General features: G+C 42.7%; 3 protein-coding genes across 16 annotated transcripts; 2 read left to right on the plus strand and 1 right to left on the minus strand.

Moving 5' to 3' along the window:
- The first annotated feature begins 6,920 nt into the window (after positions 1-6,920).
- On the plus strand, positions 6,921-29,142 carry Bnip2 (BCL2/adenovirus E1B interacting protein 2). Of its 5 annotated transcripts, none has more exons than XM_006510791.4 (11): positions 6,921-7,172; positions 12,904-13,010; positions 13,601-13,668; positions 14,564-14,740; positions 16,577-16,753; positions 18,326-18,428; positions 19,463-19,594; positions 20,862-20,948; positions 21,052-21,150; positions 21,789-21,824; positions 24,526-25,740. In XM_006510791.4, the coding sequence occupies exons 2-11, from the start codon at positions 12,961-12,963 to the stop codon at positions 24,596-24,598; spliced, it is 1,002 nt and encodes a 333-aa protein (XP_006510854.2). In that variant the 5' UTR covers positions 6,921-7,172; positions 12,904-12,960; the 3' UTR covers positions 24,599-25,740. The 5 variants fall into 5 exon arrangements, with proteins under 5 accessions (XP_006510854.2, XP_006510856.2, NP_058067.2 ...); NM_016787.4 differs by having other exon boundaries at positions 6,949-7,172; positions 24,547-29,142; XM_006510793.4 differs by lacking the exon at positions 21,789-21,824.
- Positions 29,143-30,030: 888 nt separating this feature from the next.
- Gtf2a2 (general transcription factor II A, 2) lies at positions 30,031-40,349 on the plus strand. Of its 5 annotated transcripts, NR_104093.1 has the most exons (6): positions 30,031-30,144; positions 32,775-32,893; positions 34,302-34,406; positions 36,163-36,301; positions 36,872-36,998; positions 39,920-40,349. NR_104093.1 is itself a non-coding variant. In NM_001282083.1 (5 exons), exons 2-5 carry the CDS (start codon positions 32,822-32,824, stop codon positions 39,943-39,945), a joined length of 330 nt encoding a protein of 109 aa, NP_001269012.1. In that variant the 5' UTR covers positions 30,031-30,435; positions 32,775-32,821; the 3' UTR covers positions 39,946-40,349. The 5 variants fall into 5 exon arrangements, 4 of the variants coding, with proteins under 4 accessions (NP_001269012.1, NP_001034608.1, NP_001269013.1 ...); NM_001282083.1 differs by lacking the exon at positions 36,163-36,301 and having other exon boundaries at positions 30,031-30,435; NM_001039519.2 differs by lacking the exon at positions 36,163-36,301.
- Positions 40,350-48,977: 8,628 nt separating this feature from the next.
- Gcnt3 (glucosaminyl (N-acetyl) transferase 3, mucin type) lies at positions 48,978-57,373 on the minus strand. Of its 6 annotated transcripts, none has more exons than XM_011242816.3 (3): positions 57,128-57,373; positions 54,342-54,457; positions 48,978-52,821 (listed from the first exon to the last, which is right to left on the minus strand). In XM_011242816.3, exon 3 carries the CDS (start codon positions 52,765-52,767, stop codon positions 51,454-51,456), a length of 1,314 nt encoding a protein of 437 aa, XP_011241118.1. In that variant the 5' UTR covers positions 52,768-52,821; positions 54,342-54,457; positions 57,128-57,373; the 3' UTR covers positions 48,978-51,453. The 6 variants fall into 6 exon arrangements, with proteins under 6 accessions (XP_011241118.1, XP_030100480.1, XP_011241117.1 ...); XM_030244620.1 differs by having other exon boundaries at positions 54,116-54,457; positions 57,128-57,364; XM_011242815.3 differs by lacking the exon at positions 54,342-54,457 and adding an exon at positions 54,116-54,301 and having other exon boundaries at positions 57,128-57,146.
- Positions 57,374-70,957: the final 13,584 nt, after the last annotated feature.

Here is a 70,957-nt window from a genome sequence, read left to right on the forward strand (position 1 = left end):
GGTGGAGTGATTTTTTCCTAATGTTTGCAGTGACTCCTGTTTAGGACAAGAGGTCTTGGGCACTGTTTTGAAGTGAAGGGTCAGCGTAAATGAGCTCCAACTAAATAGACGTCTGGCCCACACAGCGGCTATGATAACAAGTTGTATTTTATCAAACCTTTGCTTGCTTTTTTTGTTTGTTGTGAAACACTATTTGTCTGTGTGGCCTTGGCTGTCCTAGAACTTGCTACGCAGGCTAGGTTGACCTCAAACTCACAGAAATCCGCCTGCCTCTGCTTCCTGAATGCTGGGACTAAAGTCCTGCACCACCATGCCATCTTAGGATTTTATATGATGAAATTGCATCTGTCCCTTCTTCATTTTATCCCCCACTGTGTGTGTGTGTGTGTGTGTGTGTGTGTGTGTGTGTGTGTTCCAGCATGTGTACTGACCTCCACGTCCTCACCAACGTGTGCTCACGTGGAGGTCAGAGGAGATGTTGGGATGTCTTCTTGAATTGCTTTCACCTTAGATTTTGAGTCATGGTCTCTCTTTGAACCTGAGGCTTACATTTGTGGAGCCAGTAGGCCCCCTCAAAGTCTGCCTGTGCCTGCAGATCTGAGGTTACAGGTATAAACCACCATATCTGGCATTTACTTGGGAGCTGGTGATCCAAACTCCGGCTTCCACACTGGCACGGCAAGCACTTTACCTACTGCTGCATCTTCCTAGTCCCTTTCTTTTAGACTCACAGAAACCTCTTACCAAAAATGTGAAGATAAACTCTGATTAGCCCCATTATTGGTTGTGGTAGGTAATCTAACCTAGTGTTAATCTTTCTTCACTGAATGATAACGACCCATCTCTCCCATATTCAACAAACATAACCATGTTGAAATTTGAACTCTCACGCTTATATAACCTCAAACCACAACCTACCTATTCTCGAGTGAGTCAAATTCTTAAAACCCAGTGTACTAAACCAGTGTACTAAAATACTCTAACAAACAAGCCCAGTATTCCATAGGATAAGCTACAATCTAACTCTCAAAATCTATAATCCAACAACTCTCTTTAAAATGTGTATTACTGGTTCTTTCCCATACTCTCTGAGACAGAGAATGGCACACAGGGTGATATGTATAGTCCAGTCTGACTTTCTGAAACAGGAGTACACAAATTCTCTCTGGAACAATTTCTTTGACAAGTTCATAACAGAATGGAAACATTCACCATGCCCAAGAAAATCTGCTGCTGGGTTTCATTTTTGGATTTTATAAAGTGAATATGTATGAATATATATATATGTGTGTGTGTGTATGCATTCCAGACTGACTTATAAATAATTAAATGGATATATAATTATATCCACTTTTTTTTTTTTTTTTTTTTTTGGTTTTTCGACACAGGGTTTCTCTGTATAGCCCTGGCTGTCCTGGAACTCACTCTGTAGACCAGGCTGGCCTCGAACTCAGAAATCCGCCTGCCTCTGCCTCCCAAGTGCTGGAATTAAAGGCGTGCGCCACCACGCCCGGCAGAAAAGGGCGTCAGATCTCATTACGGGTGGTTGTGAGCCACCACGTGGTTGCTGGGATTTGAACTCAGGACCTTTGAAAGAGCAGTCAGTGCTCTTACCGGCTGAGCCACCTTGCCAGCCTTATATCTACTTTTTTTTTTTTTTTTGAGACAGGGTTTCTCTGTATAGCCCTGGCCATCCTGGAACTCACTTTGTAGACCAGGCTGGCCTCGAGCTCAGAAATCCGCCTGTCTCTGCCTCCCAAGTGCTGGGATTAAAGGCATGCGCAACCACGCCCAGCTCAACTTTTTTTTTTTTTTTAATGTAAGTACACTATAGCTGTCTTCAGGACCTCCGGAAGAGCAGTCAGGTGCTCTTACCCACTGAGCCATCTCACCAGCCCGTTATATTCACTTTTATCCTCAGCTTTACCAGCAAAAATATCTTCAATCTATGTAAAAAAGGGTATTTTGTGTTTTTTTTTCCAAATTTGTGAGGGACCTGCTAGTATATTTTGAATTTATATACTTCTTATATTAAATACATCTTATGCTTCATGAAATGGGAATTATACAAGCAATTTCTAGCATTATTTCAAATACATAACTCTTCATTGTGTCTTACTTTTTCTGGGCCCAGGTTTGAAGAGCAGATCTAGGAATGACACTGAATAGTATCTATGAGTGAATCCAGACACTGCTTCTTGTCAGAACCGGTCCTCCAGAGGGGCCTTGTTGGCAGAATAAGACATTCCTTCTATTAGAAATAAAGGAGCCGGGCGGTGGTGGCGCACACCTTTAATCCCAGCACTCGGGAGGCAGGGGCAGGCGGATTTCTGAGTTCGAGGCCAGCCTGGTCTACAGAGTGAGTTCCAGGACAGCCAGGGCTACACAGAGAAACCCTGTCTCGAAAAAAACCAAAAAACCAAAATAAATAAATAAATAAATAAAAATAAAGGGACTGCATTCACTTCTAAGATATTGGTGGGGAAGTGGGGAATGAGGGAATGACTTTTGAAAATGTTCCCAAAAAGTGCCTGTGTGACGATCAAAAAAAACAACAAACAAACAAAAAACCAGCATTCACTTCTAAGAAATGACTACTCTATTGGGAATGTGCCTGGTGTTCAAGCCACAAGGACCCGAGTTCAATCTCTAGCACCAAGGTAAGCAGTAGACAGGGTGGCACACACTTACAATCCCAGTGCTGGGAAGGCAGAGATGAGAGGATCCCTGGATTTCACTGAACAACTAGGCCAGCTTAATTCATGAGTTCCAGGTCCCAGTGTGAGGCCGCTTCGCAGAAACAAGTAGTTGAGATTAAAGCGATGGTTCACTGGTTAAGAGTGCTTGTTGCCCATAAGAGGCCCTGGGTTTGGCTCACAGGATGACTCGCAATCATCTTTAACTTCAGTTCCAGATTGAACACTCTCTTCTGACCTCTAAAGCACCCTGTGGTGCACAGACTTACATGAAGGCAAAACAACCAGACACACAAACAAATCTGGAAAAAAATAAAGTAGAGGCTAAGGAAGGACACCTCAAGCTGAGTGCACACACACACACATGCAGTCACACTCATATGCACATGCACACAAACACATACATGCAGACACAGAGACATATACACAGAGACACAGATGACAGACACACAAACACAATCACACACATGCACATTCAGAGACATGAACACACACACACAGACACACTCACGTGCACTCATTACCCTTGTCCCAAAGAACTTCACCCAAACAAAAGGAATTCCCAGGGCTCCTCTGTAGACAACTTGTCTCCCTGAGAAACTTTCCTCCTCTAATGGATAACCCTGACTTTGTCATATGCAAGGCAGGCTGTACAAAATCAGAGAAAGCTGTGTGACAATATTCTTTTTTTAAAGGGTTTATTCTCTTGTTGCACTTTATGTATATTTTAGAACCCTGGAAAAGGTGCTCCTTGGCTTTCCCTCCTGTGTGCTTTCATTCTGCTTCTTCACGGCCCATGAGGCCAGCTAAGGTCGTCAGGATAATAAAACCAAACCTACGAGATGGGAGCAGATTACTCGGCCATTTCCCTAAGTCTTTGAGCTGCACATCAGATCTGAGGCTGATCCCTCTATGCTTGTCTAACCTGCCCGTGAAGTTCACAGTGGTGTTCTTAGCTCTGTGATCATCGGTGACCTCAAACTGGCTAATGTAATAATGCTTCATCAGTGAAGTTAGGCGCCAGACGTTGGTGGAGAACAGCCTGGTGTTTGCCTCTCTTTGCAGCATTGTTGACACCTGAGAGCATCAGTCAGGATTTTCAGGCACACCAAGATGGCAGCGTGGAAAGATTACTTATTTTTAACGATGTGTATGTATGTATGAGCGTATGAGTCCGTGCAGGTATGCAGGGAGGCTAGAAGGGGATGCTGTAGCTGTGGAGAGGGAGTTACAGTTAGCGCACTTGACCTGGCTGCTGGGAACAAAAGCAGTATGAGTGCTTAATGCACTGAGCCATCTTTCCAGCCCTTTTTACCACTCACAAAAGCCATTTCAAGGAGTGCAATGCGTGCTTTTAGAACAGATTCATGACATGTCCCAAGGGTGGAGAAGGACTAATGGTGGGAACAGAAGATCACAAAGCTGAAAGGAACAATCTGAGAAGCTGAGTGCCGTGGAGTGGGAAGTAGAACTCACTCAGGCTTCCCTAAGGAAGCCAGGCAGAAAGGGGAGACAGACGGAAAAGATTATACCAAGATCACAGGCTGGACAGACGGCTCTGCAGGTAAGAGAACTTGCTTTCTTGTAGATGATCTGGAGTCCGTACCCAGCACCCACATGGCAGCTCACAACCACCTGAACGTCCTCTTCCAGGGTATCTGATACCCTCTTCTGGTCTCTGCAGGAATCAGGCAAACACACAGCACACAAATACACATGCAGACAAACAGTCATACACATAAAATAATCTTTTAAAAAACTACTAAATATTGCCTCCAAAGTTTGTAAACACAAGGTTGAAATAGTATTTAACACACTTAGATACATTGGTTTAAAGGTATTAGATATAAGTTAAAGAAAAATATATCAAATATATAATCTGAAAATGTATCTAGTGTACTACTTGAAAATAAGTTAGTCCGTTTTTCTGATTTTTTGAATATTTTTTTAAAATGTTTTTAACTATGAAATATGGAACTACTTGAATGGTAAATAAAAATTTGGTAGTAAATATAATGTTGAAATTTAAGCACAGGGTGCAATCCCTATACTTGGGAAGTAATGGCAGGAAGGTCGGGAGTTCAAAACCAGGTTCAGCCACATGCAAGTTGGAGGCTAGCCTGAGATGCACAAGATCCTGTCTTTTAAAACTGTGAAGTGAATGAATGAATGTGATGAAATTCAGTTATAAATATGAAAAGGAATTTCTGATATATTTCCAAAACAAAACAGGAAGGGTAACTCAGTGGCAGAGTGCCTGCATGAGGTTCTAAAAATAAATTTAAAGGTTTTTAAACAAAAAAATTTATAAACTTAATCATTTGATTAAACTACATCCACTAATTTTTAAAAAGACATGCAATGAATAAAAATAAATTCAAATCTGAAAGTGATCATTCATAATGATAGTCTTTTTGGTTTATCCACAGTTTCTAATGTTTTAACAGTAAAGATAAATAGTTCATGAAAGGAAAATGTTGCAGAGTATCTTACTCAGAACCAAACATTGAATCAAGTCATGTTCTGTTACTAAAATGAGGAAACTCAAGACCACAAAAACCTCACTCTCTGGCATGATTGCAAACGATTTTCTGCCACCGTGTGGGGAACTCTGCACACTGCAGAACTAAAATACAAATTGGAACTCCGGAAAAATCTGTAACTGGAGAGAAAATGCTTCCTGTGGCCAAGTGGTTTAACTAAAACTTTGTGGATCTGTTTGTCATGTTTCCCCCTCCAGCAATTAAGAAAATTGCTAGGGGAAATAATACTAACACAGATGATAGCAACATTCCAAGCGCCCATCTCAGATACATGTACTGTTCTGTCTCAAAAGCCCCATGAGGCGGGCATTATTTTTTTCTCCATTTTATAGGTAAGTCACAGAGCTCTTAACTCTCTGCCAACAGAGAACAAATCTAAACTGTATCTCTAAAGAACTGTGTTTTGGATCCATTTAAAATAGTTTTGACTTCACCATTCCTTTTAGGAGTAATAGGCTTGCCCAAATAGTTACCTACTAGCTCTCTGGACAGGTTGAGCACGTTCAACTTCTAAGAGGGATGACCTTGCCCTCCAAAATAACAGCCCCTTGAAGCTGCTTAAAAGGACAGCTCATAGACGGAAGCCATTCAAAAAAATTGTTAATGGCCCACACAGAAAAGTACAGAAGTTGAGATCTTTTGAGAATTTTTTATTGGTTATTTTATTTATTGACATTTCAAATGTTATCCCCTTCCCAGTTTCCTCTCCACAAACCTCTTATCCCCTCCTCCCCCTTTTTGAGGATTTTTTTTTTTTACGACAGCCAATTTTAGGACTGTTGACTGTGATAATAAAATATTTTACATTTACTGACTTCACTTTTATTTTCATTTTTTCTACGTCATCAAGATAGGACCCACAAATAACTGGGAAAAGCATGTTTTAAAGCAATAGTTCTAAACTTTCCTAAAGCTGGGACCCTTTAGTACAGTTCCTCATGTTGTGGAGACCCCCAACCACAAAATTACTCCGTTGCAACTTCAGAACAGTAATATTGCTACAGTCGTGAATCGTAATGAAATTTCCTATGATCTCGGGACCTTCGGAAGGTCCGGAGTTCAAATCCCAGCAACCACATGGTGGGAACGGAAAGTTCAGATAATAGAGTGCCTACCTAGCAGCAGTCAGGAAGCCCTAAGTTGTCTCTATCTCTACCACAATGTGGTAACAATCATGTAGATAATCTCAGCTCTCTGGAGACTGGGGCAGGAAAATTAGTTTTCAAGGTTATTTCAGATACACTGGAAGGAATTCAAGGCCAACTCGGAACACAGGAGAGGAGTCTGGGGAGGAGAGGGGTGGGGTACTTATTACTCTCTCAGAAGCATTACTGGAGAGAAAAACTATTCACGTCGGAAAATTCTATCAAAGTAGATTCTTCTAGGACCTGGCTATCGTACATAAGACATCGACTATTTTTCACCCCCTTTTCATTCACTCTGTAATATAGTTAATATAATGTCAAGTAAAGGAAAACAGAGAGAAACGAATAGCTCTTTCAAGACAGCGAGGTTAGGTCCCTACAGTAACGTTAAGTGCGTGAGCCTTAGAAAGCTGCGCCCTCCTCCTCCCTCGCCAGCAGCAAGCCAAAGCCTTAGCTGGCCCGGGACAGAAGGGCTCACGGCTGCGCATGCGCAGAGAGGAAGCCCGCCGAGGATTTTAGGAAAACGCCCCGCCCCCGCTTCCTCCCTCGGCCGCGCCCGGCGCCGGTCCGGAGGTGGTCACTTCCGCCGGGGCGTACGCACTGAATCCGGGTCAGCTGCAGCCGCCCGGACTGCAACTAAGATCGTCCGGGAAAAGCTGGGCCCCGTCTCCACAGCCGACCAAGGGCAGCGGGCTCTGCCCGGCGCCGCTTTCTGCGACCTGGCCGTCAGCCCCACGTCGCCGGCCTGGAGGGGCAAAGAGGACGAGGGGGCCGCGGCTTCCTCCGGGGTGAGCACGGCTTGGGTAGCGGGCCGGGCTACGGCACAGCCGGAGGGCTGCGGGAGGATCGGCCAGGCCAGGCGGGGGTGGCGGCCGTGGACTGGCGCGTTCGCGTTCCGGGTCCGAGCGCTGCCGGGCCCCGCCCTGCCTCGGACGCTGGTGCCAGGCTCTCGCCCCCTTCCTTTTTCCGTCTGTGGCCCGAAAGCCTGGAGCGGAACCTCCCGGTTCCTGGCTTCCCCTAGCCTCGTTTGTTCCGTGTTCCTAACCGGCGTCAGTCCAGAGCAGAACAAAGAAACTTGGGCGTGTAGTGCACCCCATAGCCTCGGGGGGATGGACGCAGACAGCATACACAGACAGCATCCTATAAGTCATCAGGGCTCTCTTGAACCTTCCTGAGTGTGATATCCTATTGTAGGGTGTGTACGTCAATGCCTGATCCTTGGCTGTTCTCAGACACTTAACCTCTTCATTTAAATACCGGCTAGGATGCTTTGGATTGCTGTATGCATGCGATGCCACTGGAGAATTCTTCCTAAGTCTGTTCACGTTCAAGCAGAAACTTATTTGGATCTATATTACGTTACTTCGAAACTTCCTTTGTCCTAGGAACTCTATGAGGACACAACTTTTGCAGTGTTTATCAAAGTATTTCTATAAAAGTGCCTTTCATCTGCAATTGCATCTTAGTATTGCTTTCTTTTGCGTCACTTTTAATTAGGATGTTTTCCCTTATACTTGAATTCCCATCTTCAATGAAATGCACGTTTTCTTATGATTTATTAGAATCCTTTAATTGTAGAGGGTTTTTTTTCTCAAAGGTTTTTTTTTTTTAATGTGTCTTGTCATGTGGTATAGGCGACTGCAGAGGGCATCGGAACCCCTGGAGCTGCTAGCATTATAGGCTGTTGTGGTGGGAACCGAAATAGGCTCCTGTGAAGAGCAGCAAGCATGCTTAACTACTGACCCACTCCTCTAGCCTTCACTTGTAGAAACTCTGTAATTCATGAGTGGGTGTTCCTTCAAAGTTAGAGTTGAAGTTATCTAGTTTAGTTACCCATACATGAAGTTACCAATGTTTGGTTGCCTCGCACATTATTTTTTTGGCTTGGTTCTTAATCAATCTCTATCTCTCAATGCCATTCTTAGGTCTTTTCTAACTTGCTGGACTAGGAAATGTGACATGTGCATAGCGTAGGGACTGAATTACCATAAACCAACATACTTACATCTTTAGGCATCGCAGGACCTTTCACCCTTAAGTATAACCACATTTGGTTTTACAGACAGGTTTGTTATAGATCTGGGGATCAGGACATAGGGTCTGTCTTTTGCCTCTTGTCTAAGCTAAATGGCTAATGACATTGCATTCGACCTCACTGTCTTAGTTTGGGGTTTACTGCTGTGAACAGACACCATGACCAAGGCAAGTCTTATAAAAAAACAACATTTTAATTGGGGCTGGCTTACAGGTCCAGAGGTTCAGTACATTATCATCAAGGTGGGAGCATGACAGTATCCAGGCAGACATGGCACAGGCAGAACTGAGAGTTCTACATCTTCATTCCAAAGGCTGCTAGTAGAAGACTTCCCAGGCAACTAGGGTGAGGGTCTTAAGACCACACCCACAGTGACACACCTATTCCAACAAGGCCACACCTCCAAATGGTGCCACTCCCTGGTCCAAGAATATACAAACCACGACACTCACACCTGTTGGGCACTGACGCTCTAACTACTCATTAGTTTTTAATGGGTAGAGAAGTAAAGGTGAAATACTCTTTGGGGCAGTGGTCCTGATTGTTCTCTCTGTAGCGATGAGAGAAGGGGACATCTGAGAACAAAAGGCTATGTTTCTAGACCAAGAGTGGCTTCGGCTGGCAGTATTCAAGGTCTTATGCTAAGATTACATCCTACGAAGCAAGCAAGCAAGCAAGCAATATCACAGATAGTCCTGACTTGGCATTATAACCAGCTTCTAACAAGCAGACTGTTTGAGATCAGGTGTTAGAGTTTGGTCTACTTAAAGGTGCCAACACATCTCTAATACCTTCTGCATACTGATAGTTTAATAAATGTATTCTAGGTGTTTAGCCTATGCTATGTTTTTAACAGTTCTGAGAGAAGTTAGCACCATTCTAGTTTGCTGGTTGTGTGTGTGCACATGTGTGAACGTTGCTGTGGAAGCATTTTGTTCTTGAAAGCCCTACATGATCATACTAAGGGAGATAGCTCAGTCTGTAAGGGCACTTGTCTAGAAAGCCTGAACCCCTGAGTTTGACTCCCAGAGCCCACATAAGCCAGCTGTAATCCCTGCAGTCCTATGGCAAGATGGGAGGAGGGGACAAGAGAAACTTCTTGAAGTTCCTGGCCAGCTAAACTGGGAGCATGAAGCAATCGAAGAAAGTAGAAGAGAGATCCTGCCTCGGAATAAAGTGGACAGAGAGAACCACGCCGGAAAATTGTAATTTGACTTCCACTCTCCTGCCAAAGCACACACCACTAACCTGCCCACCCTCTGTGTGCGCATGCGCATGTGTGCTTTAAGAAGATAGACTCTTACAGGGGTATAGTCATACCTTTGACAATGACAAGCAAGAATGAAGGCTTTGTCCAGGGGTTCCCGTGTGCTTAGTCTTCAGGGGCGTATAGCCTGCTCATAATACATAAAAGTAAATCAAGCAGAACCTCTTGTGCAAGTGCAGACTTTCTGCCTCTGTTTGCTTTCAGCGAGCACAGAAGTTACTTGCACCTATTCCAGCAGCAGTGTTTAAAGTACATGACAGTACAGTTACCATGGAAGCATGTCACAGCCGACATAGGTCAAAATACTTAATTCTGTTCACCTTCCTAAATTGCTCGTGGCTTCCCTTCTTTAGTGTGGTTGGATTCACACCTCCCCTCAGAAGTTGTGTAGGGAGGAATCCATCGTGTTTGGTTTGATTTTTTTTTTTTAACCTGACTAGGATCAGAGGCTGTTGATTGCATTATGACTGCCACATATAACTGCCATGAAGAGATGCTAACAAGATACCCAGCTATCAGATTATTTCTGTGGAAGTATGTTATTCTGTCAAGTAGTGTATTAAAGTACTGTGTCTGTATTCTAACATTTTAAAGTTCTAAAAGCAAAACTGGGAAGGCGGTGGACTTGGGAGTCAGAGGCATCCAGATTCCCTCCAGAGCAGTGCTGCATATTTCAGCGCCTTTCTCACTGTTTCCTGTTCCTACGGCTGCTTGGTGATAAAGTGCTTCCAAGAACAAAACTCAATTGTTGACTTTGTTTTTATCTACCTAGTCTGCTACCCCCATTTCTTGGTGAAATGGTGGAGTTAGTCTGTTTCTCTCTGTTCCTTCTTTGTTTAACTGGCCTAGATAATCGTCCCTCCCCATAACTAAAAGTCCATGATAATGTATGGAGATGTGTGAACCGCACATGACTGAAAACATTAGAGTGAAATTGAGGAAGTTGCCTGCAAGGGCTCACGGACTTGGGCTTTCCATGTTTGCTTGTGCTGCTGAGAATGGGACTCAGGGCCCCAGATGCTGAGCAGGCAGTGTCTGACATGCAGACTTCCTGCCTCAGCCTCTGAGGTAGCAGGGATTACAGCCCTGTATATAAGGAGCCCCCTTTTTGTTTCAGTCATGTTAAGACAAGGATCTAGCTACATAGCCTAGGCTAGTCTCGATCTCAACAGCAATCCTCCTGTAGTACTAAGGTTACAAGCCTGAGCCTCCACAGTTTGGAAGTAGTTTTCAAGTAATACAGCAGCTAAGAGGCATGTCATGAGAGAAACGTTTCTTCTTACAAATAAAGAATAATTTTACCAACAGTAATTTATATTGCATGTATCTATGTTCTTACAAAGTATTCTCATAATATTTTTTAGGGAAACTCATAACTCTTTATATAGTTCAGAAAGCAAAAGAAGCTTAAGGGGTTGACCCAGGCTTGCCAGTTCTGGTGTCCTCGCTGTGAAGCCTATAATGTGCTGAGCACTGTGCTGAGATTAGTGTATTGATTACAACTGTCAGTTCCTGCTTACTTCTGAGATTTTTTTTTCTGGTTATTTGAAAAAGATACCCAGACTATTGTAATTCTCCTCACCCACCCCCAGCACCCAGTAGAAAGGTAGACAAGACCATGGGAGCTATTCTGGTTGTTTACCCAGCAAATAGTTCAGTAACAGAAAGTTGGCACGCTACCTTTCCCCTGTACTAATAAAAAGATTTATTAAAACATTGGCCCTTTGAGACGTTCCTAAGTATAAGTAAGGACTCAAGCTGGGAGGTAGAGGCTCTAGTCATTGGAGGAATGAAGGTAGTTTGCTATATGAAACAACAATTCAGGGATTTAATTTCCTTTAGTTTGTTTTTAGAATATCATTTGATATGAATGTGAATGGTTCTCATTTATTAGAAAGGTTTTGGGTTTTTGGTTTTTTGGGTTTTTTTGGTTGGTTAGTTTTTGTTTTGTTTTGTCTTTTTGTACATGGTTTTAAAAAATCGGGTATTAGAGTAGAGAAGGGCATTGGTGTGCTGTTTCTGTGTGCTGCCCTTTTTCTGTGTCAACCACTTGGAGCTACTACTACTTTGGTTTTGTTTTTATTTATCTGTTTTTGTAGTTCCAGTTATGCTGTGTGGCTCTTAAGACAAACTCGAAGCTAGGCATTCTGGCCAATACCTGTGGTCCCAGAACTCAGGAGGCAGGAACAGAAAGGTCACAAGTTTGAAGACAGCCTACACTAAGGGGCAAGGGTGTGTCTCAGGGATAGAGAATTGTGTGTCAGTGCTCTGTAGAGACTTGCTCTGTTGGTTACTGATGTAAGGAGTTGACAGGCAGAGGACCTCTGCTGCGGTGATTTGCCAGCTGTTTTTGTGGTACTTTTTACCGACTAATAGTCATGACTTTTTTAGGATTTGTTTATTTTGTATTCTATGTATGAGTGTTTTGTCAACATGCATGCCATACTCTTGAAGGTCAAAAGAGGGTGTATAGCCCCCCCCCGAAACTGCGGTCTCAAGTGGTTGTGAGCCATCTCTCTAGCCTCCCTTCATGACTTATACCGTACCTCAGCTGTCTTACTCTGTCAGACAGAAGGTGAGTCAGTGCAGAAAAACCAAGATTAAACTTTGGGGCATGACTTAAAATAGATAGTTGCATATGTGACAGCATCAGTAGCTGGAGCAGTGAGCTCTACAAGAGAGGCATGGTACAAATGGGAAGTACATCAGAAATCAGTACAGTTCCTCCACTGGACAAGCGCCTGAGTAGACTCTAAGTGACCTAGAAGTGGTGAGAAGGAGCTGTAGACACTGCATAGCACTGGACTCTGGTGAGCATGCATGTACATGGAACATGCTAGTGCGCCTCTAGTCCTACCCCTGTGCAGAGGGCAGACTCTGGTGAGTATGCATGTACATGGAACATGCTAGTGCGCCTCTAGTCCTACCCCTGTGCAGAGGGCAGACTCTGGTGAGTAGGCATGTACATGGAACATGCTAGTGCGCCTCTAGTCCTACCCCTGTGCAGAGGGCAGAGGCTGATTTACTACTCTATGCGAGAGACACCATTTATCTGCAGTAGGTCAAGTTTCATAACCAGACTACTGAACTAAAGCCGCTGGGGCTGTTGGCACGGAGATGTGAGCTTCAGGAGAGATTGCTGCACCTTTGCAGCAGATGAAGGGCAAAGTGGAAATGAAACTGTTGTTCATCTTTCTTCCTCCCCTTTCTCCCCCAGGACCTTGGCTGCCTGGATTGCCAGGAGCTGGAAGTTGACATTGAGTCTAGGCTGAGGATGGAAGGTGTGGAGCTGAAGGAAGAATGGCAGGATGAAGATTTTCCAATGTGAGCAGTACTTTTTATTAAACGGATTTAGAACAAAACATCAGAATTTCTTTAATGAAATGTCAGCTCTTGAATGTTGGACTTTTTAAAAAGAAGGTTCCAAGTGATCACTGGGTACTAGGAAATGAAAGTTATTTTCCACCAAATATGTGGCTGGTTATCTTTTCATATTTGTCTTAATCATTTCAACTTCAGGTTTTTAGGGAGCTGTGCTTTAAGCTAAAGTCTTTGGTTTTGGAGGAATGGGCTGTCAGCTCTCTGCATAAATGAATAGAGTGCCAGTCATGGTAGTGTCTACTTGTAACCCCAGCACTGTGGAGATGGAGACCAGAGCCCCAGGCCAGCCTGCCAGCTAGCCTGGACTATTTGATTAATCCCAGGCTGGTGACAAATGCTGTCTCAAATGGTAGACAGCCCCTAAGGAACATCTGAGATTATCTTTGACCTCAACACACACACACGCACAACAAGCTGGTTTGTAGAACTTATGAAACATAGGTTTAGTCCTTATAACTGTGACACTTTAGTGGATCTTTGTCAAAAGAATTGCTTTTAATTTCTGGGTTAAAGAGCTTGTCTCTGTCTTCTAGACCTTTACCAGAAGATGACAGCATTGAAGCAGATACACTAGATGGAACTGATCCAGACAGACAGCCTGGTAAGACTTTGTGGTACTTTTAAGTACATTTCTTTCTACATATATATATATATATATATATATATATATAGAGAGAGAGAGAGAGAGAGAGAGAGAGAGAGAGAGAAACCAACAACATTGAGCTTTTTTTTTTCTATTTCCTGATAGAGAGGGGTCAAAGGACAAATTTTGGAATCCTTGAGAAATTTAACTTTATAAAAAATAAACCTTTGGTTTTCAAAATTTTTACAAAGAGCAAAAGACTATTTAATAAATGACTATAAAGTCGGCCTCTGTTGTTTAAAAGGAAATTGGTACATTCTTGATCTCTTGACAAAGAAGCAGTAGTAAATAATTATTTTAAGAAGAGACAGTGAGTGCCATTCTCCAAGTCCACTCAGACATCTCATGGTACTTCTAATTAATTTCCTGGCCCGCTACCCTCTCCTGGACTCTGTGGACACTGCACTCAGGTGCATATAACCACACAGAGACACACATGCATATACATACTTAAAAATAAATTGGGAATGGAGAGGTGGCCTAGCAATTAAGAACACTTGCTGCTCCTGCAAAGAACCCAGGTTCAGTTCTTAGCATCCACATTGTAGCTCACAGCCATCTGTAACTCCAGTTCCAGTTTCCCTGGAACTCTTCTGGCCTCCTTAGGCACTGCACAAAAGTGGTGTACAGACATATATGCAAGCAAAACACCCATATACATAAAATTAAAACAAATAGAATAAAAATGTATCTTCTTTTAGAAAGCAGCAGCGGTGATCACAACCAGGTTTTATTAATGAATATTTTGGAATTTTCTTTTAAATGTTTTTCTCAAGAGTGAAGTGACTAAAATGTTCCTCTGTGAAATGGAGCATCTGAGTAGCCCAGTCTTCTTCCTTGTTTCCAATTTCAGGCTCCTTAGAAGTTAATGGGAACAAAGTAAGGAAGAAACTGATGGCCCCAGACATCAGCCTGACCCTGGATCCTGGTGAAGACTCTCTGTGGTCCGATGATTTGGATGAAGCTGGAGAGGTTGACCTGGAAGGCTTAGACACCCCATCAGAGAACAGTGATGAGTTTGAGTGGGAAGGTAATTCACTCTTTTTATATGAGCTTTGTGAATGAATGTTTATATTGCATAGTGTTTACCATGGTGTTCTCTTTAGGAGAAGTATGATATGGCCAAATCTTAACATAAAGCCTGCTAAAATCCATTGAAGGATTTTGTTTGAAATATGTTATTTTTTCTGCAGTTCCTAAATTTGTTTCTAAAGTAGAAGATTCTGAAAGTACTTGAAGTTTTCAAGACTAGATTATGAAGGTAGCTTTCTTTTAGTTTAGTTTTGTTTTTCCTTACTTGCCCAATATTGTATAGTTTTGATTTTTCATAGTTGCTTCCAAAGTATTGCCTAATATTCTAGTATATTCTTGTCAGTCAATCTGGGGGCGGGGTGGGGCAGGGAGTCCTCTAAAGAGACATATTAAAAAAATATGCTAAAAATCACCTATGGAGCTGGGCATGGTGGCACATCCCTTTAACCCCAGTCCTCCAGAGGCCGAAGCAGAAGGATCTTTTGAATTCCAGGCTAGCCTGGTCTACGTAGTAAGTTCAGTGACATCCAGGACGACATAGATCCTGTCACAAATAATAACAATAACTCTCTAAGCACCGGCAGAGAAGGTGCTGAGGAGGCTGTACTTAGAAAGCTGCGCCTTGAAGTAGTGAGTGCTTAGCCCCAGTGTGGCACTGCGATTGTAAGCAGTTGGTGTGCAGAGGCATTGGTGTATGTTTTGTTTTGTGTGCGTTCTAGAACTAGGCAGTAGTTGATTGTGAGATTTAGACAGATATTAATAATCTTTTTGTTTCATCTTTAAAGTGAATTTTGCAACAAAACTGTACTTAAAAGAGATAGACAATAGGTAATGAAGAGTGATACTCTGTAGCTTTTGTTCTTTTTTTTTCCCCTTCCCTGTTTTACTGGTTCAATAAGCAGCCCAGTAAGAAGCAATCTTTTATACAGACACTGAAATAGTTTTCTGCCTGTGTGTTTTGTCTCTTTTCTCCTTAATGCTGCTGTAGTCATTTCCTGGAAGGATATTTTCCGTTAACAGCTTTGTCTTGGAAACAACTAACATGCAGTAGGTTTCCCTTCCCCCCATCTTTTGGTAAGGACTGGCATACTAAAGTTTTAAAAATCATTACTTCATTTTAAATCAACTAACCTGCAATCTGCAAACATAAATTACACATAATCATTGGAGCTTTGGCTAATGTTAATTTACCTAAATTTTTGCATGTGTTCTTCAGAAGTACATGTCTGCTTTATAAAACTGATCAAAGGGAAAACGATCACTGAGTAGTTAACCACTTTCTATCTTGTATTACAGTGTTTTGTAATTAGTGTATGTGCTAAAACTGTTGGCTCTCGGATAGTTACTAGAAGTAAGATGTATTAGTAACTCTGATGGACACTGTTGTCCTGAATGAAATCTGGAAAGGCATGCGAGGTAGTAAGATTCCGATTGCTCTGTCTTTCCTACGCCTGATGTAAATGTTGCACTGTAACTTGGTGCTTTGTTGAATTGGGCAGTAGAAAGTTTAAGTAAACTGATTTTAAAGACATAAATTGGCCTTAAGTAAGAACAAGCCTTTTCTTGTTATAAAGGTGATGATGTCAGCTTATATATTGAAGATTCTCTGTAAATAATTGTTATGGTGGTGTGCACCTGTACTCCCAGATGCTTGGACACTAAAGCAGGATCACCTGAGCCCACAAGTGTGAGGCGAGCCTGGGGAGCCCAGAGCACACCAGGAAGGAAACAGAAAACACTTGGAGTAATCTCGATAGGAAAGTGGTTAACATACAGTTTTGATTGTTATTGTGTAAATAACAGTTTGTGATTCAAAAGCCTTTTATTTTAACAGATGATCTTCCCAAACCCAAAACTACTGAAGTCATTAGGAAAGGCTCGATTACTGAGTACACAGCCACAGAAGAAAAGGGCGATGGACGCCGCTGGCGCATGTTCAGGATTGGAGAGCAGGACCACAGGGTGGACATGAAGGCGATCGAGCCCTACAAAAAAGTTATTAGCCATGGAGGTGAGGCTTAGGGCGGCCCTCTGGGTCTTTACATGCAATGTCCAAAATCTAACGCTGTCAAAAATGTGCCTAGACATAGTAGCTTGTTTTGAAAGAAAAAGAAAGATTCTCAGACATTTTGATATCAAAGGTTTAATACTTTGTTTTAATTTTTTTTAATGTAGATGTGTGTTTTGCCTGTATGTATGTCTAGACACCACCACTTGGGTATCTCATGTCTGTCTCCATGGAGGCCAGAAGAGGGCAGCAAATCCTCTGGAACTGGAGTTAGAAAATGGTTGTGAGCTTCCATGTGGTTACTGGGAATCAAACTTGAGTCCTCTGGAAGAACAGCCAGTGCTCTTAGCTGCTGAGCAGTCTCTCCAGCCCAAGGATTAGGAAGGTTTGAAGTAAAATGATAAAAGGACAACTAAGAATTACTTCTATAGGAGCTGGGAAGATGTGTCCGCAGTAAGATTACTGGGTGCTCCTCCAGTGGCCCAAGTTCAGTTCCCAGCACCCACATGATAGCTCTCAGCCATCTGCAACTCCAGTTCCATGGGATTCGGTACATTGTTATGGCCTCTATGGCCGCCTACAAATAACTTTTAAACAGTATTTTTACATGTTTACTCTAAGTTTTTAAAGTAGAGTAGTTTCACCCTGTATGTTTACTACTCAAAAGAAGTTAGTTTCTTGAACCCTTTGCAAGCATTTACATGTGACTTATCTTAGTTTACTTAACTAATACAGTTAGATGACTTTCAACAAAAGCTTGTATGTCTCTCAGTATATTTAAACATTTACATATATGCACACATAGGTATAATCCACACTCACATAGAACATTTAACTTTAATCTCTACACCTTTCCAGTGAGTCCATCCTCTCTAATAAGCACTGCTCACAATCTAGCCCACAGCCAGCTTTGCCTCTTAAGGAACGCTGTGTGACTGGTCTCAGCGTGCACTCCTCGGCATTCAGCATGCTTCTAAGCAGCTACATCCATGCCATGGCTTAGCTTATTCTCTAACACTGAATATTTCATGGCCCAGGTAAACTGTGTGCATCGCTACAGTGTTGGCTGTGGAGTTGTTTGCAGTTTGGTATGTGACTGAGATGCTGTTGTGTTGACACAAGCCTCCTCTTGGGCTTTGGGAAGCTTGACTTGACTTCAGCTTTTCATTCACAACTCACCTAGCTCAGTGGAGCACTGTTTGTTTCATTTTGGAGATACACAAAAATTGTCCATTCCCCCTAGGAGACTTGCAGGTCAGTCAAAAACTGTAAGCTGTCACTCTGTTATTCTGACCATACAGTTTAGGAGTTCTCCTAGGTGCTGTGCAAAATAGTGTTCACATGTTCCTGGTCAGAGTGCAGTTCACTCTGGATAAAATGTGTTATAATCTGGCCAGATGAGCTTTTTTTATAAAATTGTTCCTACTTAGTTTGCTTTGCCAGCTGCATCTCTTGGTCAGCCCTATAGTCATTGTACACCTGGAAGCTCTGCAGTCACATATACAGAGTTAAAAATGATAATCCTATAGAATAAAGTTATGCCAAAGACTTTTTACCCTTCTTTCTTCTTCCCAGGATATTATGGGGACGGCTTAAATGCCATTGTTGTATTTGCTGTCTGTTTCATGCCTGAGAGTGGTCAGCCTAACTATAGATATTTGATGGACAATCTCTTTAAGTAAGTATGGCTTTGGGGGGCCGTGTTCAAGATAGTTTCTCTGTGTCTCCTTGGCTGTCCTAGAACTCACTCTGTAGCCCAGACTGACCTTGAACTCATAGAGATCTGCCTGCCTCAGCCTCCTGAGTGCTGGATTAAAGGCATGAGCCACCACTGCCTTCCTAAGGAACTGTATCTTAACAAGATGTTTGAACAGAATTCTGAACTGATTAGACTCATAATTTATGCAAGTCTTGTGAAAACTAGAAGAAAGAAGCCAGCTTGATGGTACAGGCCAATAATCAGCTATTCAGGAGGTGAAGGGAAAAGGATCACAAGTTGATGGCATGTCCACACTCTATACAGATCAAAGTTAGGGTCAGCCTGGGCAACCGAATGAGACCTTGCGACAAAATAAAATGTCAAGAAGAACTGGGGATACAGTTCAGTGACTGCTCTGGCCTGGCATGCATGCATATGTGTGTGTATGTATGTGTATGTGTGTGTATATATATATATTCCGTCAGGCAATAACAGTAACAACATATAGAAGTCACCCTACTTCTGAGTCCCCAGGTCTTCATTTTTTAGCATTATGGAACTATATTTTCCAACTCGGTGGAAAAAAGTTGCATTTTAAAATTAGTATAGATTATCTCATCCAACTTTAGTATTTGGAAACATTGCTTAAAAAGGTAACTGACCATCTCAATATTATATGACTAAATTACTTATATCCCTGGGACTTGACCTTGTGAGCTGACAAGCCACTCTTTTTTCTTGGCTTAGTGAAGTTTTTCATTTTGTACTGTGAAGCTCTCGAGTATACACAGAGAGAAGCCGAGCATGCAGTGCCTAGTCCCACCTGTCCCCTGACCACACACAGTGCCATGCAGGCTGCAGGATTTGTTGTGACTTTGTTTTAAATAGTCCCACCATCACCTACTGCTCGTGCTTGCTCTTACTGTGGAAGAGGGGGGGAACTGTGTTTATTTGGGAGTCTGTTCGGTCCTGAATGGTGATGTCTAAGACATATACTTAATTTGTTTTTATAGATATGTTATTGGCACTTTAGAGCTGTTGGTAGCAGAGAACTACATGATCATTTACTTAAATGGTGCGACAACTCGAAGAAAAATGCCCAGTTTGGGATGGCTCAGGAGATGCTACCAGCAAATTGATAGACGGTGATGTAGACCTGGCTGAGAGATTTTTACAGTAGTTTTATTAGATTAAAGTATTCTTTCTGTTGCCATTTAAAGATAACATCAATTTCTTCGGTTTTACTTGTCAACTTCTGAATGTTTTTATTTTTTTAAAGATGGCCCTTAACAATGTCATGGCGAGTAACTTGAGTCTGCTTTTAGTAAGAATGACTTTAATTCTTCAAAACACACAAGATTGCTCTCCATTCTTCCTTATGCCGTTTAGAACACATTATTTAGTATTCATCTTGGAAAAGGTTGGACAATGTCCCTCTGCTGTGTACTGTCCTGTGGGGCCAGTGCAGGTGCACAAGTTCTGTGTAGACGTCAGGAGTCACTAAGCTTACTACTCAGATGCTGGCCTCTTTGTTGCTGAGACAGTCTCTAGCTCAGACCTCGAGCTGATAAGCCAGGTACCTAGAGAGTTCCAGCACTGAGATTATGTACCACACCATTCTCTTCTTTTTTATCTGGGTTCTGGGGAATGAGACCTGGGTCCCCATGCTTACACTGCAGGCACTGGACCAACTAGGCCATCTCTCAGGTTTCCAGCTATAGTTTTTTAAAACAATCACTAAAAATGTGTTATCTTGAGACTCATTTGTCCACACCAATCAAGCAACTCTAATCTTGCTAATGGTTCAGTGTTGCCTTCGTTGATTCAAGTGGTTTACCCTGACTTGTTAATAGGGTTTGTTTTTTTCCCCTAGGAAAACATGTTCACTATCTTCTGTGATTGTTTTTTTTTTTAATACATACAAATATCTAAAAAGAAGCTTTTACTTTATAGTGAACATTTTTAAATTTCAAAGTGTTATTGAGTCTGACTCCTGGCTCACTCCTTTGGTTTTCTCTGCCCATCCCCCTTACAAGCTAGTGCTTTTCATGATATTAGAAGCAAATGCCACTTGTTCCCTAGATTTGAACAGAAAAAGATGGTTTACTTTCTTTCATGTTCAGTATCAGCTTTCCTTGCCGGAGGAGGAAATGCTAGCAGGCATTTGAAAGCAGACAAAGTAAGCCATGAACTTGGACAAATTAAATAAACTCTATTTCACAGCATCGGAGGGATGTTTAGAACTCAGGAATGTATTTTCTTGTCTTTAGAATGTTACACTTGAATGAAAATTGTTGGTGACTTTTTTTTCCATCTATTTTGTACAAATTTGCATTATACTTATTTATATCTAACTTTTTTGTGCTATAATTTGTAGAAATTTTGTATAATTTTTTTTCTTTTTGTCTTCAGATTAAGGAAAAACCTTAAGTCTCTAATCATTGTGCACCCCTCTTGGTTTATCCGAACACTTCTGGCTGTTACACGACCATTTATCAGGTAATTTTCTGAGTGTCCATTTAAAAAAAAAGTATCTTGTATTTAAATGTCAGATTTATGAGTCAGAAGTACGGAGATAATTGTTTTGTGTTTTCTTCCCCAGTTCAAAGTTCAGTCAGAAGATCAGATACGTCTTTAACTTGGCCGAGCTGGCAGAGCTTGTTCCCATGGAGTATGTCGGCATACCAGAGTGCATCAAACAGTACGTCTGCCCTGCTTTCCTTCCCTTCCTGGTTGTGGGCAAGGGGAATGCTTTTCCCTCTCACGGTATTCCAGAACACAGGGTTTGTAAGGAACCCCACAGCTTCCCCTCACAGCACCATGTTTACAGAACTGGAGGTGATGGCCACTCATGAGTCCTTCTGTACGCTAAGTGCTGTTTACAGTCCGAGAGATGACTTCCTGAAAAGGCAGTCCTGTAGAGTAACTTTTCTGCTCGACGTATTACACTCTCACATGGAGTGAGTTTATCATATTACTGAAAGAACTCATTGCTAAAGAAACGAGTTGTTGATTAAATCAGCTTGGTCTTAATATTTTCCAGAAACTAGAATTTTCTGTTTCATCGTTCACTTCCGCCTGCCTTCTAAGAGACTTGGAGAGACTGTTGGTTGAGCAGTGGCATCACAGTGCTGTGGTGCAGTATTTCTCTGACTGTTACTGTTGGTCTCAGGGTTTAGGCTTAAGTATTTCCAAACCAGATTTACCAAGTTGGTTTGTAGTCACTACATCATGTTAAATGTTAGCATTTCATATTTGTGCCTACACAGTTACACGTTCAGTCTTTTTTTTTTTTAATCTCAAAATGTGCATTTACTGAAATAACTCTTCCCTACCAAGGTATGAAGAAGAAAAGTTTAAAAAGAGACAAAAAAGGTACATGCACACCTTGACTGGGTTGCATCTAGACTAGTCCATTTGCATTGCACAGACTAACCCTGCTGCTAGTTGGTTAGCTTGCAAACAGAGACTAGCATTTGTAAATATAAATGTCGCCCAGAGCCGAGGACAGGGCAAACCCCAAGCTCCTCGTGCTCAATATGAGCATGCTTAACGTGTGTGTCGTATCAGAGCTCTCCTGCTCTGTGTGCTGAACCCAGAGAAGTGACTGGGAGCCCTGGCTAAAATCCCAGGCCTTTGAAAACTTTAGCATTTTGCTTTTGAAGTAGATAAACAGACATTTTCAAGCAACAGCTTATTCCCTTGGGGTCGATGATTATATTTGCAATGCATATACTCTTTGGCTAACCAACATTGATTTTCTCTATATGCTTAAATAGCCTGCTAACCAGTCAAACTCTACATGTGATAAAATACCTAAATTCAGTGTACCATTTAACAGTTAAACACTCTGCTTTCTACTTGAAATTTAATTTTGAACACTTCTGCTTTGAGTGTAACAACCTTTCATTTGTTAATGTCTTAGCATAAAGATGAAAGGCAGAGCATAAAATAGTTTATCATTTTATATAGTAGTTTAGAAAAGCCTTGGTCCTGATTTATTCATAGTTTAGTTCGGGAGTTTTTGTTTAGTTTTGGAGCTGGTCTTACTCCGTATCTCAGGCTGGCCTCTCTTTCACAGTCTTCTGCTTCAGTATCCAACTGTGAGCTTGTGCTTCTCCTCCACCACACCCACTGTTAGTAGATTTCATTTTATTTTTAAATTGTAACAACAGCATTAGCAAATGTCACTTACTATGATCTTAGAGACTAAGATGAGAGACGTACATATGTTACTTTAACCATCTGTGGGGCCAGTTAGAATCTTTGCTGGTGTAGTCTTAATTTTGAACAGTGTGATTCTTTTGGTGAGAATTCAGCTAACCATTTAAGAGTTATTTTTGTGTAGCACTTTCCAGTTTAAACAAGATTCACTAATCTTGTGTAAAGCAGTATGTAACTAGTAGCTTGGGTAGTAGGGTCTGCTTCTCTAGGCAGTGCTGTGTATATGCCTGACAAATGGATGAAACTCAAAATAGCATCGATAATTATAGATAGTAGTTGGAAGCCACCTACTTTCTAGACTTTAAAATGACTTACTGGGAGTTGGGGCTGGCAAATACCTTTAATCACAACACTTGAGAGGCAGAAACTGGCAGATTCTGTGAATTGAGGGCAGCCAGATCTACATAGTGAGTTTCAGGAGCTGGGGGGGGGGGGTTGAGAGAGGGGGAAGAGGGGACCCTGTATATATAAATGCTTCTGATGAGGAAATGTGCTGGTAATACCCCTTTTAAAAAGGTTTTAGTATTTTATCAGCTGTCATAGGTAATCCAGGCATCACGTAAAAAGTGAAACTTAATGTTTTACTTTTGTCATTTGAAAGCATTCACTTAATCTATGTTCCCCTGCTAAAAAAAAGAAATGTAGTCATTTATCTTGCATTGTTTCCCATTGTGCTTGTGTTCATTCCTCAGTAGTGTCATTACTGATGTCTTTCAGCCCTTAATTCATATAAAACTTCCTTTAGTATTAAAAAGATGATTTGAGAAATATTTAATTATCTCTAAATACAGAAATATGTTTAAGATAAAACTGGGGGGGAGGGTTAGTTGTGGCAAGCATCTGTTAAGTGGAACTTGGACAGGCATTCCTAGTATTTGCTAGGAACTAAGGATTGAGGTATAGTCCTTTTAAATGTTTTACCTGTTTTCTTTCTGAAATGTGGTGTCCTGTGGCCAGGCAGCTGTCATGCTTCAACAGTGCCTACAATTACTTCTTAATAGTAGTTCATACTTTAAAAAATCAGTTGTATATTATAGGCCTTAACAAGAGTATTAGCTAATCTTTGATGCCAAGATAATATATTTTTACAACAGTTCTGGCCTTTTTACTTTTGATTGACAGATATTTAGGTAATTGTAGGTATGGAAACAGGTGTGAAAAAGAACCATCCTGCTGTGTACTAGTGTGACTTATATATCTCACACCAGCCATTCAAGCTACTACAGAGTCAGTTCTGTTACATTATCTTCTCATCTCCATGTGCCTACATTTTCTTAGTACCTCTGGCCAACCAACCATTAATCCAGTGAGATTTTTTAACTTGTTATAGATACTTCTGAATGTTGAGTCCATATGGCTTACTTTCATAATAAATGAACAGCATTCACACACAGTGTACCAGTGAATTCCAGAAAATAGTATAGTTGCTATTCTGTAAGACACAATTTGGTTCTGGATTTTAAAAATGTTAATTGGTCAGTTGGTGATTTAAATGACACATTTAAATTTCAGTTAACAATCATTTTTGAGAGAGTTGATTTTTCTGTCAGCAGTCCTACTCACTAAACTTCTTGCTTTAGTGGAATTATATCAGTTATCAGCTCTCAGAATGTTTATGGCTGTGAACATAAAGTATCCTGTGGTCTTAAAAAAAATAGTGACAATGTATTCTTGCCAGTGTCCTGTTGCTTAGAAAAATTCTGTTCCTTTTGGGAAATGTTTGCTTGATTTTTTTTTTCTACTTATCTGTTTTGTTTGCAAAGCTTTGTTTTTTTAACGGAATCATCTGTGCTAAAAGTAGTTTTCAGAAAGAAATCATCCAGTTGCCAGTGTCATGACTGTTTTTAAATAGCTGTGTTTTTTCATTGAACAGAGTTGATCAAGAGCTTAATGGAAAACAAGAACCACCAAAAAGTGAGCAGTAAGTTCCGTGTCCAGCCCGGACAAGAGAGAGCACCGGGGAGGCGGGGCTGTAGTGCATCCTATTGCACTCATGGCTCATGTGTTTATGTAATCGGTTGCAAATTTTACTTGACTTCTTTCCAAATGGACTCTTGTACAAGGGACTGTTCACTGCTGTCATGGTTTGCAACTCTTGAATTTAGCTCTTTAATGACTAATTATATTGTAATCATTTTATATTGCTAAATAGTAAAGAGCTACACTTTATAAAAAGCAATTTTTACATTTGTTTATTTGAATGATGCATCTTCAGTAAAGTATTTATATACATAAATGACAAAGGAAAGAAATAATATATATTTTTTATGTTGGGGGCAATAATTTTTAGTGTGTACCTATCTCGTGGATGAATATATACACGTAAATAAGACCACGATTTTAAATGTAAAGTGCATGTAAGACTTTGTTTTTGTAAATGGTTGGATACATTTCCTGGGTAACAGGCTGGGTTGTCCTAAAGCAGGGACAGGTAAATGACGCCAAGAAGTACCTAAGGTCATGCATGTGGTCGAGACAGTAGTAGCAGCCTGAGCTTCTCCTCCCTGAAAGCACATTGTTTCTTAATGTGGTGGAAGGGCAGGTGAGTGAACAACTTGCTTTCCTCTCTAAAGATGTGTTAGAACCAGAACTAGAGATTTTGAAAAGCTAGTAGTTAGGGTTTATATATTTGTATATAAGGGACATTTTACTTTACCCAAAGTCAGGACTGTTTAAAAAAGAAAGAAAGAAAGCTCTTAAGATGTGTTCAGTAATGTGACATGAGTTGTGCCATGTGTGTGAAGCTGTGAGGGGTTGCAGAGGCTCCGATGAGTATTCATGATCAGCTGCGTCTGTAGAGCAGATGGAATGCCATTGCAGTGCTCTCCCAGTGGGGCACTTTACCAGAGGACTTCCTCGTTTCCTCGTCGGCTGTTGGAGCACAGTGGGGTTTGGCCTACGCAGACGTTGCTGTTGGGTGGTGTACAGTGCTGTACTGGGTCGATTCTGTAAGGATTGAAGTGCTGCTGCCGTGCACTCAGGACAACATTTGCTGTCTGTAAGCCTTCATTTCATGTGGTTACGTACCTTGACTGAACATTGAAATAAATATTATTTGTGCCTCCAAGCAGGGTCTTAATTACCTTCAAAATCATTCTAAAACAATGAATTTGTCCAGTCTTGTGTCATGGACTTCTCTGGTGTATACATATTTAGTGCATATCAGCTTCATGACACCCAGCCCTTCATATGAGCGGTTTACAAAAGTGATCTAGCAAAACAACATTGAAGCAGGTGTGAGCTAAGCTTAGGTCATTTTCTCCCACACGTAGCACATGACCTTCACCACTGTCAGTGTTTAGGGTTAAGTTTCTATTGCAAAAGAGAATTTTTCTTTACTTCTTTGTCCTTCTCAGGCATATATTTGACCTGCTAGGTTAAAACCAGTTATGATCAAGCTGGAAGACTTTCTGGGTAAAACATTTCTCCACAACCTCTCAGCCTAGATCCAGCACTAGTGTTATTGTAGTACGCTGAGCCAAAACCATTTTACTTGTGTAGGTGAAGGAAACCAAGAATAACTATATAGCACCAGGTGTGGTGGTATCTGTCTTTAATTCCAAAATTTAGGAGGAACAGGCTGACAGAGCTCTGTGAGTTTAAGGTCAGTGTGGCCTACATAGCTGCATAGATACCCTTCTGAACTTACCCCAGTCATGAGTAGCTTGTAGAATGTCTTTTTGAGCCTCTCACCTGTTTCTGTCTCAGAATGGACTGAGCTTGTCTTTGGTTTTCTTCCACATTAAGTACTTAGATCATCAGTTTCAAAATACAGACAATAGCTTCAGCTTTTTACTGTGTTTTACTTTTTGCAGAAGTGGTTGGTTTGGGGTTTGGGTTTTTTGTTTGTTTTGGGTTGGGTTTGGTTTGTAAATTTTTAAAAAGTAGAAGTAGCCTATATTCAGTTCAAACATGGAGAACTGCCTCAGCAGTTGTAAGAACACTTCCAAGTTTAGTTCCCAGCACTGAGGGCAGGCAGCTCATGGCCGCCTATAATTCAAGCTCCAGGGGACTGCTGCAGTCTCTGGCCTCTGGGCATTTGCACATACATACATGCATGCATGCATGCATACATACCATACACACACACAAAATCTTTTTTAAAAAATGAATAAAATTCACAAGGAACAGCCAAGCATCATGACCTATACCATGCACTAGGGAGTCTGAAACAGGAGAATTCTAAGTTTGAGGCCCATCTGGTCTACATAGCAAGCCCTTGGCTGAAGAAGGGTTAACTGCTTTAACCTGCACTTGAATGGATGTGGTATAGAGATGGGCCCACAGTAAATGTAAGTACAGTTGGTGATAAATAGTAGGGTAGAGGAAAGCCACATTAAGTTGATTTTTAATTGGTGTAATATAACATGTTTCCACATTGTATTTTAATTTTCATTACTAATTGAGGTGAAAATGCAGAAATAATTCTTTGATGTTTTTGCAGGAGTTATGGATAAGCTTGCCAGGTTTAGTTCCATGTTTTTGTTACCATCTCTGTTATACTTTGGCTCTGATTGTCCCCTTTTTATCAAGTTTTTCTTAGAAAATAATGTGACTCTGTTCTGCTTGTGTCCCTGAAAAAGCACCAAGGGAAGCTGTGCGGTCTTCACCTCACACTGAAGCCTTTCACGCCAGGAGGCAAGAGGTGCCAGGAAGTGTGGTGCTAAGCAGTTAGAAGATAAGTAAGAAAATGGGCCCTTTCAAAGAAAGTCTTGGTTATCACAAACATGCCCTAAAAGTGTCCTCTTAAGGGACATACTCTGTATGGCAGCCAGTGGTCCCATTTCCTGTATCCACAAGGAAACAGATCACGTATGGTGTGGCTTGACAAGGAAACTGCTGATGGCCGTGGTAATGATATTCTCCTGTCCTCTGCATCTTCAGACAGGAGCAGGTCTGTACCGTAGCAGCGAGAGTGGCCAGGTGGAGACTGATACCAACCCTTCACGGCTGGTAAACAGTGTTAGCTACTGTGCTAAGTGTCATGCCTTAGTGCCACCAGCTCCTTGACAGTATTCTTCCAGAGAACTTGTGTCATGTTCCTGCAGCCATGTATGTGAATGCTCAGGGAACTTGGATGATCTCATGCAGACGTTCTAGGAATTAGCACTATGACACATGGAGTAGAGCAAGCCAGTTTCTTGATTGAATTGGTAGCTCACATGAAAGGTGACAGTAGCTTTGGCATTCTTTGTCCTGTATTTTAAGTAAAAAATTTTTGCTAGATGGCGGTGGTACACACCCTTTATCCCCCAGCACTTTGGAGGCAGAAATTGATCAGTCATATCTCAGAGGACTGGAATAAGAAAAATCTATATACAGGCAAACAGTTGTGCTAATGAGAGTTTGCTTTGTACTAGGGAATGGGAATTGTGTAGTGGGCATTGCTAAGACCATCAAGAACTGGGCCCAGTATTCTAAGCTAGTACAAATGACCTGTCAGAGGAGCCCTTTACTTTCTGCTCCCTTTCTGAGATCCTAAATGAATTTGGAATCAGGTCAGCAGAAGACCAGTAGGAGCTTTTAAGTTCTAAATGGTAACTGAAACAAAACAGGATGTGGAACTGTTAGAAGTAACTATAATTTGAATACGGCAGTTTGTTGCTATTATATATAATATGTAATGGTGTGGAACCAAATGTAAAATGCTTTGAGAAATTCACATACAGCATTTGAAATCAAGCACCAGATGAAAACCAGTTGTTTTGGGACTTACTATGGTGATATGTACATGTAATTCCCGCACTGGAGGCTAAGGCAGGAGGATTGGGAGTTTGGGGCCAGTCTGGATTACTTAGCAAGTTCCAGGACAACCTAGGTGGGTGTACAGAGTGAGACCTGCCCTGGGTTTGGGAGTGGGGGTATGAAAATTAGTTTTAAAAAAATGATAGAAGCTATTTCAGATAGTTGTCTTAAGATTTCCTACAACAATTGAAACTTGGAATTTGAAATTGTGTATTTGCATATCTAGTTTGACAAGAGAACTTGGTAGCTGTCAGTTACTCCATGGTACCTTTGTATATAGACTTCCAAAGGTTAATGTCCTAACAGCTACTTCATTGTTTACTCATGAGAACCCAGCTAGTAAATATTGATGTTCAGGGCTGCTGGCTTGCACAGTCCTTGGGGTTCTGTTCACATAGAACACAATTTGGAGTTCATCAAACACTGTTGCACTTTGATTCATACTTCCAAATGATTTTCATTGGACGCTCACATTCTGTCATTTAGACGGAATGCGCTTATTGTGCCCTTTCCACTGTTCTTAGATAATATTGTCATTTCAGTGAGAATTGAGACTGATTCTCTCTGCAGGATACACCTCTGGTTTTTGTCACTGAGAAGCCATTGATCTGCAAAGTATATCCTTTTCTCTTCCTTTGACTGGTTCCAAATACAGTGGTGTGTCTTCATCTGTTACACATGCTACTGCAGCATTAATGCATTTGAATAAATTAGTTGGAATATACATTCGTGCCTTGTTTTCATCTTTAATCGTTAACTTTTACACTGAATTTTCCGGTGAAGCCTTTCAAACATCGGGCCTTTACAATCCTGCAGTGTGGATGCTTCCGGTTCTTTTATTTATTTATTTATTTATTTTATTTATTTTTTTTTTTTTTTTTTTTTTTTTTTTTTTTTTTTTTTGGTTTTTCGAGACAGGGTTTCTCTGTGTAGTCCTGGCTGTCCGGGAACTCACCCTGTAGACCAGGCTGGCCTCGAACTCAGAAATCCACCTGCCTCTGCCTCCCGAGTGCTGGGATTAACTTAAAGGTGTGCGCCACTACACCCTGCTCTGGTTCTTTTAATTGATAACAAGTTCAGCCTGTTTACAATCTTAACACTATTTGAACTTTAATCAGATCTGTATTTCATAGTTTGGAAATTATTTAATGAGTTTGGGTTGCAAGGATATGATTTTAAAAGGCTAAAAAGGAAAACCTACAGCATGGCACAAAGGAGAACATGTTTCACTCTCAGACCTGGAGTGTTTGCATCCGAAGTCACAATTCATGTGCTCACTGGCCATCTGCAGTACCTATAGCTGCTGTTTTGAAAGCAGAAAACCAAGCACCCCCGCTAAAAAGAAAAGGGATGTGAAATTCTGGAAACTCAGAATATCCACGTATTTGCTTTTGTATCAGTCACGAAGTTTATACAGCAGACCTTCCAAATGAAAAAGATGAAAGACTCACAAACCCTGGTTTCCCTACACTGCAGTCCCACAAACTTTGACAAGCCAGACAGTCGCCCCATTGCCTTTTGCTTCCCGAGCGCCAGCAGGAGAGACCACGCCCCTTCTCGGAAACGGCGGTGGGGGCCGGCAGTGGCTCCTGTGGCGTCACCTCCGGGTCGCGTGAGCACTTCCGGGTCACTGGCACAGGGCTGCGGTTTCCGCGGCCGAGGAGGTGGTCGCAGCGGGCTCCCTACCTGGCTCTGCTACCGCCGTGGCGGAAGCGCCTTCCCTCAGGTAGGCGGCGGCGGGGCCGGGAGCGGGGAGGCCGCGGCGAGGCGGGCGGTACCGAGCGCTGTGCCCGCCGGAAGGCGACCCCAGACAGACGCAGCCGCGCGGGAGCAGCCGCCTTCCCGCTCTCCTCAGGCCGCGCTTAGGCGACCGGCGTCCCGCTCGGATGCCGGGCACACACGGCGCCTGCGCTCCAGCTCTGCAGTGAGGAGGGGATTCCGAAGTTCTGCAGTTGCCGCCACCTTTAAAGATTGGAGATGGCCGAGCCAGCTCGTTTCAGCAGACGTCGAAGTCGCTGTTAGCTCTTTTCCAAATAATGCTTAGATGTCAAATGGAGCGTGCCATGGCTCCCCTGTCCTATTTTAAAGTTTATGTCTCTCTGACCTTTTTCTCCCCTTCTCCATACACACGTACTGACTGGCGTTTACTTTGAACGAGCTAAATGTTTTTGTTTGACACGCGTCGAGTATCCGGTACTGTTCTCAGCCCGCAGGTTACATCAAGTGAACAAAAATAAAGATCCATGCCCTCGTGGACTTTACATTTTATGCGGAAAGTTAACATAAGACCGTTAGGTAACTTGATGGCAGACGGTGCTATCAAAAAATTTTAGCGAGATGAAGGGTTTGGAGACGTTTCATAATGGATGTTGGAGTTCCTATGTGGTGGTCAGTTTAGGTGCAATTGAATGGAGCTATTGGAGTTGTGTGTTAGCCAAATTAATATCTGAGCAAGAACATTACAGGCAGAAAGAACAGCCATCGCAAAGGCAGTCCCACGCCTGTCATCCTCAGGGCAGTTGAGAGTGCAAAGGGAGGTGGAAAATAGATCAAACCAAACATAGAGGGTAGCCAGATCGTCAGGCCTGATAGAAGCTGATGGAAAATATGTTCTAGCCCATATTTTTAAAAGATAACCCCGCTGCAAATTATAAAGTGTGAGGGACAAGTGTAGAGTAAAGAAAATTTGAACACCATGAGTCAGTGGCCTGGCATTATAAAATAATCATGGGGATGTTGAGAAATGATTGGCTTCTGGATTCATTTTGAAAGTTGCCCTTCCAAGATTTGCTAGGAATTGGACCATCTTTATGGTTTATATGACTCTGAGGGCCCATAGAAGAGTCCTCTGCATTTGCTCTTAGCTGTAGGAGAAGTGTCTTAGCTATTTGATAATTGTTTCGATGTAGAGTAGAACATCCTGAATATGGGTACAAAGAGAGAAGTGAGGGAAGGCTACAAGTTTCAAAGTCATCAACACATAGATAGGATTTAACACCATAAGCTGAGATGGACTAACTAACAGGGAAAGCAGGTAATTCAGGAACTGGAAGTCAGAGCTGAGAAAGAACTGTCAAAGGAAACAGGAAATACAGTAGTTCCATGAGCTGGAACCGGAAAACAACAGATCACAGAATGTTCTGTTGGATCAGTTGCTGACCAAGTGTAATCTGAAGATGGCAGGTCACTAGTTTTGCCAAATCTCGTTATACTCCTTCCTGTAGCTGAGCTCCTTAGGATTCAGGAAGATTTTTTTGTTTTGTTTTATTGTTTTGGGTTTGGTGGTTGTTGTTGTTATATTTATTTATTTTTATTTTATGTGCATTTGTGTTTTGCCTGCATGTATGTCTGTGTGAGGTGTCAGATCCCCTGAAACTGAAGTTACAGATGGTTTCTAACTGCCGTTTGGGTTCTTGGAATCAAACCTGGGTCCTCTGGAAGAGCTGCCAGTGCTCTTAACTGTTGAGCCACCTCTCCAGCCTCACCAAGTCTTATCTGATAATGATTGTTTGAATAGATCTCCCCCTGTCCATCTCTGGACTATAAGTACTACAAGGTCAATAAACATGTGTTACGTCTGTATTCCTCTAACCCTTTTCAGGTCCCATAAGCTGGATTTTCTGCCTTTCTTGCCAGAAGTGTTTCAAGGGCTTTTCATTGCCTTCAGATCTCTTGTGGGGCAAACTCATCTTGTCCTCTGCTTTAGCCTCACCTGCCGCTCTTTCCTGCTAGATTTCCACAAACCTTACACTTTGACACTTCTGTGGCTTTTCTTACCCTCCTCTCACCTTTACCCATTCTAAAGTGGCTTTCCTTTGAAGACTGGGAAGCTTTTCTAAGCCAACTCAGTCCTTAAGCAGCCTTTATCATACAATGAGTTATTTCTTTTTGCACAAAATTTAACCTTTTTATGTGTCCATTACCCTTTGTAGACAGATTTTAGGACCTGTTCATCTTTACCCATTTTGTCTCTGTTTCCTGTCATAGCACCATTCTTTTGGCAAAAACTCTAATGGAATTTTAAGAAAACAGAAAAATAAAGGTCCCAAGAGCAGATATCACGTCACTATGTGAGAGCAGGTAGAATGTATGCTATGTGGAAATTTTTAAACTAAGGGAAAACCTGTGGATAAAATAAAGATGCACATTTTAATGACTATGTCAGCATACTGAATTAAAAAGATAAATACCATACTGGTATTAAAATCAGAGAAATCAACACTTTGAACTTAGAAGATAATTAATGTAGTAATTTGTAATTGAGTTCTCATAGTTCCGTGTTAGAATACATGAAGTGATAGATTACTATATATAATTTACATTGTTACAAGTTGGTCTTTTATATTAAATTTGTAGGACATCAATGCAAGCCTGAAGAAAAAGTAATTGCTTCCTTTTAAGCCATGGCCTATCAGTTATACAGAAATACAACTTTGGGGAACAGTCTTCAAGAGAGCCTTGATGAGCTCATACAGGTGCGGCCAAGCATTAAACATGATCTGTGTACATCTGCAAAATGTCTTGTTAAAAAAATTTTAAATTAATGGTTTTCCCTTCTGATGTTAAATGATGAACTATAGAAATGATCCCTGAAAGTAATCTCATCTTAAATTTAAAGGAAAGGCAAATTATATCACTTTAAAAGTAATTCTGTCCAATATTATAAAATTCTTTGAGATTTGAGTTAGAATTTTGAATTTCTATTTCTATTTTAGAAGAATTAATCTTACTCAAATCATACAACTAAGAAAGTGCTAAGTATTTCTTTTTATGTTCTGTTGGAGTCTGGAGGGAAATGTGGGAGTGAGGTTGCTTTGTTTTTTTTGAGACAGAGTCCAGGCTGTCATTGAATGGTCTGTAGTTAAGAATGGCCTAGAAGGGCTAAAGAGATGACTCAGCAGTTAAGGGTACTGACTGCTCTTCTAGAGGTCCTGAGTTCAATTCAAAGCAACTATACGATGGCTCACAACCATCTGTAATGGGATCTGATTGCCTCTTCTAGGTATGTATAAAGACAAATCACTCAATACATAAAAATTAATTTGGTGGGGGCGGGGATGGGAGAGAGTTCAAGACAAGGTTTCTCTGTGTAGCCCTGGCTGTCCTGGAACTCACCCTGTAGACCAGGCTGGCCTTGAACTCGGAAATCTGCCTGCCTCTGCCTCCCAAGTGCTGGGATTAAAGGCGTACGCCACTACTGCCTGGCTAAAATTAATAAATATTAATGAAAGGGGGGCGGGGAGAGAGAGAAAGAAAGAATGAGAGCGAATGAGAGAGAGAATATTATAGCCTAGAACGTCTGGCCTTCCTGCTGCCACCACCTGCTGGGATTACAGCTGTGCATCACCATGCCTGGCCCCATCTGCTCTGGTGTTATTATATAGACTTTGGTATGGTTTGATTTTGTTCTTTATATATAGGTCTTAAATGTTTTATTAAGAAAAGAAACTTAGCTGGGCAGTGGTGGTGCACAGCTTTAATCTTAGCACTCAGGAGGCAGAACAGGCAGATCTCTATGAGTTCAAGGCAAGCCTGGTTTATAGAATGAATGCTAAAACATCAAGATTATACAGAAAACCCCTGTCTTGAAACAAAACAAAACAAAAAGAAAAAACCTGGCTTCCCATTTGTTGATTATTTTGTTCAGCCACCAAAGGACTAGCAAGTCTTTTCTGGCTTTGCAAACTCACCACAGGTTTCCTTTTCCCGTCAAGATATGGTGTAGTTCTTTCCAGGCTTTGCTTTACCATCCCAGGAGAATAAGGGTTTCCACTGTACAAGTTCTGATTAACTTATGTTAATTTTTAGACTGCAGTCAGTATACTTTATTTGTCTTAATGTTCTTCCCTTAGCGAATTTTATGTTCTTCATTTTTGTTCTCAGTCTCAACAGATCACCCCCCAGCTTGCGCTTCAAGTTCTACTTCAGTTTGATAAAGCTATAAATTCAGCATTGGCTCAGAGAGTCAGGAACAGAGTCAATTTCAGGGTAAGGATGTCTTCCTGCATCTGGAAGTCTGTACTGCTAACTCTGAGAGCGTACGTGGACTTAACTCACCATAGCAAGATTTGGTTAGTCTGGTTTGGGAACTTGTTCTATAATCGTTGTGCTAAGTTCATCCATTCCATGTGTTTCAGAATTGCTTTTAGATTTTAATTTTATTGTTTCACAAATCTTCCTATATATGTTTGGCTTTTTTCCCCTGGAGAATTACTGAGATTTCAAAGGCCTGAAAGTATTAGCTGCAAGATGGAAGGTAAGTGATGAGTCATTCTTAAGTTCAGTTATATGTTTCACACGCTGTCCTTCAGGAAAGGTTGGCTATCTGTAGAGTCTCTGTGTTGCCTCCCATCTACCCTTAGATAGCTTGTCTTATAAAGTCTGTTCTGGTAGCTGGCTGTCTTTTGGATTATCTCTGCTTTGAACAAAATACCATCCTCACTATTATGGTGGTTTATAGTTAAGAACTCATGGCAAATGTGGCAAAACAGTTTACCATGTGAAGTCGCTACAGAAACATTTTGTTGTTACTCTGTTATATTTCTCTAATATCTTACACTGTGTTACAAGGCGCAACCCTACTATAGAAATAAACTTAAAACATATGAAGGCCAATACAGGAAAAGAGTTACTTTACATTTAAGAAAACCTCAGTGTTGAGGCAAGAATATTTTCTTGATAAAGTACAAAGGAATTTTTTTTAAGTATTTAAGTGCCTATTAGGTTGTTTTAGGTACTGAAAATGCAAAGGTAAACTAGATGAGGTCTCTATTTGACTTATATTTTACTCAAGAGATTAAAATATGTGTTTATGTTATTATAAATGTCTTATCAGTTTTACATACTTACAAACTACGTGCATAAATAGTCAAATAAAAAGGTATCAGCCAGGCATAAATGCACAGACCTCTAATCATAGGACTGGGGAGGCAGAGGCAGTTGGGTCTCTGCCTCTGCCTCTCTGCCTCTATGGCCAACCTGGTCTACAGACCGAGTTCTTGGATAGCCAGGGCTCAAAGAAGTGGGGCGGGGGGGGGGGGGGGGTCATGTCTCTAATAGTATAAAATTTGACAAGTGGATGGCTAGAAATGGAGAGACTTTAAAAGGCACATCTAACGGAACTTGACAGCTATGGATATGATAAAATGGAGAGAAAAATTTGGTAATTTTCTAGTTTCTGGCTAAAGTGACACCACAGAGTCACAGAAAAAAACTGATATAGAAATAGAGTTAAAGAATAGGCAACAGTGATACTTCTGAGCCAGTGATAGGATTTGGCTTAATGTTTAAAAAGAAAAAAAAAATCTCTGCTCTTTTATAAGTTTAGAAAATAAACATACAATGAAATATGGAATCTTAAATATTAAATGGAGCCAGGTACATGTGTTTAATTCTAGCACTCTGGAAGCAGATCTCTTTGAGTTGGAAGCCAGTCTGGTCTATATACTGAATTCCAGGACAGTCGAAAACTACATAGTAAAACCCTATCTCAAAAAAGTCGCTGGGCAGTGGTGCACACCTTTAATCCCAGCACTTGGGAGGCAGAGGCAGGCAGATTTCTGAGTTCGAGGCCAGCCTGGTCTACAGAGTGAGTTCCAGGACAGCCAGGGCTACACAGAGAAACCCTGTCTCAAAAAACAAAACAAAACAAACAAACAAAAAAAAAAAACAGAAAGAAAAAAAAAGTCAAAAGTGAGAGCTGTAGAGAAAGTTTAGTAGCTAAGAACACTTATTGCTCTTGCAGAAAATCTGGGTTTGGTTCCCAGCACCTATGTCAGGTGGTCACAACTACCCGTGACTCCAGTTCCAGGGGATTAGAGTCCCCCCTCTACCCCCCCTGGCTGTTAGAGGCATCTGTACAAATGTAGTACATATAAACTCAGGTAAGCATGCACCAAACACATAGACATGTGCAGATGTGTGTGTGTGTATATAAATAAATATATATATATTTAATTCTAATCAAATGGGCAGAATGTAATGATGCACACCTTTAATCCTAACACTTGGGAGAAAGAAGTAGACAGTTTCCAGGACAATAGTGAGTTCCAGGTTAGCCAGGGCTGTGTAGAGAGATCCTTTCTCAGAAGAGAGAACTCAAATGGAATTTTCATAATTTATCCACAAGAGGGCAGTAGACACACAAATTCAAGCTTTCATACACCTTTTCATCTCAGGTAAGTAATTTGTACATTGTTTTAGAGTACTAAAAATAGTCAGCTAGCTAAAATGTTTTTAAACTCTTCCCTAAGCTGACTTATCCAGGTTTTCTCTTGCTTGTTTCTAAGTAGATGAAATTAAGTAAGTAATTAAATAAATTAAGCTAAGCACTAAGCACACTGCTTTTAGCGGCTATATATACTTGGTAGCTGAGCATTCTTGAGTTGCTTTGAAATAAAGCATGAGGGGAAACAATGGCTTCTCATGGCATTTCTCAATGTTTTGTTTTAAAGGGCTCTCTAAATACATACAGATTCTGCGATAATGTTTGGACTTTTGTATTGAATGATGTTGAATTCAGAGAGGTGACAGAACTTATTAAAGTGGATAAAGTGAAAATTGTAGCCTGTGATGGTAAAAGTAAGTGCTCACCTAACTACTGTGAAAGCAGAACTTGTCCAAGTACCTTTTTCTTCTCTTTCTTATCTTGATCTGTCTGAAAACCTTAAGGGAAAGTGGCCAGGAGATCAACCCTCAGATTAAAAACCTAGCTTCAGGATTCTATATGTGTCCTCTCAACTGACCTTTCATCTGTAGCTCAGGTGACACACAGACACTTAACACAGATTAAATTCATGTGCAAAGAGCATAAGCTTTCCTCAGCTTCCTTCTGTTGAGTTGCTTACTTGGAGCAGTCATTAGGCTTCTCGCTGCCACCTTTCTCTTTAAGGAAGTAGTAGTTTTTTTACCATTTATCTTAAAATTTCTGTGTTGCTTGTTAATCCTACACTTTTATACATAAGAAGTTAATTATTTTAAAGCTGATTTAAACTAATCATGAGTCTGGCAGTTATAATGGGAGATACTCATTCCTCTGATTTGCACATTCTAATCAGGAGAATTTTCCACATCAGACTTTGAAGATTTTTCAGGTCCTTGCATTGTTAGAGTGGCACACCTCTGCTTCATGCTCCACGACTGCTTATTTCCTTGTGTGTATTGTTAAATAGGACCGAAGGCCTTCTACTTGCTGTCTTTGTGCTCTAATACCTAGTCAGGCCCCAGCCCATGTTTGATTGTGTATTTAATTTATAACTCAAGCAGTTTGTTTTTAAAGAACCAGTTCCTGGAGTATAAAAGACTGTCCGACTACAAGAAGGGAAGGCAAAGAGAAATGTAGAAAGTAATGTCCCCATTTCTTGTGGATTTTGTTTGGTTTGGTTTTGGTTTTTGAGACAGGATTTCTGTAGCCCTGACTGGCCTGGAACTCACTATGTAAACCAGGCTGTCTTCAGACTTAGAGATTCTCCTGCCTCTGCTTCCTAAGTGCTGGAATTAAAGGCATGTGCCACCCTGCCTAGTTATAGTTTAGATTTCTAAAGAAATACTTAATCACTGAAGAGATGTAGAGAATACAGAAAAATTCCATTTATGACCCATCTCTACAGGTAAGTGTTCACCTTCACAAGTAAAACGATTTTCAAGTATTAGGAATGTATTTTTATGGTAACACATCTGTACACAGAGATATATTTACACATACATTATTTTTCACATAGATTATTCTTTTTAATCTAATTTCTGATATCTACATAAAATTTTCAGCCTTTTTTATTGATTGATTTTGATTTTGATTTTGATTTTTCAAGACTGAGTTCCTCAATGTAGCCCTGGCTGTCCAGGAACTCACTCTGTAGACCAGGCTGGCCTCGAACTCAGAAATCTGCCTGCCTCTGCCTCCCAAGTGCTGGGATATGGAAAGATGTGCTATCACATCTGTTCAGGCCTTTTTTAAAAAGTTCTTCTAGATGACAAAAAGTCTAGGAAATTAGCACCGCTAGTACTGACTGACTCATCAGAGATCTAGCTAGGACTCCTCAGCAGTCGTAGTCCTAGAGACTTCTTTTTGTGGCCAGCATATACTGACTTACGATCTTTTATTTTTGCTAGGAACAATGAACATTTAGATAGATCACCTTTTTTATTTTCCATTTCTACAAAGGTGATACTGTTTCCTGCACTATAAGATAACATTTCTATATTTGAAGTAATTTATATTTTCATACATTTTCTCTTGTAATTTAAGCTAATAACATCCTTTTAACCCTTAGGCTTTTAAGTGTTTATTAGCCCATAGAATTAGTGCAATAAATGAATTGATATAAATGGGCCAGGTGGTACAGAACTATAATTTGCTTTATTTGGGAAGCTGAAATGAAGATAACATCTTCAAGGTTTGCCTAAGTTGTAGAGTGAGTTCAAGGCCAGCCTGAGCAACTTAAAAGAAATCCTGTCTGAAAGAGTAAAGAGAGGGCTGGAGATAGCACATTGATAGAGGGCTCAGAATATATGAGGTGTTAGGTTCAATCCTTAGCCCTGAGGGAAGGAGCAGGTGATGAGCACCAGTACTATTGAGGAGAATTGCTGTAATGATGAAAATGTTCTGTCTGTCTACAGTCCTTAGTAGTCACATGACCCTCAAACACTTAAAATGTGGGGAGGGCAACTAAAAACTTTCATCCTATTTCATTTCATTAACTAATTTGAATTAATTTAAATTTTAAACAGCTACATGTTGCTAACTGGTAGCTACTGTACTGAGCAGGAAAGATGTGCATAGTAGAGGGTCAGATTCTGTCATTTGAACCAAACAACAAAAGCCTCTGAGCAGTCTTGATAACAGCAGACTAAGTGGGTAGGTTTGTTAACTGCCAGGAGCTTCTGCTGGGTGCCTCTTTGGTGCTGTTCTTGTTTAAAGATACAAGACTATATTCCAACCTCAGACAATAAGAAGTAGCAAATTACCCGTGTCAGCTTCAGTTGGTGCTCACTGGAGAGCTGCCCTCATTTAAAGAAAACCATGTAATTGATCCTCAACCAAGATTTAAATGCTTAAGAAATGGTTGTGGTGAATTCTGTTTCTTTCTATATCCATAGGAAAAGATGAAATCATAGTCATGGATAAAATACAATTTGGCCTTCAAAACTAAGTTCAGCTCATTAAAATTCCATTTTTCTAAAAATTGGTGTCCTAAAATTAAGCTGTGTTTCTACTAAAGTAGCAGAGGAAAGGACAGCAGTAGCCAGAGCCAGAAGGTTTCTGTATTTCCAAGCAGGGTGTAGCCTGGAAAAGTTGATTATGTTAGCCCACAGCAAACACTTAGAGGTTTAGGCTATATCTTATCTCTGCCTTGGGAAGGAAGCTATTGACCTTGGCAGGGCCTTCCAGAGTGCTCCGCCTCCTCCTCCTTCCAACACCACTTCTTGTCCTTTTCCTAGTTGTTCCTAAAGTACTGATGTTTAGGATTCGCTCCTTGAATTGATCTCTTTCCTGTTTCTAGATACTGGCTCGAATACTACGGAATGAGTAGAGAAATGCAGCTTTTTTTATGCCACCTTCTGTTATTTTCATCGCTTTTTGAAGAGAAACATGGAAGAGACTTTTTTTTATTTATTCTCACGGTGCAGAAATGACAACACTGTGCTATATCTACTACCCAGGGTCCCGCAGAGAGAAGCATGCGACTCTGTTCTCGTAATGACCTTTAGTACACAGCATAAAGAAATGTAACTTTTTTTTAATGACAAATCAAAAGTGGTTGCCTTCATAAGATTATTCTTCAATAAACTCGTTTTAAAACTTGTTGTGAGTAATACTTGATGCAGCTGGTTAGCAGGGAATTGTCAAAAATACCAGAGAAATTGAAGAGGGGCTTGAAAAAGGTGTCCTTCAATAAAATTTTGTTTACCTTGTCGATTGTAATTTTATCTAATATTGAATATACCAGAAGCAGACCTGAATGTGGATGGAATTTTACTATGAAAGTCTCACACACTTTCCTTTCAAAGAACATGTTCAAAGATAATTGTCAGTATAAGCAGCCGGAGCCAGGGGAGTGAGGTGAATTTTAGATAACTCGTATAGCAGAACCAAGGCCCTGCTCCAAACAGCAATCGTGTCTTGTCACTTACTTTTGACCTTTCCTTATCAGTGATCATACATTATAAATGACCAACATCTTAACCAATTACTAGAAATTCTAATCTTTGTTCAAAATCCAGGGGCTAAAGAGATAGATCAGCGGTTAAGAGCATTGTTCTTCCAGAGAACCCTTGGCTCCCAGCACCCACATGGTGCCTCACAACTGCCTGTCACTACAGTTCCAGGGGATCCAATACCCTCTTTTGACTTCTGAGGCCTCTAGGCATGCATGTGGTGAGCATACATGCAAGCAAAACAAATCTTTTTTAACGGCATAGTAAAAATATATGACATCTGTTTCTACGTCTTTGTGTACTGGGGGGGGGGGGGGGTGTGGAGATGTGTCCTTTGTCAAACTGGGAGAATACAATGAAGAACATGGCTATTTAGACCCTAGAGAAATCAGAAGGTTGCCAGGTGACTGAGGGATGGATTTGGTGTTAGTTTATCCAGACATCACTTAAAGACACGGCCCTTATCATTCAGTAAAAGTGAACATCTGGCATTCCCATGCTACTTGAGCTAACATCAGGATGAGAATTAGAATCATTAGAGCTGGAAAAGGACCTAGCAGACAGCAAACCCTGGTCCTGTTTGTGCAGCCTGACAAGCTGATATAAAAACCCTGGCCCCAACTTTTATCAACTTTTGTTTTGTATAATGCTATTGTTGACTGAGACAATAGCCAAAACTGATATTCAAAGATCAGACAGGTCACCAAGAGAGCTAGCTATAGCTGAGTCTCTGGTAGCTACATTCCTAGCACAATGTTAAGCATTCTTTTTTCTTTTTTTTTTTTTTTTTTTTTTTTTTTTTTTTTTTTTTTAATGTAAGTACACTGTAGCTGTCTTCAGACACTCCAGAAGAGGGCATCAGATTTCGTTACAGATGGTTGTGAGCCACCATGTAGTTGCTGGGATTTGAACTCAGGACCTTCAGAAGAGCAGTCGGTGCTCTTAACCACTGAGCCATCTCTCCAGCCCAATGTTAAGCATTCTTAATGCTGCAGATAAAGTTCCTGCTTTACCAAAACTTAAGTGGAACATGTAATCTAATAAAGGAGTCACATCCTAAAAAAAACACTCTGTCTCCATTATAATTGACTTTTTTTTTCTTTTTTTAAAGACTTTATTGTTGATGTTGTGTGTGTAACTGGGGGCATCAAGGGCAGATGTGTGCCATAGCATGCATGTGGTAGTCAGAGGACAAACCTAGAATGTCTGTTTTCTCCTTCCTTATGTGGGTTCCAGAGATTGAATATACAAATAGGCATTTTATGGCTGAGCCATCTTGCCTGCTCCCTATGTTGTAGTTTTGACACATCCCCTTTGTAGGATCATGAGAAATATACCCTAGAGGGGAGATCTGACCTACCATAATTTGGGCATTGTTGTCTTAGTTTCCATTGCTGTGAAGAGACACCATGCCAACGCAACTCTTATAAAGCGCAACATTTGATTGGGGTGAGCTTACAGGTCCAGAGGTACAGTCCATTATCAGGTATAAGGTGTGACAGCATCTGTGCAGGCATGGCACTGAAGGAACTGAGAGTTCTACATCTTGTTCTGAAGACAAACAGAAGAGTGGCTCCCATGTGGCTGGGAGGAAGGTCTTAACCTCCCTACAGTGACACATTTCCTCCAACAAGTGCCACTCCCTGGGCAAGCATATTCAAACCACCACAGGCATATTCATGAATATGAACTTAAGTTGTTTCATACAACTTTAAAATTCACAGTGCAGAACCTGCCCACCCCAAGCCCCCTGGAGTGCTTGCTTTACTGAAACTTCTGCTTAGACTTGTGCAACTTGGACTATGAAGATGACTCAGCAAGTAACTTGTTTCTGCACAAAATGAGAACCAAGAGTTTGGATCCTTAGAACCCACACAAAAGCCCCTCAAAGGGCACCTGTAATCTCAACCCTGGTTAGGCAGAGACAGGATTCCTGGTAATTGCTGACCAGCCAGTCTTGCCAGAGAATCAAGCTCCAGGTTCAGTAAGATACTCTCAAAAATGAAGAATTGAGGAAGACATCTTGATGTTAGCCTCCAGCCTCCATGTGCATGCACACACCCACATAAGCATTACATTGCACACAAAGAAAAGAGAAAACAAGTCTTAATAGAATTCTTTTGTTTGAGAAGAACTGTGAGGAAGTCTTCCTAGCAGAAGGGTCATTATTTTTCCTCTACTAAGAGATACTAAGTTGGCAGAACTACTAAGCAAAATTGATTTTCATAAATGTGTTAAAATATCCTTCCCTAAGGATCTGAGTTTCATCCACAATGCCCACATTTGAAAAAAATAAAAATAAACAAGGCTCACCCTGGGACCTGAGACTTGCCATGTAGTGGTAATGTAGTGCCATGTAGATTGGGTAGCCAGCAAGTCCTGAAATTACTCTTATCGCTACTCTTCTAGTGCTGAGATTACAGGTGTACTCTACCACAGCTGGCTTGTTAAGTAGATTTGGGGGTCAAGTGGGTCCTCATGTTTATTAGGCAATAAGCACTTTACCTCCTGAGGTCTCTTCAGGCCCTTCCTAATTGCTTAGTAGCTTCTTGTAAGGCAGCACACAGGCTAAGAAAAGAGTAAGAGAGTAAGTGTGTAGTGTGCCTCAGTCCAGATTTCTCTTCTACATACAACTGTGTGTGATAGTACTTAAGGTTTTGCTCAGAAGCTGGGTGAGTGGCCTCTGAGAGGACATATTTTCATTGCAGGTCACTAGAGTAAATGGACAGCTAACTGGAATGGAATGCCCAACATGAGTTCTGCATTTCATCAGTTGGTAGAATTCTTGTGTAGGGCTTAGCCACAATACACACCTGCTTTTGCCTTGGCAGATGTACACTAGTTATAATTGTTTTCATGGGGCTGGAGAGATGGCTCAGCGGTTAAGAGCACTGACTGCTCTTCCAAAGATCCTAAGTTCAATTCCCAGCAACCACATGGTGGCTCACAACCATCTGTAACAGGATCTGATAACTTCTGGTGTGTCTGAAGACAGCTACAAGTGTACTCATATAAATAAAATATATTTTTTTAAAAAAGGTTGTTTTCATACTCTACACATCAGGTGACCAACATTTGCTCTGTAGTGTAGTATAGTTTTTGTTATTTCACTTCTATTTATTTGGCATGGGGATCACTTGTGAAGTCAAATGTGGAGGGCAGAGGACAACTTGTGGAAGCCTGTTTTCTTCTACAGTGTAGCTTTGATGGATCAAACATGCTGTCAGGTTTGGCAGCAAGTGCTTTTAGCTACAGAGCCATCTTGCCAGCCCTGTGGTATTTAATCTTCCCATACTGTTAACAGGGACTCTCCTGGAAAGGGCTGCTCAAGAGGCTGCACAAGACTAGGCTTCAGGAATTGAAGTTGAGTTGTCATCAGTGCACAAGAGGAAAACAACCAGCTTGTCTGCTTTCAGGAGATAAAGAAAGCTGTGCTTTTTGAGATCATGTAATTATCTAGATGCATGGTACTTAAGATCCAGACAAAGAATTGCCTTTTCTGTGTATTTAATAACAGCTGAGTGATTGGCTGGTATCTGTGGTCATCCCCCTTGAGTCAGAGGTGATACCTTAGTTACTATTCTATTGCTGTGAAGAAACATCACGATCAAGGCAATTTCCTTAAAAGCCCGCCCCCAGTGACATACCCTCATCCAACTAGACCACACCTCCTAATTCTTCCCAAACAGTTGTGCTAACTGGGAACTTCTAAGCATTCAAACATATGAGCCTATGGGGGCCATTCTCACTCAAACCACCACAGTGGTAAATACTTTATCGCTTAGTGGTCCTTAATCCTAGTGTTCACAATTTGTCATTAACGTGTTCTGAAAATTGTAAGTGTAGACACTGTACACTGGCATATACATACTTTGTGTATAAACATGTCTCAACTAAGGAGACCATTTGCAGCATAAAAAGGAAATGTGGATTTGGTGAGATCAAAATACACTGTAAAGAGAAGTAGAAAACACTTCATTTTCATACACTGGAGAATCCGTGTAGGTGATAGGACGCCTTGAAATCTAGGCATAGATTCTTAGTCTTTTGGCTAGCTTGTTCTTTCTTTTTTCCTTCCTTCCTTCCTTTCTTTTTTTCCTTCCTTCCTTCCTTTCATCTTTTCTATCCTTTGAGGGAAGATCTATGTCCCCGTGTAGATCCCTAGACTGGTCTAAAACTTGCTATGTAGAACAAGCTGACCTTAAACTCACAAAAATCCTCCTGCCTCTGACACCTAAGTGCTGGGGTTACTGTTGTGCATCACCACACATTTGAGGTATGGGTGTGTACCCAATACATGTTCATGCAGAAGCCAGAGGGGTTCAGATGGCCACTCTAGTACTCTTCACCTTGTTCCCTTGAGTCTTTCACTGAACCTTAACCTCTCCATTTTGCCCAGACTCCCTGGGTCTATCTGCCTCCATCCAAAGTCTGGTCCCCCACTGAGTCATCTCTCCAGCTTCTGCACACCTATCTTCTCATTGTGGAGCCATTTAATGTTCTTTGTGGATAAAAAGTGCAAAGAACAAAACTTAAATACTCTTTATTAAAAAAAAAAAGAAAAACATTTTTAAAATACTCAGGCAAGATCTTAAATTAGGTTTGGGAGAAAAATTAAAGGAACGAAAGCCCCACTCAGATGGTATTTTCCATGAAATCAGAACCTACTGACCAAGATGCCAGCTCACGGTCAGGATGCAGCTCACAAACCAGAAATGTTCAAGGATGATGGAACTCAATGATGGGTCCAAACTCCTGATCTGAGTGCAGGAAAAAAGTGAGATCCTGATGGAAGTCTGTTTCTACAGCCAAAAATTCAGTCAGGGAGAAAACTAACCATGAAACCTTAACAGCTAAAAATGAATGCATGAAAATATCCCAGCTAACCTTTGTGGCATTGGTAATTACAGAAGCATTCTAAATCTCTGCTGCTACTCCCCAAGGCACATGCTATATGGAATGAAGTGAGAACCCACTGAATTAACACAGGATCTTACTATATATGTGTGTGTGTGTACATACATATACACACACACACACACACACACACACACATATAATATAAAGACTTGGTGTCTCCCATTGTAGAAAGCTTAAAGGGTGAGAAAGAAGTGGGTATTAAAAAGAGTTGTTGAAGGCTGGAGAGATGGCTCAGCGGTTAAGAGCACCGACTGCTCTACCAGAGGTCCTGAGTTCAATTCCCAGCAACCACATGGTGGCTCACAACCATCTGTAATGGGATCTAAGGCCCTCTTCTGGTGTGTCTGAGGAGAGTGAGAGTGTACTCAAATAAATAAATTTTTAAAAATAGTTATTAAAATAGTAACGACCTCCCAAGGACATGTATGCGCCACTACACCTGGTTTCTGTGATCCTGGGGATCCAACACAGGATTTCATGCATGCTAAGAGAGTTCCGTTTCAAAGCTGCTTAAAAGGCTTTAAACGCCAATAAGTACACTCTACAGCATCCGATGCTTAGGGCCTGTTTATTCTCTAACCACGTTATGTTAATATTCACAACATACGTTCTGTGTTGTGATATAGTCTACATAACTGCTTGTTGTCTGCTACTGTTAGATTCTAAGGGACTTCAGGATAAATTGATTTTGTTGATCCATTCTAAAAATGCCTCTACTTCTGTAAAAACCCGTATATCTAAAAAAATTTTTTTGCATGATGTAATAAAATGGTTTATTTTTCTGAGTACATAGAATGGCGTCTTCCTGGGATTGGAGGTAAGCAAGGTGTTTTGCTTTACAAAAGGTGCCGCAGCTTGCAACATGCCGAAAGAATCAAGCAGGCTTAGCTCCTTGGATCACTGAATACTCTCAACCGAATGTTCTTCAACTCTAAGTCTATGGAGCTCCTGAGATTTGAGTCCAGGAGAAATTGCCTTTAAAACTATTCTTTTGGGCTGAAGAGGGTTCCCCAGTGGTTAAGAGCATGTCCTGTTTCTACAGAGAACCTGAGTTAATTCCCAGCTCACAACCACTTTTAACTCTTAGCTTCAGGGCAGCTGATACCCTTTTCTATTCTCTTCCAGCACTGACAGGCAGAACATTGGACATGCTGGTAGGACTGTAAAGCGATTAGTACCCATGTACCCTGTTGATAGGAAAGTAAAATGGTGTAGTGATTTCACTACGGAAAGGGCACAGAGACACCCTGGGATGTAGATCATGTTACATTCCATGATCTGGGTTCTACTTGTATAGGTGTGTTTACTTCGTAAAACTTCTTCAGCCATATATGGGCATTTTGTACTTTTCTATATGTACATTATACTTCAGATGATATGCTAATGAGAGGAAAGATGGCTCCGGTCAGTAAAGTGCCTACCTAGTAAAGAACCTGAGTTTGATCCCCCAAACCATACATTTAAAAAAGGCAGATGCTGTGGTATGCACCCATAATCCCAGCACTAGTGAAGGCGAGACACGAGGATTCCCTGGGGATTGCTGGCCAGCCAGACTAGCGAAATTGGCAAGCTTCGTGTTCAGTGAGGTACTCTATCTCAAAAGAGGAAGGTGGGGAGTAACTGAGGAAGACCTCCAAGTGCTCTGCTCTTCACATGCATGGTGAGCCCACACGTAAAAACACACAAAGAGGCAGGGATCTATTCCACTAATCCTACCACATGCGCCCATCCACCCATGGCTGAGTCCACACACTTTGCCTCCAGTCCTACTGGAGGCCTTGCCCATTGAAGGCTCCAGTGAAGGAAAAGCTTTCATCCTGTTCACTAGCCATCCTTTCCTTCCTCGAACCCTGGCGCAATGACAAGCCTCTTCAGGATTCCCATAGTTTTGCTCCGATTGGCTCTTCCCCATCAACACAAAAACACAGGGTCACTTTTCTAAAGTTCAAGACAACTTCAGTTAATAGAGGATCCCCCTCCTCCTTGGCTTAAAACAAAACTCCTCAAGTCGTTAATCTATACTCTTTGAATCCAGTTTGGCTCCAGCATACTCTTCAAACCACCTTCAGTCAGGTTCTTGCCTCCTCACACCACAGACACTGACCTTTATCAAGGTCACCACCACATTTTTTCCTTCCAGTGGCCGTGTCTCCATCTGCCCTGTCCTCATCTCATTTCTGATACTGTGGTAAAGGGGGGGGGGCAATTAAAAGGAGGAAGAGTTTATTTGGCCTTCAATTCTAGGCTACGGTCCATCACTAGGGTCCAACCAAGGCAGGAACTCCAGACAGCTACTGACATCAAATCCACAAGGAAGAGCAGAAAGCATAAATGTTTGCTTGCTGGCCGGCTGGCTGGCTTAGCACTCAATTTCTTATTTCTTCACTCTTTTTTCTTCTTCCTTCCTTCCTTCCTTCCTTTTCCTTTTTCATTTCTCTGTGTGCCCGGCTTGCCTGAAACTTGCTATGTAGTTGCAGGCTAGCCTCAAACTTACAGAGATTGCCCCTGCCCCTGCCCCTGCCCCTGCCCCTGCCCCTGCCCCTGCCCCTGCCCCTGCCCCTGCCCCTGCCCCTGCCCCTGCCTCCTGAGTTCTAGGAATCCAGAAGTCTCTCCACTGTTATATGGCTCAGGAATGGTGCCACTGACGCTCGATTAGATTGTGTGTTCCCATATCAATTAACTGAACCAACTCCCACAAACCTAGTAACAACAACTCCCACAGCCCCACCTAGTATCCACAGTCCCTCACAGCCCCACCTAGTATCCACAGTCCCTCACTGAAACTCCAATGCAGCCAGGAAGACACTCACCAGAGACCAAGCTAAATGGCGTGGCCCAATTGCTAAACTGATCATTCCTTTTCCTTTAGGAGGTTTCCAACTGGTCTTCCACTCCATTCCATGCCAACTAGCTTCCTTGATGTTCTGAAATTTGGTATGCACGTTCCTGCCTGCAAGGCTTTGCAAGTCTCTCCTCTTGGCCTAGAATGTTCTTTTTTCATTACTCTCCATGGGTTGTTCCCTAGCTTCCTTCAGACCTCTACTAGAAAGTGGTGTTTTCACTGAGGGCCTCCTCGATCACCTTATGAAATGCAAAACATCCTCTGCACCCTACTCTCCCAAGGTCTCCATCCCCTCTGCGATTTCTCTCTAGCACTTGGCGCTTTAATGAATAATGAATAATGTGAGTGTTGGAATTTTCACATTTTGATGACTATTGTGTTCCCAGTGTCAATAACGATGTGTGGGGTCAGCAAGGTGGCTGATCAGATCTTGCCACGAAGCCTGCCTCGTAACCTGAATTCAATCCTGGAGCAAACATAGTGGAAGGAGAGTGACTGTTCCCCAAAACAGTCCCCTGACTACCACCCAAGCCATCACACGTGTGTGTGTCCTGCCAGGCCTCCCTCCATGCACAAATGAATAAATGTAATTAAAAAAAATTAAGCACAATGTGTGGTAAGCACCAAGAACTCCGCTCACGTGTGTGGAATGAATTGTTTTATTAGTTGTCAGCACATCAAGACTGATGAACAATCATTTCTTATTCTACCTTTGCAATAAATTCCAAATGAGCGAGATACATAAGGATAGACCTTTGGTTTGGTCAGTGAAGGCGTTTTAAGGCAGACAAGATATTAGTCTCTCCATTTTTAAACAGTGTATCTGACCTCTTCATCTGAATTATATGCCCCACAGTTAACAACTGCTTTTTCTTTTCTTAGTAAACGTTCACTAAACCAAGAACAGATAGAATGAGCAGCAAAAAAATAAAATAAAGTACAGTTCAGTGATGGCCATGCATCAAAATAAGGAGGAAACTTAAGCCTTGGAAGGTGGGCCAAGTGTAACAGCTTGCTTTGTTTCCGGGACTTTTCCTTTCCAGAGAAGGGTTAATGAAACAGAGAAGCCTCAAAAGGGAAAGATGAACAGATGTGCTGGGTTGCCTATGTGACCTTGAATGTACACTAAACAAACCAGGCGAAGCGTGATCCTTCTGATTGGATGACCTCATGCTATTGAACAAACTACTTTCATCCACCCAACACATTTTCTAGAAAAAAAAATTTTTTTAATGGTTGGGAAAATTCCCAAAACCTAACAGAGCCACAACCCGATAGCTTTTCTATGGAAAGCTACTGCTCAGTTTATTACAAAAGCTTTGGGGAAAACTTGACCATGAAGAATCTGGCTTCTTTTCTCAGGATATATGTCTTTAAGGAGGTGTTTCTACACACATCCCACAGGCCAGCAGCCCCTCTTCTTTCCTCCTGAGGGAAGGGCCAGGAATAGTCACAGCTGCTGGCTGAAGGGTTCTGAAGACTTCTGATTTCATGGCACTGTCACCTCTGAGGTAAGGTTGCGGGCAAGGACTCAATATTGCTGTGTTGGGTAAGTTTGTGGTGACAATGCCCATTACCCACAGAAGCCAATCTTAAAAAAAAAAAAAAAAAAAAAAGGAAGTTGCTTACTTTGAAATAGAAATTCCACTAGGCATGGTGGTGCATCTCTTTAATCCCAGCACTGAGGAGGCAGAGGCAGGTGGATCTCTGAGTTGGAAGCCAGGCCTGTCTACAGAGTTCCAGGACAGCCAGAGCTATATGGGTGAAACCCTGCCCGGAAATCAAAAAGAAAAAAAAAAAAAAAAAGACATTCCCATCACACAGTAACTGTTAAAGGGACAAGGCTACAATAAAAGTTGACTGTAGAGAGAAAATCTTAACTGGATCAAGAATTGAAACGGAGAAACCTGTTAGCATTCTAACACATTGATGGGAGCCTCATTCAAATTACACAAGTTAATTCGTACATAACCCCCTCTTCGGGGACATAGACACAGGAAGCCAGCTAAACCATAGTCAAAGGTTCTGCTTTTAGCGCCCCTTGCTCCTTACAGACTGGAATGCATACAGGCCAAAAATTAGCTCTGGGTTTTCAGAGAAGAGGTGATTTCACTGGGGAGTGTGTGCCTGTAAATGTACATAGTTTAGCATTTGTGCATATGTATTTACACACCTTACTGTGTCCCCACAGGGAAATGGCACAATCTACAAAGTGGCAAACAGCGAGACTGATATTCACACAATGAAATAAAGAAGCTTTCATTCAAGAGGTTTAAACAGAATTCTCAGGCATCTTAGGTTAGCAAAACCGTTTCCTTTCACTCCCGGACCTAATGATTAACAGCGCCACCTCTACCCCCAACCAAACTAAGCTCCAGTAAGATTGGCTGCTGGGCACGGGATGCTGAGCTTTGGCCGTGAAGCTAAGCACATACTCAGCAAACCAGTCCAATCACTCTGTTCTTCCCCTCATGGAAAATTCAGAATCTACCAAGGAAAGCAAGACTAGGAAGGCTTTCAGTAACAGAGAATTAGCTCTGTGATTCGGTTTGCCTTCTACTCGGCTTGCTACGGAGACTTCTTCCCAGCCACCAGACACTAACTGTCCTCAGCACACGAGTAATGCCTCACATATTTTTCCTGCTTACATTATTTCTGGATTCACAGATGACACTGGAGGGGCAGGGCTTTGGTTTAGAAGCTCTTTATGTTAAATTAACAATATAAAAGAGGGGGGCTCTTTGCACTAAAGTTCCCCACCCAAGACCAACCCCCCAGAGGTATTTGAAACAAAGTCTCTGTAGAGAACCTGACAGGAAGTCTTCAGCCAAAATCCAGGGTCCCTGGTCACATGTCCCCTCCCTTATTATCCCAAGTAACAGTATTTCATGTTCTAGCTCTGCGAGGAAGCCAAAGAAGTTGGGGAGGGAGCTGGAGAATAGCCACCTTCACCAGCGACAGCTCACAAGGAGCAGAGGTCTACTTACCCGCTGTCCAATAGCAGCCCCCTCATCCTAAGGGACACATGGAGTCTAGAGCCCCAGCTATCTACCCCACACTGCCCCAGTAGGTCCTGGCATTTTCTTGCCACACAGGTAACAATAGTCTTACAGTGTCTCATAGTTCAGTCCCATAGATGGCTTTGTGACGTAAATATTCTTCTAAACACTGAAGAACATTATCATCCACCTTTGGGTCAAACTTGTTGGCCAAGAGGTGATGGTTCTGAAGTATCCAGTGCAGGTCCCCTGACCCATAAACACAGACAGCCCGCTGGTGGATTCCTGAGCAAGACGTGTAAGGTGCCCCGTTCTCAATGTCTCCCTCATGGTCGTACCACTTGGTTAGTCTCGCAATGGCTCTCATGTCTGACAGGTCAAATTTTCGATGCAAGGGATCTGATCCAGGCATCCACGAGGCACGCTGGAGGGTGGCCCAAAGGTGCTCATCGGGACTATAGGTGTCTTTTACCCACTCGATCAGTTGCCGGGCTTTTGAGTTACTGAACACGTGTTCAATGAAGTCTCGAGAAGCCACCATGTAGGCATTCCCAGTGAACATGGTTAGGTTATTAGGTGGCGGCGTCTTCCTCTTGCTGGTCATGTGCAATGTGTCTGTCACCTCATAGTGATATTTCCAGCGGGATTTTTTATGTGGAGGTGGTACCTCTGACTCCATACTGTTCTGCCCTTTCAATAGCTTGAGGGCCTTGACCATCTCAGCATTGGTTTTGATGGGAAAGTCTGTCCCACAGGTGTTCAGGAGGTATTTCCATGGCACGGGGCTCTGAAGCAAGTCTTCCATGCAGTTTAGGTCAGCCTGCACCCTGGACCAGGAAGCATAGACCACTGACACCAACTTACTAGCTATGAAGACATTGGGGAAGCATGACACGATGGCCCTGACTGCCTGCTTAAAGGGTTCTGAAGACTTCTGATCCATGTGGACACAGTATACATTCTGAGGGGTGTACACAGCTCGCAGCAACCTTTCGAAGTTCTCAATCTTCTCATGCACCACCATGGAGTACGCAATGGGGAAGCTGGCCTCTTCCTTGCTCAGTGGGACCTGTATAAACTTCCTCTTGGTCTTGAAGTGCTCACAGTCTGCTGTCATCCTAAGGTAGTCGGCCTCTGTGAAGAGCTGCTGCTTCTTCTTAATTTCCAGGTTATTCAGCAGAGCCTGGGTCACCGCTTTCTGCTCCCCTCGAATGACCCCTGAGCAGTTGATGGAACTCTTGGCTGGCAGCTTCAGGGTCTTGTACAGGAGATCCCTGCAGTACTGGCTTTGAAATTCCTCAGAGTCCAGATCCATGGCATCGAAGTCACACTTCAGTCTGAGGGACAGTTTCAGGGCAAGGATGGCCAGTAGCATGTAGCAACCCAGGGTCCACAGGCGATAGTGCCAGCAGAGCCTCTGCCAGGAAGTCATCTTCACAGGCGAGGACCATCAAGCCTTGCCCAGCAGAGGAGGGCAGTGGGTTCTCTGAACAGAACAAAGAGCCTCTGATTATAAACTAACGAAACAGGATCCCAGAAATGTCAAGTTCAACTCCAAACTTCTGATGGCAGAAGAGATCTCTTCTCTGGAAAAATAGCTAAGTGAAAACCAGGCAAGGAAGCCCACTAGGCTTGCTAAGGGAGACTTAAAACTGCCCTACCAAAGCAGTCGCCAGGCTGCCACATGGGACCAGTTCCACCCTTACCTCTGAAGAGAGGGAAGCATGGAGCTGGGCTCCCTGAGGTAAAGGTGCAATTAGCTGGAGGAAGTATTCACGCTTCACCCATTTTCCTCCCTCCCACCCCTTGATGCCCTAGAAATGAACTTTTATCTGGGGTTTGGAATTTCTAGGTCTGGAAACAAATTACGTGCAATTGGCTCTACCATCAGATCTAGACTCAAGCCCCTTTAGAAGAAAGTGCCATTCCTTCTTCCATTTGTTAATCTCATCACATCCCAAATCATTCAAAACTCAGATCTTGTCTCTGGCTAACCTTTCATTTTAAAATATCCTTAAAGAAATATTAAATAGCTGGACATAATAGCACACACCTTTAATCCTAGCACTCAGGAGGCAGAGGCAGGTAGACTTCTGAGTTTGAGGCCAGCCTATCTACATAGTGAGTTTCAGGCCAGCCTGGGCTACATAGAGAAACCCTGACTCAAAGAAACCGAAAAAAATATAAATAAATAAATAAATAAATAAATAAATAATAATAAAAGAAAGTAAAAAGAAATATGAAGCAGTTCAGTATTGTCCAAAAATTAACAGCAGTCAAATGCTATATCTAGTTTAAAATACATCTCCACACAGAGCTGCACATGATTACACACACAGGATGTTTACTATCGTCTGTGAACTAGGACCATTTCTGGACACCGTCCTATTTAATCTTCACAACCAACTAGTGATCACTAGACTCTTCTTATGAAAACAGAAGCTGAGCTCTTCTCAAATATCACATGCTAGAAGACTGGAGGCTTCTCTCCATTCCGCCTGTGAATTAGCCTGGTGCTTATCCCACAAACCACACCTAGTTTTTAAATACAACACAAGGTCTTGAATACCACCAAAGAAACCAGATTTACAGGGGAAGAAAATCCACTCCTTCCACCACCACCACCACCACCCCCAAAAAATAACTTAAAAGTATAACACATTCTTCCAACAGGTTCTTTTCTTCTGGCTCATCTCTTTGGGAACATAAAATTATATCCTTTTCAGTAGTAACTCTTAGGGATAAGATTTTAAAAGGAGGAAAATGAAGAAATCTCTCACCTTTGGTACCTTCTTGGCTGCTTAGGAGAGCTTTCTCCAACGCCGTGAGTGATGTGGAGTGAAGGTTAAGGTTGGTTGTGTTGAGGTGCAAATTAACAGTACAACCTTTGCCTTCGTACCTCCCAGATAGATAAGGTGCTCCTGTTCACCAGCCATCCAAGGAGCTCACCCAGGCTCCTGTTAGACCTATGCAAAGGAGAGAGCAGCAGGTGGCTCTGTCACTCACCTTTTGACTTCCTGTTCTCAGAGGAGGGAGTGAACTTAAGCAAACCATTCAGGATTGTAGTCTCAAGCACTAGTCATTCTGGGAGGCGAAGGAGACAGGAACAATGCTGGCCACATCTGAGAAAGCAGTAAAGCATTTCAATCAAGAGCCCAGTTTCTGCCTAGACTCTCCTGCCCTTACACCACTCACTAGGAGCTCCCAGCGTTCGTGCAAGCCTTTTCCTCCCCCACCCAATACACAGCTATCACAGTTATAGCCTGTCGCCTTTTGTTTGGGAGTAAAAATGTCACTCTTTGTGCTCCTGGGACATCTCAGGAGGCAGAGATAACATAAATACCCAAGGATTGATTCATTCTCTCTCTCTCTCTCTCTCTCTCTCTCTCTCTCTCTCTCGCAAACCAGTTCATCCTTGAAAGCAATCACTGCTGAGTCAAGAGGAAAAAAATTAAAAGATACAAAGGAAGAAAAGAGGCAAATTCCCTTGTTTTCAAGAGATATGACCCTACACATACAAGACCTGAAACTCCACTAGAAGACTTAGATCTAGTAAACACCCTTCTCCAAGGAGGAAAATACAAAATCAACAACTTACTGTGAAAATGTCAGGAAGCCAGTACCAATCATAACAGCCTCAAAACTGAACAAATCCAACTAAGACTAAAGCTTAGTTAGCCAAAGACATTAACAATCCGGAGGATGAAAAGGAAGAATTGGCTGGGCATAGTGGTGATGGAGCCTTTAATCCCAGAACTCAGGAGACAGAGGCTGTCGGGTTTCTATGAGTCTCAAGGCCAGCATGGGCTACATAGTGAGTTCCAGGTAGCCAAGGCTACATAGTGAGACCTTGTCTCAAAAAGACAAATGAAAGAAAGTATGAAGCACTATATATATGCTATCATTTCGGCACCAACGTATGCAAAGGAGTACAGTAAAGAAGCTGCGGATGTGAAAGCTCCATGGTATGGTTAAGGGGAAGGTTTTTTTATGAGAAGGGGGTGGGGAGAGAGAATTTAGAGTCCATAGCAGAGAGAAAAGAAAGGACATGGCCACAAGAGAGAAAATATCCAGATACATCTGGAAGAGTTCAGAGCAGAAAGTAAGAGTTTGGACTTACTGCCAGGGCTGTTATGTTGCATTGCCTGGAGGAGCCAAGGGAAAGACTTTGTCCCTTATAAAGAGGATGAGCACCTGGGAAAGTGAGAAGAGCTAGGGTACTAGTCTGAAATGTCTAACAAATAGGAACTGAGAGATCCTGGAGGCCAGCATGGACTTTGGTATGCAGCCTCGGGTCTATGTGATTGGCGTCATAGGCTCCTTCTGCCAGAGGTAAGGGAAACAGCTCCTTTTGACAGATTGGAACCTGCTTCTCAAGTTTCTGAAGAATGTTAACTTTTATCTAGAAATTCTCCTGTAGTCTAGCTCGAGCGCATATGGACAGCCTGACGTTTAAATACGGACTGTCTGAGACCAAACACTAAAGAAAGAAAGACACTTAAAAATGGAAAGGCTTCACGAGTTGTGCAGAATATTGAGAAAATTGCCATTTAGAAAAGTGACCTACAAATTCTTTGGAGTCTTCATCTAAATCTGAATGGAATTCTAAAGAGAAATAGGGAGGGGAAACTCTAAATATTATATGGAAACACAAAAGACCAAAAGAATCCCAAAGTGAGGAATAAAAATACAGGCACTAGAAGTATCAAAATACCTGACTTCAAAGTATACTACAGAGACATTGTCACAAAAACAGTATGCTCCTAAAAACAGACAGTGGTACAAAGGAACAGAAGACTTAGAATAAATCTACATTGAGTACAGTGTGATGGGCACGTCTTTAATCACAGCACACAGGAGGCACAGGCAAGTGGGCCGGCTTGGTCTACAAAACAAGTTTCAGTACAGCCAGGGCTACATAGAGGGACCCTGTCTCAAAGCAAAAAAAAAAAAAAAAAAAAATCTACATGGAAACTGTCGTCAGATTTTTAATAAAGAATGGCCAAAAATATGCATTGTAGAAGAAAGCCTCATTCACAGTGGTACTGGGAAGCTGAGACTAGATCATTATTTCCCATCCCCTGGTACAAAAACCAACTCAAAACAGGTAAGAAACCTTCATGGAAGAACTGAAACGTCCAGAGAAAAACAAAGGGGCAATACCTCAAGATTTTAGAAATGAGACCAAGAATTGACAGACAGGTTTAAAAGGCTTCTGCATAGGGGCTAGAACAGTGGCTCAGTGGCTAAGAGCCACTTTCTACTCCTTGAAGAGGACCAGAGTTTTGTTTGGTTTCCAACACCCACAGCTACCTGAAACTCCAGATCCAGAGGACTCAGCGCCCTCTTCTGGCCTCCACGGTAACCTACACTCACATGGCTTACACACATACAAGCACACACATACACACATAATAAAAACAAATCTTAAAAAAATTCAACAATAAATAATCCAATCAACATGTGGGCAAAGAACTTAACAATTTTCCAGTTAAGAAACACAAATATCTAGTAAATACATGAGAAAATGTACCCAATCCTTAGCCATCAGTGGAATGCAAATCACTGAGATTCGATCTTAACTCCAGTCAGCACATCTAGAAAAAGAAAACCCAGCAAAAGTTGGTAGGGTTGGTGAACCCTTGTGCACTGATATAGTGGGAATGTAAATTAGTCCAGCAGCTGTGGAAATCAGTATGCAGATTCCTCAAAAGAAAAAAATAAAAATGGAACTATGTGACCCAGCTATGCCATTTCTGAGTATACAACTGGAGGTACCATAGTCAGCTTACCATGGAGACACTTGCAGACTCATGTTTATTGTAGCACAACTTACAACAGCCAAGTTAAGGAATCCGCCTACATGCCCATCAATAGATGAACAGAAAAAGCAGGCTCATAAAGTCAGGTACAGCATGTTTACTCTCCTGTGGACTCTGGCATGGGGAGGGGACCCGGAATGGGGGTTTGTGAAAGTCACAAGGGGCTATTAAGGATATGGAAGGGCAAAGCAAATGTAAGGGGAAAGACATGGTAATATAATCAAGTGATTATAATCAAAGCACATTACGTGCATGAACTGACACAATGAGACTCTTTACTTTGTACAGTGTACACTAATTTGGAAAACTTATTTGTCCAAAATCAAGAGTCCCTTTTGTCTGTTTATGGTGGCTATAGAAACCGGTGGGTCACAGGAATACACACAGCCATCCAGAGGCTAGATCTCACTATGGCATCTGACAGCTTTGAGCTGCTGATAGTCTAAAGAATAGGTTGCACTAGGGGATATTGGGCTTCACGGAAAACCTCTGATGTGGTTTTTGCAATGAAATGTGGGAAATGTCTTCTTCAAAGCTGCTGGCATTTGCGTCATCCCCAGATGTCTCTAACAAATGTCTGACTAAAAACAACTGAATATAGGGGACTTATCTAGGAGGTTGGACACACAGACCTGAAGTATAGCATATGTGAAGTTCTGGGTCTAATCACCAGCACCACAAACCCAAAGGAACTAGGTAATAACTGTTATGAGGTGACATTCAGGCAGGAGCCATTGGAAGTAGCTATTATTCTACAACTCCTTGGCTGGAGAAATCAAGAAATGGAGAATAGCGAAAATTGAAGTTTGCGTAGAGCCCCTGGAAGCTTAAGCTCAGAGCCCTGCCTAAGGAATGGAGCATTGCTCAACCAGAGCTAAGGTCTGTCTCTAAGCTCGGCAGCCCTAGGCTGAGGTCCAGACCTCTTAGAGGCAGCAGGGGTCGTTCCTGTAAATTGGTCATAGTGCAGGTACAAAAATAAAATGAACGTCTTTCGAGAGGTCAGTAGGCGTTGACGTGGTGATGCTCAAACCGGAAATAGAAAAAGAACCGGAAGTCTCTCCTTCAGCCTGGCTGTCTCTTACTAGCGTCCCCTACTGGCATAGCCTCGCGAGGACACTACTGGCAAGCCAGACTGGTTTTCAGTCCTGCTGTTATCATCACAAAGTGAAGTCTGGGGAGACCATCCTGGTGTGGAGACTATAAATGTACATTTCTGCTACTCTCAGCCCAGGAACAGATTTTTTTTTTCTGACCGGAGATGGAAACCCACCAAAAGTGATGGAGACATGGAGGTTCCTCGGCACCCGTCTTTCATTGGCCTGGCTTCGTGGGTTTTGTCTTCTGCCAGCTTCTGGGGTTTATTCTCATGACTTTCTATTGTTGGCCTATAAAAATCTCTGGGGCAAAAATATTAAAACATAAATACCTGGCTCAAAAAAATCCAAGCCTATAAAACCCTTCCAATAATTTTTTAGATGGCTTTTCTCTGCTCCTTTTCTCCCAAAAACAACAAACAAACAAACAACAACAAAAACCCTGTATTGTGCAGTCAATAAAGAGAATATATTTTGAATATTTTATTCTTTTTTTTCCCCACAGCTGAGGACCGAACCCAGGGCTTTGTGCTTGCTAGGCAAGCACTCTACCGCTGAGCGCTTTTACAAGGAACCAAGAGGGGATCTTTTAACCACGGAGCTCTCTCTCCAGTCCCTGTTGTAACAATAACTCATATGAAGAGTGTGGCATACACAACCTGACACTAGCAATCCCTCAGTAAAGATTATCACTAAATTGGCTTCATTATCAGCACACAAAGACCAAACTTACTCACAGAATAACTCAAGAAAGGTGTAAGTAGCTCTTGTGAGTTTTCAATCTTTCACAGGGTCCATATCAGATATTCCAGATATTTACTTTGCAATTCATAAAAGTAGCAACATCATGATTATGAAATAACAATGAAAATAATTCACCACAACAGGAGGAACTGTATTAAAAAGTCACAGCATTAGGAAGGTTGAGAGCTGCTGATCAGGACCAAGCTATAGTGCTGATATTGATACAGTAAGGGAGAGGACCCAGAATTCACCCACCCTACTGCAAAGAGATCTGGATGCAACTGTCCCTGTCACTCCTCCAGAGAGAATGAGTTCAGGAATGAGCTGCAGTTGAGTGCGGCAGGTATGGGAGAGGGGATAAAGGGACACAGGACAACGAGGACCAGGACGCCTGCAGGGATCTAGAAAACATGGGGAGAGACTTACTCTTTGCTGCTGCTTTTGAAACTCTCCCTAGCCAGACGCCTAAGTTCTTACCTCCCCATCCTAAGTTCAGTCTGTATGTCAGGGAAATGACTCTGAACTACAAATCAGTGTGTTCCTGTGGAAGTCTAAGTTCCAGTTGTAAGAAACAGAAATAATGAGGCAGGCTCCTCATGGGGGATCCAGGAAGACAGTGATGCTGAGTGTTAACCTCCATGGAGGTTCAGGAGATGCTACCAATCCAACAGAACAGCAGCCAAAAAGGGCCCTAACCAATCGGCACTAAGTTTATATATCAGCAAAAGGGCCCTAACCAATCGGCACTAAGTTTATATATCAGCAAAAGGGCCCTAACCAATCGGCTTGAGCTTCAAGGTCATAGCCTTTGTTTCTGCTTCTTCTCAGAACTTAGTCATAGACAATAGAGTTTGGAGGTTTTTCAGAACACAGTGGTTGTTTGCAGGGTGGGTCATGGGTGTCAAGGGTTGTGAGTGGCAAGGGCAGTACCAGTTGTCTCTACAGAGAAGGCTGTGACTCAGAGAGGCAGTACCTCAGGCCAGAGAAGCAGGAAAACCAAGTTTTTAAGAGTAGTCGGATGATGAAGATGGTGAAGAGCGTGTTTTAAACTCCAATCTCCAAAGTCTCGGGACAGAGTCCCTGGCCTGGTTAACAGACCCAGTGAGATCTACTTTGTTTTAGGCAGAATTTGTAAGATGTAAAAGTGCAAGCTTGGGGCTGGAGTGATGGTTCAGTGGTTGAGAGCACTGCCTGATCTTCCAGGAGACTCAGGTTCAAGTCCCAGAACCCACAAGACACCTCCCAAACTGGCTGTAGAACTCCGGTTCCAGGGAAACCAACGCCCTCATCTGGCCTCTGTGGGCACCACACACAAATAGTGCACAGACATATATTCAGAAAAAATAACCATAATCATAAAATAAAAAAATATGGAAAGGAAGGGAGGGAGGGAGGGAGGGAGGGAGGGAGGGAGGGAGGGAGGAAGGGAGGGAGGAAGGAAGGAAGGAAGGAAGGAAGGAAGGAAGGAAGGAAGGAAGGAAGGAAGGAAGGAAAACTAAAAGAGCATGTCCAGTTGTCCTTTAATGAGTATCAAGGGCACCTGGTAGCTCTTCCTCCACCCTCCACCTCCACCCTCCACTCATGGACACACCCCACATGGCCCAGGGTGAAACAGCACAAAAAGTCCACCCATCTCAGAGCATCTGTTCCCTGCACACAGAGGAGTCAGGAGGTAAGAGGGTGATTTGATATGCACAACCAGCCATCCCCTTCTTCCTGTGCACTTAGCCAGAGTCACTTGATCACTGGCTCATAAAGGGGCCTTAGTTCTTCCCTCTCCATCTTCCCGCCAAGGCTGGGCTGTGCACTTCTCAGCTGCCCCTTGGCTTCCATGTACCACAGCCTCCCTGGTGGGGGATTTGCTTTTGCGGGCTGTCTTGAGCATCCTGGGAGAATGAGCAACCTCTTAAATCCTAGAACTGTTGCTTATTGGTGAATCTATGAATTTATAGACTGGCAATAAACCACACACACACACACACACACACACACACACACACACACACACACACGCACGCACGCGCATGCGCATGCGCATGCACGCACGCAGGCCAAAATAATTGTAGCTAGCACAACATTAAATGGATTGACTTTGCTTAACAGACTGTTTTTAAAGACATGGTTTCTCTCAGTTTGTAGCCCAGGCTACCCTAGAATGTCTTATCCTTCTGCTTCACTTTGGAGTGCTGGGATTACAGGTCAATGCACCTCAATGCCTGGTTCTTAACAACATTTTCTGAAGTCTCCTGAGATGGGATTTGAAGCTGTGTTAATACTGACATTAAGTTGACTCCTCTGGGGAAGTGACCCAAATAGGCCCAACAGCAGGTGATGTGGAGCATGGGCCCTGTCTGATTCTTTCGTCTACTCCCATGACCTACAGTCCTTCTTAGGGAGGGCTGCTGAGGCTAGGTACAGTTGAAAGGCTGATGACCTCAGTCCTGGTTCAAAAAGAGTTCAGAGTCTTGCATTGTGGAAACACTTGAGAACAGATCATTATAAAGCCACATGCAAGGTAAAGATATATGCACTGGATATCAAAGTGCAAAGGTGAAGAGTGAGGAAATAATTCTAAAAATATAATTGCAGGGATGGCCAGATAGCTCAGTTGGTAAAGGTGTTTGCCTGACAACCTAAGTTTGACCCCTGGAATACACACATATGGCAGAAGGGGAGAACTGACTCCTGAAAACTGTACTCTGACCTCCATATAGGCACCATGGCAGGAGCATGTACATGCACACTCGCGTGTACACATAGACACACACACACCAATGTAACTCACATGAATGACAGGAATACAGTGGAGGCAATGTCACCAGTCCTGGGCTGCAGACTTCTGAGCTTCATTTATGTGAGGGAGAAATAGTTCCTACCATTACCTTTCCAGGTACATTCACAAATTCCTAGCTCGTACAGACTCATTTTCCTAACGAAGAGACATCCAAGATCACGTGTATGGAAAAAACACATTTCAGGGTAAAAATTCATGCTCTCTGCCACCACCTCCTCTACCCCAACACATGCCAGCTTTGTTTCTTCTATACGAACACATGCCAGGGAAATCAGTGTGTGTGTGTGTGTGTGTGTGTGTGTGTGTGTGTGTGTGTGTGTGTGTGTGTGTGTGTATGCCCGAGCACGCGCACGTGCGGTGCCTAATCACCAACCCCAACGCTGTGTTGAGTGGTGGCGTCTGCCTTAATGTTTTACTCTTATCGGATTGGTGCACCGATTTTTAAAAGTTATCTTGAAATCATCTTAAGAAATACAAGAGTATTTCCCTTAACTACAGAGACCTAGCAGGTTTATTCTTTATTGTACCTGTCTGGGGCAGATGAAAGAGACAGATCTCATCTGCTTTATTGGAAGAAGGGAGGATTTTTATGGGTGGGTGTGTTTAGGCCAAAGCAGATGCTAGTAGAGATTCTTTTTATGAAATCTAAATGTTTTTATAATGATAAGTAACAGCCACAGACCCTAAACATAACACCCAAAAACATCTGCTCCATTTACCACTCACAAGACATGACTTCATGACCTTGTATTTTAAGACGAGTATTATGGAGTAGAAGCATAGCTCAGTGGTAGAATGCTTATCTAACACACAGAAAACACTGAGTTTATCTACACCAACACACACACACAGACACACACACACACAACATTGTCTCCTTTGAACAAAAATGACCTTGGTGCCAACTATTACATGCGAAGAGAAAAATACATTAAATGAAATAATATACAATACAGTTTAGTTTTTTTTATTATTTTAATAAAACTCTACTGGTGAGCTGACTCAGCTTGCTATGCAGACAGAAAGACTTCAGTACAAACCCCCAGCAGCCACATGCAGAAATCAACCATGGCTGTGTGTGCCTGTAATCCCACCGCTGAGGGGGGTCAGAGGCAGGCAGTCCTGGGAATTTATTAGTTACCTGGCCTAGCCAAAATGTGGAGCTCCTGGTTCCATGAGAGGACCTGTTTTAAGACCATCAGGCAGAGAGTGATAGATGAAGGTATTGTTGTCTCCCTTTGTCCTTCATTTGCACGCAGACAAATGTGTACATCCATGCACACACATGCTATCATTTCAGTAGCAGATGAAATACGTATTTCTAGGGCTCTCTCTGGAATGGATCCAGACTGTGAAGTGCCATCAATAAACCCTCTGGGTACCCTAGATGGACTGGCATGCATGTAATTATGACAACTGTGCTATTCTGGCATCCGGTCCACACAGGACAGTCTGCACATGTCGGAGTGGGCTACGGACAGGAGGGAAGTGGGAGGACCACGAAGCCCTCTCTCATCTCTACCTACCTGCCTGCCAAGGAGGCAAGCGGTCAACTTCTACTGGGGGAAGAGGTCACACAGACTGGTCACGGTCCTGTCATCAGCTACTTTTCTCGTTGCTGATACAAAATACCCGACAAAAGTAACTTGAGGGAGGATGGGTTGTTTGGGGTCATAGCATACATTTCCTCATGGCACTGCAGTGGAATGTGAAGCAGCCAATTGGTCACATTGTATCCACAGTCAGGAAGTAGAGAGACGACGGGGTGCTGGGCTCACCTCATTTTTAGGACAGGCTAGGACACCAGTCCATGGGGTGGTACCACCCACATCTAGGGTGGGTCTTCCCACTCCATTAGCTTATTCTAAAATCTCTCTCATAGACTTGCCCAGACATTTGTCTCCTGGGAGATTTTGCATCATGTCAGGTTGAAAATCAATACTACCCTTTAGAGATCCTGTCTCCAACCTGCCTTCAAATGCTATAGCTTCAGCTCAGGAGCTATGTTCCTGGCCACAGGCCTCTCAGGGATCTCTGGACATTCAAATGGCATGTGGCCTTGGTGGGAAGCTAGGGCTTGCCTCGTAATGGCCATCCGGACTCTCTTCCTGCATCTGCCACCTTATCTCTATGACTTACAGGGGTGGTGTTGATAAGCACGCCCGGGAGAATGACAGACCACAGAGTTATGATATTTGAGAAGCAATGAGTGATAAACAAGCAAACATAGGTGTGTATGTGTACTAGTGGCTTTTCTTACCTCGGTGACAGAAAGAGAGGTTTGTTTGGGCTCCCAGTTTGGAAGGTACAGCTGTCACGGATGGGAAGACATAGTTGGCTGTGTTGGCTTCACCTGTCATTGTGGGAACTTGGGAACTCTCGTTCCTATCTTGGTGGATCCCAAGAGAACCTTGGGTCTGAACCAGAGGTAGATAACACCTTTCGTGCCATCCCCTAGAGACCCACTTCTGAGAGCTAGGCCACAGTGACAAAATGCCCCACAACCCTTCAGAACAGGGCTAGCTTATGGGGACATATGCTTAGACACTTGTGGAGGTGGGGAGCGGCACAGTTTATATTCAAACCAGAATAGTGTGAGAAGTACCAAAAGGAGCAAGGGCTCCTGTGACCCTGGGACCTAAATTGTCTCCATGGGAGAGTAGAGAGTCTGGAGGGCATCCAAGGAGAACTGGTACTGAGGCCCATACCTGACGGGCACAAGACAGCCCAGCAGACAGCTGGAGGGAAAGGATTGCCAGACCGCAGGCCTACCGACACTGCCTCACCTTCAAAGGCTCGTTTTTGTTTTTGTTTTGTGTTGATTTGTTTTTTTCTTTGTCCCCATGGGTACTTTTTTTTTTTTCCATTTTTTATTAGGTATTTCGCTCATTTACATTTGCAATGCTATACCAAAAGTCCCCCATAGCCACCCACCCCCTCTCCCCTACCCACCCACTCCCCTTTTATGGCCCTGGTGTTCCCCTGTACTGGGGCATATAAAGTTTGCGTGTCCAATGGGCCTCTCTTTCCAGTGATGGCCGACTAGGCCATCTTTTGATGCATATGCAGCTAGAGTCAAGAGCTCCAGGGTACTGGTTAGTTCATAATGTTGTTCCACCTATAGGGTTGCAGATCCCCATGGGTACTTTTGTTAGTTCCTGGTAATGGTCAGGTTCTTTCTGAACGCTGGACCTGCTCTTGAGCCAGTATCTCTCCGTCTGCCTCCTTTGAGCTGCTGGGTAGTTTGTACTTCCACTAGTGGCCTCTTGCCTAGGCTATAGGCAGGCATCTGTCTCTACCATTAAAGGTGAATTGTGTAAGGGAAGAAAGTGACTTGTAGAAAATGACAGAGCTCCATGTAATGGGTTCACCTCAGGCAATGCAGTGCACGTGTGTGTGTGTGTGTTTGTGTGTGTATGTGTGTGTTTGTGTGTCTATGTGCGCATATGCACATGTGTGTGTCTGCATGTGTGTGTGTGTGCACATGCATATGTGTGTGTGCACATGTATGTGTGTGTGTCTGTGTGTGCACATGCACGTATGATACTGGGGATCAAATCCAGGGCCTCTAAATGCTCTGTCTCTAAACTTCACCCTCAGCCCACAAATCAGCTTGGAAGTAGTCTTGCTGGCCTCATCCTCATTGCCTTGGGTGAAATGTGTAATTGTTTAAACGGATGTGCCCTGCCCAGCCCTGGAGGAAGAAAGGTTGAAATGCACTTCAGCCAGGTGTGGTGCCTTGTACATGCAGTCCCTGCATTCCAGAGGGTGAATCAGGATTGCTGGAATTTTTGAGGCATCAAGTTTCAGATGAATCTGGACTATAGTCTGAGACCCTACCTCAAATGAGAGAATGAACAAGCCCTGGACAGCCGACTCCATGGAGCAGCTTGCTGCCAAGGCAATGACCTGAGTTTAAACCCCAGGACTCACAGGGTGGAAAGGAAAAAAAGAAACCCACACGCATGCGACCAGTGATCTTGATAATCATGTCCATAGCAAAGAAAGCAAACAAATCGATCTTAATTGCCTTAAAAGATTTTATTTCCCCCGCTAGGAACTAGTTTCTTTTGGCCAAACTGAAAGAGCACCTTGTCTGCTGGTTAAGCAAGACACTGTCGTGGGCTCTAATTACTTTCCAGCTTGCAGGGAGGGTGACAGAAAGCGTATTGTGACCTGTGCTCAAGAAAATAAAGGCACGAGGCAAGCACTGAGCTGTTACAACACAGGTTGGGTGGAACATTTGATTAACTTGATTGCTGGTTCTCTGTGGGAGAAGAATAAGGAAGGAGAATGTGAAGAAAGAGAAGAAGGAAGAGGAGGAGGAGAAGAAACAGGAGAAGGACAAGGAGGAGGGGGAGGGAAACAGCTAGACAGTGCTGTTAGCAAAGGAAAACAGAAGTGCAACTGGAAGGGCCAGGTGAGGTGGCTCAGTGGTTAAGATTGCTGGCTCCTCTTCCAGAGGATGCAGGTTCGATTCCCAGCACCCACAGGGAGGCTCAGGGATCCATTGCCCTTCTCTGACCTCCTCCTGCACCAGGCACAAGTGGTACATGGATAGACATGCGAGTGAAACATTCATACACATGACAAAGGAAAATCTAAAAAAAACCAAAGTGCAACTGGGAGGTCAGGGGGCTGAAGGGAAACAGAAGGAAAGAGCAGGCAGGATAAAGGATGGGTTATGTGGGCCGGGTGGGGTGGGGTGAGGCAGGAAACCAACCAGGGGCAGGTACCAAAGTTTTCCAAGGGGGAAGCAGGAAGGATCACTGCGGGATGTTGACTGGAGCCAGAAAGCCTCTTGTTAGCTAGCACCCCATTTTTCATGCCTGTGAGTGAGACCTTGGTCTACTGTGTACTTTCCGAAAGGAAATAAATGAGGAACCCAATAATATCCAGGCTTGGAGCCCAGTGTCATTCCAGGAGACCCTCTGTGTGCCAAGCAGGATTAGTCACCTCTACAAGTGTGAGTTCTTGGACAGGGGCTAGATAGCTCAGGGCTAGATCACTTTCCTAGCTTTTGCAAGGCCCTCTGTCCAAGGCTCGGAAAGAGAGTGCCTGTACTCTTTCTAGATTTCCACTCCTGTCATGTGCAAAAACCAAACCTGTGACTCTGAGCCTGAGAGACAGCTGCTTGCTTCTTCTCGACACTCTTGGATCCCGCTGCCCCACATCTTCATCCCAGGAGTATCTTGTCACAGCCACAATTTCAGAATCCTTCAGTGGCAGCAGAGAAAGAAAAAGCAAAAGACCCAAAGCCAGGAGGCTGTCTGGGGAGCCAGTGCCAAAGGCAGCATGGACATGGAGAGAGCTTAAGCAAATGAGCACGGGAAGAGGGGGCTGTGAGAGGGGGAAGTGTGTAAAAGCACTGCAGGGGGAGGGCTGCAGGGAGAGAAAGGGCTGCAGAGGGGGGCTGCAGAGAGGGGGCTGCTGGGGGTGGGCTGCAGGGGGCAGGCTACAGGGGTAGGGCTGCAGAGGAGGGGCTGCGGGGGGGGGGGAGTCCAGAGGAGGGCCTCAGGGGGAGGGCTGTAGAGGGAGGGCTGCAGAGGGAGGGCTGAGAAGTCTCCGAATCCAAATCTGAAAATCTTTTGACCCCAAGTTCACAGTGGCGACTTGAACTCAATGCCCAACCAGAAAGGAAAAGGCACTTAAAATACGTTCCCCAAAGTTAAAAGCATGACTTCCTGAAAATTTACACTGGGCATAGCAAAGGTTGACTCAGCTCACTGATGAAATAGACAAGCAGTCAGATGGCAGGGCTGGTTTAAAAGCACGCCGAGAAACCGGATCTCTGTAGACAGTTATAGAGGAAAGTTTCTAGGTTAGATCCAAAATTGTAAGTGACTACAGAACGACACCAAGCAGTAGTATTTGGTGAGGTCTTCCACCGGGCAGAAATCATATGCCTCTCTAGCAAACAAGATGTAGAAGTTAACACGGAATTTTACTAAGTGTGAGCCTTTAGCAAACAGCAAATTCCTAAGTCAAACAAAAGCGTGTCTTCCTGTCTTGTGAGATCAGTGGCTCCCGATTATGCGTGGAATTTTAATCATATGCACAAAATCATGCATAGGCATAAGGTGGTGAAGTGAGTTCTCTCCCTCAAAGGTGACTAGAAGACAGTTTTATTTCACATGCAGCCAAAACTATTTCATGCTGAATCAGCCTTCTTTATCAGGTATTCTTTATACCTGAATGTGCTGGCAATACTGTTGCATAGAAACTGTCTACATTTGATAGTTACCAAGGGTAAGGACACCATTGAACCATTGTCCAGTGATAAAAGTACATGTAGTTAGATGCCTGTTGGGTAGAGGAGGTTCTGAGATTGCTGGGTACATTGTTTAGAGAGGAGGGTGTGTGCACAGTATATGCAGGTGAAAGAACTAGGCTTCCAATGCATATTTTAAGGTGTGTGTGTGTGTGTGTGTGTGTGTGTATGTGTGTGTGTTTGAGTGTCTCTGTGTGTGTCTGTGTAACTCAAACCAAATAAGGTTCCAAGCTAATCACACACAGACACACACACACACACACACAATGTAATTGAAACGAAGATAATCCTTGGGTTGTAGAGACGTCTCCTTCTGGATCCCTGGGTGGACATAGTGACCTGCTGATAATTCCAGCACATTGGAAGTGGGGGCAGGTGATCCCCAGAGCAAGCAAGCTAGCTAGAGTAGCTGAAAGGGTTATCTCAGAGTTCTGCTGGAGTCTGTGCCTCACCGTGGAAAGCTACCAAGGAAGATATCAAACATCAGCGTCTGGCCTACACGTGCACATCCACATATACGAGAACACACGTTGTCTTAGGGTTTCCATTGCTGTCAAGAGACACCATGACCAAGGCAACTCTTATAAAAGACAACATTTAATTAACCACAGGTTCAGTGGTTCAGTCCATTATTATCAAAGCAGCGTCCAGGCAGGCATGGAGCTGGGGAAGAAGCTGAGAGTTCTACTTGTTCTGGAGCAAACAGGAGAAGATTCTCAGGCAGCTAGAAGGAGGTCTCTAAGCCCACCCCAACAGTGACACACTTCCTCCAACAGGACTACACCTCCTAATAGTGCCACTTCCTGGGCCAAGCATATTCAAACCACCACACACATAAACACACACAAAGAATGCCCTTATATGTGCGTGTGCATGCGCCTACTTGAATATATGTACACCATGTGGGACACCATTATTTGTTCCATATTTCAAGCATTTGCCTTTCTAGGATGATAAAGAAAGAAACAAGAAGAGTAAAAGGAAGAGAAGCAGCCGATACCCACAGGGCAGCAGTGACACTGGTTGTTTTGGTCTGTGGCAGCAGCTCACATTCCTGAGGCTGGCTGGTATCCAATTCTGGCTGGACCACAGTTTTCCTTCCTCTCCTTCCATGGGTGCCTTCCCTTGCCATCATAGCATTGCCACCATCAGATGATGTATGACTGAGAGCACACACGAGGGTGCCCATGTGAATGCCAGAGGACAACTGGGGGGTGGGGGTCATTTCTCAGGTAATATCCACCTTGATTTTTGAGACAGAGCTTCTTGCCAGACTGGAACTCATCAAAGAGAGTAGGTAGGTGGGCCAGTGTCTTAGTCAGGGTTTCTATTCCTGCACAAACATCATGATCAAGAGACAAGTTGGGGAGGAAAGGGTTTATTCAGCTTATATTTCCCATACTGCTGTTCATCACCAAGGAAGTCAGGACTGGAACTCAAGCAGGTCAGGAAGCAGGAGCTGATGCAGAGGCTATGAAGGGATATTACTTACTGGCTTGTTTCCCCTGGCTTGCTCAGCTTGCTTTCTTATAGAACCCAAGACTACCAACCCAGGGATGATACCACCCACAAGGGGCCCTCTCCCCTTGATCATTGATTAAGAAAATGCCCCTGAGCTGGATCTTATGGAGGCATTTCCTCAACTGAAGCTCCTTTCTCTGTGATAACTCCAGCCTGTGTCAAGTTGACACACAAAACCAGCCAGTACAGCCAGCGAGCCTCAGGGAGCCGGCAGACTCTGCCTGCACCGTGCTGGAGCTGCAGGTACACGCCGCCATGGCTGGCTTCTTTATGCGGGTCATGGGGATCAAACTCAAGTCCCTGTGCTTACGAAACAAGCATTTTATCACCTGAACCATCTCCACATCCCAAGCAAAGATGATTCTCTCTCTTACCTCATCCCTCTGTTCTCTTGTTCATTCCTCATGTGTGAAAACACTTTGAAACAATTTCAGGATTTGTGTATAGACTGATATCCTTATTGTCATGGCTTGTTTTTAGTTTGGCCTAGAGTCCAGTCAGTTCTAGGTATATTCCCACACAAACAAGAGTTAGATCTTGGGGTTCCCTTTTTCTAAAGAGTCTGGTATCTGGCTGGACCACAGTTTTCCTTCCTCAGTTGACCTTGGTAAATGGGTCAATTTTGTTCTCTGTTATGGGGTCCATCAGAGAAGACTACTCAGATACACGTTCAAGCCAGAGGAAACTTTATTAGCCACCAGCAACTACACTGGGTGTTCAGAGTCCCAGTGTAGCCCAAGCCTTTCTCAGGGTGAGCTTTTAAGCACAAAATTAACCATGCTCTGGGTTGACACACTTCAGTTAACAAGAACAGTTAGCCAGAAGCAGAGCTACAGAAGCTGAAGAGCAGGGTTAGTACAGTTAGAGACTTTCCGGGGACTATGGACTTTGATAGATTAGGTCTTTGTTTTCACTTTGGCAGGTGATGCTGTCTAAGAGCTGGGTTTTACGGCCTGGATGGTACATCCATCATACAGTCTTGGGGCTTATTATGTTCTCTACACATCTCCAGGGTAACCCATTACTAAGTATGTAAATCTTCAGCTAGCATGAGCTGTCCTGACCCAAAGCTCCTGAAACCCATCCCTGCCCTGTGTTACCTGGGGCGTGTCTGCAACCGTGGGCTTTTCCACAAGCACCCCATATCCTGAATAATGACGCAGAGGTTTATTTGTTTGTGAATAAATGCCTAGGCCATGAGCTAGGTCTGTTCCCTGACTAGCTTGCAATGTATATTAACCTATTTATATTATTTCATGTCTGTCACATGGTTAGTTAACTCTCTCTAGTTTCATAGGTCAGATGACGGTGGAATCTTCCCACATCTCACTCTTTCCCAGAGTTTCTCCCTCTCCCTCTTCCCCCCCCCCCTTCTC

This window comes from Mus musculus, chromosome 9 (assembly GCF_000001635.26).
Source record: "Mus musculus strain C57BL/6J chromosome 9, GRCm38.p6 C57BL/6J".
In the NCBI taxonomy this organism is placed as follows: domain Eukaryota; kingdom Metazoa; phylum Chordata; class Mammalia; order Rodentia; family Muridae; genus Mus; species Mus musculus.

Coding starts and splice junctions, on each gene's coding strand:
- Bnip2 (NM_001374750.1), top strand. CDS start 12,961: ATGGAAGGTGTGGAGCTGAAGGAAGAATGGCAGGATGAAGATTTTCCA. Junction 16,754..18,325: donor AAAAGTTATTAGCCATGGAG/GTGAGGCTTAGG, acceptor TCTTCTTCCCAG/GATATTATGGGGACGGCTTA. Junction 20,949..21,051: donor GTTACACGACCATTTATCAG/GTAATTTTCTGA, acceptor TTTCTTCCCCAG/TTCAAAGTTCAGTCAGAAGA.
- Gtf2a2 (NM_001282083.1), top strand. CDS start 32,822: ATGGCCTATCAGTTATACAGAAATACAACTTTGGGGAACAGTCTTCAA. Junction 32,894..34,301: donor GCCTTGATGAGCTCATACAG/GTGCGGCCAAGC, acceptor TTTTGTTCTCAG/TCTCAACAGATCACCCCCCA. Junction 34,407..36,871: donor GGAACAGAGTCAATTTCAGG/GTAAGGATGTCT, acceptor TTTGTTTTAAAG/GGCTCTCTAAATACATACAG.
- Gcnt3 (XM_011242816.3), bottom strand. CDS start 52,767: ATGACTTCCTGGCAGAGGCTCTGCTGGCACTATCGCCTGTGGACCCTG.